The sequence below is a fragment of the Pygocentrus nattereri genome, chromosome 24, assembly GCF_015220715.1.
Source record: "Pygocentrus nattereri isolate fPygNat1 chromosome 24, fPygNat1.pri, whole genome shotgun sequence".
In the NCBI taxonomy this organism is placed as follows: Eukaryota; Metazoa; Chordata; class Actinopteri; order Characiformes; family Serrasalmidae; genus Pygocentrus; species Pygocentrus nattereri.
In genome coordinates, this window is record NC_051234.1 from 16,918,513 (window position 1) to 16,990,601 (window position 72,089).

General features: G+C 38.3%; 3 protein-coding genes across 9 annotated transcripts; 1 reads left to right on the top strand and 2 right to left on the bottom strand.

Moving 5' to 3' along the window:
* Nucleotides 1-8,903: 8,903 nt before the first annotated feature.
* gcm2 (glial cells missing transcription factor 2) lies at nt 8,904-16,729 on the bottom strand. The gene is made up of 5 exons (XM_017696182.1): nt 16,396-16,729; nt 13,906-14,158; nt 12,322-12,434; nt 11,611-11,736; nt 8,904-10,328 (listed from the first exon to the last, which is right to left on the bottom strand). Exons 1-5 carry the CDS (start codon nt 16,489-16,491, stop codon nt 9,435-9,437), a joined length of 1,482 nt encoding a protein of 493 aa, XP_017551671.1. The 5' UTR covers nt 16,492-16,729; the 3' UTR covers nt 8,904-9,434.
* Nucleotides 16,730-17,104: 375 nt separating this feature from the next.
* On the top strand, nt 17,105-39,033 carry sycp2l (synaptonemal complex protein 2-like). Of its 7 annotated transcripts, none has more exons than XM_017696186.2 (35): nt 17,108-17,400; nt 17,904-18,055; nt 18,532-18,811; nt 19,007-19,126; nt 20,369-20,485; nt 21,636-21,737; nt 21,871-21,895; nt 21,982-22,067; nt 22,185-22,273; nt 22,579-22,613; nt 23,016-23,158; nt 23,268-23,320; nt 23,423-23,468; nt 23,617-23,709; nt 24,092-24,152; nt 24,663-24,769; nt 26,419-26,446; nt 26,536-26,578; nt 26,696-26,729; nt 26,832-26,878; nt 26,969-27,026; nt 30,337-30,386; nt 30,804-30,864; nt 30,936-31,062; nt 31,176-31,222; nt 31,407-31,533; nt 32,099-32,160; nt 32,387-32,447; nt 33,504-33,617; nt 34,519-34,628; nt 34,746-34,840; nt 35,707-35,806; nt 36,944-37,002; nt 37,071-37,152; nt 38,535-39,033. In XM_017696186.2, exons 3-35 carry the CDS (start codon nt 18,806-18,808, stop codon nt 38,640-38,642), a joined length of 2,496 nt encoding a protein of 831 aa, XP_017551675.2. In that variant the 5' UTR covers nt 17,108-17,400; nt 17,904-18,055; nt 18,532-18,805; the 3' UTR covers nt 38,643-39,033. The 7 variants fall into 7 exon arrangements, with proteins under 7 accessions (XP_017551677.2, XP_017551675.2, XP_017551673.2 ...); XM_017696184.2 differs by having other exon boundaries at nt 17,109-17,400; nt 23,447-23,468; nt 24,600-24,769; XM_017696183.2 differs by having other exon boundaries at nt 17,113-17,400; nt 24,600-24,769.
* Nucleotides 39,034-39,988: 955 nt separating this feature from the next.
* elovl2 (ELOVL fatty acid elongase 2) lies at nt 39,989-54,574 on the bottom strand. The gene is made up of 8 exons (XM_017696189.2): nt 54,292-54,574; nt 51,282-51,345; nt 50,188-50,375; nt 49,181-49,258; nt 45,674-45,845; nt 43,993-44,117; nt 43,221-43,355; nt 39,989-42,394 (listed from the first exon to the last, which is right to left on the bottom strand). Exons 1-8 carry the CDS (start codon nt 54,307-54,309, stop codon nt 42,287-42,289), a joined length of 888 nt encoding a protein of 295 aa, XP_017551678.1. The 5' UTR covers nt 54,310-54,574; the 3' UTR covers nt 39,989-42,286.
* Nucleotides 54,575-72,089: the final 17,515 nt, after the last annotated feature.

Here is a 72,089-nt window from a genome sequence, read left to right on the forward strand (position 1 = left end):
CAAAATTGCCTTTATAAGACAAAATTCTTGATTTCCCATAATTTTCCATCAAAATGAATACTGTCTTCAGATTTTCACTGTGCAACAGCGAGCAGGAAAAATAAAATTAGCCAATAATATCATGTTTCACTCCCTACTCCATCCACCCCCATCATTAGGTAAAAACACTCAGCTAGCTCACAGACCACAGATCATGCTGCATTTCACTCCAAAATACATCAAAATATGGAAGGTAATTGTGATATGATTTTGGACTTTAAAATACATTAAGGTTCCTTTACATTTTAAAAAAGCGCTTCTTAGTTGTACATCTCATTTAGAAAAATGGTTCTTCAAAGATCCAGTGATTGAAAGAGTCTTTAGGGAGCCAGAAGTGATTCTTCTATACGTTGTTTCATCATACATCACAAAGTACTCCTTTAGCATCTTTATTTACAGTCTCATCTAACATCTATTTTTGTGAGGTGTGAGGTTCAAGATTTCACCTGTCAAATCAACTGTTACAGCATTCATTATACTGTCTTAAGGTAGATTTCCCTTAAGATTTTTTTCTCATTTGTGATGTTCCCCTGAGATCCATTAAGCTATCAGGATGGAGTCTAGATGGAGTTTAAGCCTCTTGTTCTTTTGTATGGCAAGAGAAAACATTTCTGAGCCGTGACCCCCTCGTGCAGGTCTTTCAGGCAAGCCCCTCCTGCACAGGGAGGCCCATCTTATAGGTGTTCGCCTTTCAGATGAGTTGAGCTGTAACACGGTTGGATCTCAGTGTGCAGGTGCTAATCCTCTCCATGAACAGGAAGTGAGGAAGAGGGGGTTGGTGTGTATATCTTTGGCAATATGATAGTTATATCGTCATACATCATGCTAGAGCATACGTGTGTGCGTTGTGACAGGTTTCATGGGGAGGAGTATAAATATGTGTGTTTTGACAGTGCCGGCCCTGATGTCTGTAGCAGAGCGTGGAAAAGGCTTTTTCCTAAATCAAACACCCCAAAGCCGCCTTCCACTTCTTCCTTGCAGTTCAGCCAGATACTTAATGGTTCTTTTGTAGCTGGCGAGGAAATGTCGTGTGTGTGTGTGTCTATGTACTTTTATAACTGATGATTAAGGATGACTTAATGCTACTAAATTAGGCATATCTGTTCCTTCTAAATGAAATGGTCTGTTTTAATCCCTTGGAAATGAATGTTTGACAGACACTGTGAAACTCGTCATATGCTATAAAGCCTTGGTTTACAGGTGTTAGACTTCAACAAATCAAACTGGATCTCCTTAAGCCCTTTTTTTTTACCATGGTCTTCTGTAAGTCATAAGTATAGGCAAGGATACTAGCTGAGAAAGGTCAGCATTAGGCACAGATCTGGACAGCCCAACAAGAGGTTATTAAGAAACAGATTAATCATGTCTGATATTAGGTTTGGATACCATGTATAACAAAAAGCCCACCAGGTTATGGGAGATGCGGGTGTACATGTCTGTGATTAGACTAAGCAATTCAGTGAAATCCCCCCCGCCCCCTCCCCAAATTCAATAGGAAGAATAAAAACATAAATCCCATTCAATGGATTTCATAGATTAAGCTTTAGAAGCAACTCGTAAACCTGCATCTACCCCTAACTTTACCTGTTGGTGGGCTTTTCATATAAACTGTGATAAATTCCAATAAGACCACAATGAAAAAGTAGGGGAGCATATAATAAAATGGTATGTGATGGTGAACACGCTCTACTTGTGCTACAGACTTTCCTATAAGGGCTTTGCAAGGTGTAAATGCTTTAGCAGCATAGTTGAATAACTTGGCTTCAGAAACCAAAGGCCAAAATGTGATGAAGCTACCATGTAAATAATTTTACTTAAACATTTTGGGGAATATGTTAAAGTATGTGTTCATGCAACGAATTCACACAACATGTGATGTTTTTTTTCACTTGCAGTTGTTACGGGACGCCGTGTCAGTTCTGGACCAAATTTTCAGACCGAAATCACTTTATAATACTCTGTGAACAGGAAAACACTTTTTTCAGGAAAAAAACATTTGACTGTTGAGCTGCTTAAAACATGATTTATTTTCTAATCTGTTGACAGCGCTGTCAGCGGAGCTCGTTAATAATGGCGGCACAATGCGGAGGATGAGATGCTTTATCAGGTGTTCAGTTCAGCGCCTGTCTGGATCAGTTTCACTTCATTCTTGGTGACGATCCCCGGATAACCGCGCTTCGAGCACATTCCTCCGCTTCTCAGGCGCTACAGATCGGCGAGAGGGCTAAAACCTGTCACTAGCCAGGCTACCATCAACAGCCTTCTCCGTGCTGCATTGTTAGGATGCCGGCTGCGGTTCACTGCAGAGGCCAAAACAACAGCATCTATCAGAAGAGACAGTTTTCTGTGATACTTTACTGTAGTCTCAGGACTCGGTATACAGATATGGATGTCACGTCGTCGTCTCTCACGGTGAGGAAAAACGATCCTTCGGCAGATCTAAAGACTTTCCGCAAGGGTCCGTGCACCTGTTTGATTAGTTGAAGGTTAGTCCAAAGAATGGCTTTTAAGGAACAAGCCTGTAAGATAATCACAACAGAAAGCTAAACTTTTGCCCTCAGTTGTCCTTCTCTTTTTTTAGAAGTAGTCAGAAAGATTTATGTCCCTTAGAAATGTAGAACAGCAGAAAGACCTACTTTTAACTTTTATGTAGGCCTATAAATATATATATATATATATATATATATATATAGCTCATTTAAATATAGTAGCAGCTAATCAGTTGAAAATCATTATATGGAGGAGGTTAAATTGACCTGCCCATGACCCACAAATGCATTCTTGTTGTAAGTACTGATGTGAAGTTGAACTAGCTTCACAGAATGTTGCCAAAAATCCATAACCTTGTAGAGACAGATTAATTAAAATATATATATATATATATATATATATATATATATATATATATATATATATATAATTATATTTACTTTGCGTGAGTGTGAAAGGTCATAGGAGGCAGGTTTCGATCTGACGGACTGTATGTAAAAAATAGAATCCTTTAATATATTTGATAAAATATATTTTTGCAGTGACAGACTCACTGAACATTTTTAACAGTACAAATCAGGGCTCCTTCATGATTTTCTGGGCCGTACGAGACTCCTCATTCTGTTTATAGCAAAAAACGACTCTGGATGTAGATAACAGAACCAGCGATTATCGATATAATGTTTTACAACAAAAACTTCTTTTCATTCTTTAAGTCATTTTTATTGTCTTGTGCTAATCCAGGGACACTAGAATGCTCAAACTCAAAGCTCTTTATCTCGGGTAAACAATATAGAATTTGCTTTTACTTAATTTACCCCTATCTGAGACTCTTTCCATCCCACCAGACATATTCTCCTTTAGGGTTTCCAGATATGGACAGCTGTGGCATTGCTGGGCTTCAGACTCACAACTGTGTAAGTGAATTCTTAGACAGTTGCAACACATGTTGCTACTTTTCAAGGTTAAACAAGTAATATTTTTACAATATCAAACATTCATGGGCACAGAAATCTGAGTAAGTTGAGGGTTTCCCAAGTGGTGCAACTGATTAACAATTCACACGATTGTGTGTTATGACCTAAGTGCTGCCATAGTCATACATAACTGAGAGCTCACAAGAAGAATACTGGTATGATGAAATGAGTCCCATTTAGTGGGGAATGCCAGCAAAAAAAACTAATTCTATATTGTTTACCTGAAATGCAGCACCAAAAATGATATATAAACTTTTGACTAAACTCAGAAGTTTGAGTTGGATTAACTCTAGTGCCCTTAAATTGAGTTAACTCAAGAAGCTGTGCAATCAGTTATCTAATCATTTTAAGCTGACTTTCCCTTGCACTGACCAAGAAAGACTGATTAGTGGACAGGTCGTCTAGTTAATTGTTACATGCAAGGTGTACTGAATTTGTCTTTGCCAAAAAAAAAAAACAGTTTGAAGTTCATACTTGAATAACAGAGAATGGTGCCTTCAATTTATGTGCCCTTGTCAAAGGATTTTCAAACTCTACAGGCTGGATCAAGATGGCTCAAAACGAAAGGGGGGGTCACTGAAAGGACTTTGTATTGTATAGCAGAGAGACAGGGAGAATGAAAAGGAGACTGAAAGGAAATGAAAAAGGGCACTTGCTCTCCACAGAGCCTGAGTACTAAACTCTTCTCCTGGTTCAGGCGGAGAGCCAGGCTGATGTAGCCAAGTTAATGGCAGTGATGAAGAGCCTCATCAGTCTGCCTGTTGGAGTACACGCCACCTGCGCTCCACTCTTCTAGTTTCTGCTAATGCTGTGCAGAGATGGAGAGCTAGAGGAAGAAGAAGCAGAATTGAAAGATAATATGAGCATGTATGTGTTTTGTTTCTGAAGAAAAAAATTATCTAAAATTTATTTTTTAAATTTTATGAAAAATTCTATATTCTAATATATTTTCTGCTACCTATTTGAACAATTAAATGACCTATCCACCTCGTTTTTATGCTCTATGATGGTTTGAGTCCTTTGTGGACAAAACGTCCTCCGAAGTGTAAACAGACTATATACCAACCAGCCACTTCATTAAGTACACCTTCTTGTTTCTACAGTCTCTGTCCGTTTAATCAGCTTGACTTACCATATAGGTGCACTTTGTAGTTCTACAATTACAGACTGTAGTCCGTCTGTTTGTCTGCTTACTTGGTTAGCCCCCTTCAGTGGACAGGACCCCCTCAGGACCACCACAGAGCAGGTATTATTTGGATGATAGATCATTCTCAACATTGACACTGATGTGGTGGTGGCATATTAGTGTGTATTGCACTGCTATGAGTGGATCAGACACAGCAGTGCTGCTGGAGTTTTTAAATAATGTGTCCACTCACTGACACTTCTATCTTGTCAGTCCACCTTTTAGTTGTAAATCAGAGACAGTAACTCATCTGTTGCTGCACAGTTTGTATTAGTGATCCTCTAGTCCTTCATCAATAAACACAGACCGCAAACTGCAAACTTTTTATTTTGTAATGATTATTTTATTGCAGATATTGCACAAGTACACACTTGACAAAACATGACGTTCAGACCATATATTTAAAGCTTGTGCTTTTTTAAATACAATATTGTGATAATATCATAAACCATGCTAAAAAGTTGGGTAATTATCATGATAAAATATATATTGGCACAGTCTTAAAAGATGGGTAGATGACGTCACTGTCTGTAATTATGTACGGCAAGTAAATTCTTTAGCTATATTTAAGCGACTGTTCTTTCCATAGATAAATGAATTATGATTTCAAAACCGTGTCATATTGGATCTGTCCTGCACGCTAATTGTTAGGAGTGGCTTTTTTTAAACATTTCCTGATGACATCTGAAAAACAGTTCAAAAACAGGTGGGAACAGATTTCCAGAGCAGTCCAGCCATGTGCCAAGGCCAGGCACGTCTGTGGGCAGTCAGGGATGAGGTGGCACCGGAGAGTGTGGCTTTGAAGTGCTCTAAGGTTGCCAAGATTAGCAGGCCTCTGTCTTTGAGCCGCAGCTATCTTTCACCTGCTGTTTGTAAACAAGGGCTCTTGAAGTAGGAGGCTCATCATGAGGGCGATAGGAGGGATATAGGGGTAACCAAGATTTGAACCAGCATTAATCACATACACACATCACAGGAGTGCTGCCACTAGTGCAAGACACATGGTACAGCATGATGGGTAGATAGGGAACAGTTGAAGGCCAAATGTGAAAGGTCATACCATGAGGTTAAAGCTGGAAATGCATTATGCAGATTTATAACGTGGCTTATGATAAATGAACTGTACAGTAATAGTTTCTGCAGCAGTCCTATTATAAGTCTTTATAGTTACACTCTTTACAGTTATATGCAAAAGTGTGAACACCCCTTGTCAAATGACATATAGTTGATTTTGTAGTGTATTTTCTGAATTTGTGAGTCATATTGGAAAAAAAATGTACTATAACTGTTGCATTTTTTTCCCAGTATGTTAAACTCAGCAATTAAACAGTAATTGTGTATTAAGCATGCCAGAATTGTGTGCTCTGTAGAGGATGTATACTTCTGTGACTTAAAAAAATCAACAAAATGTAATTTGACTGCGGCACCCAAACTTTTGCATAGAATTATAAGTATTAGCAGATACTATAAGATAGAACTACAGAAATATTATACAGAGGGGAAAATATTCTGTCATTATATATGTATATACAGTGCTGTAGAACTCATGGGCTGGTTACACCAGCTATATGTTCAACATTGTAACCCAGATAGCAGATGTGAGGAATGCAGGCAAGATGCTGTACAGCAGCATACAGTTTTTCCTTATGTTCTATATGTGTGAGCCAATTCTGGCATGAATATAGGGACCAACAGTGTTATTGAGTCTGATTTGGGCCACCTCTTTTAGTTCTACTCACTTCTAGGTCTGAAGACGCAGCCATACACTGGACCAAAACAAACCGAAGCATGTGACCCACAAGTGACAAGTGACAAATTTTACTAACCAAGAAGCTGTCTGTAAGTGTACCAAGTTGAGATTAACACATTTCTGAATAAAACTGGGCTGCACCGCCAAACTAGTTTGAGTTAGTAGCTACTAAACATTTATACCTGAACAGATGTTTTGGTGTGAGTAGCACAGCAAAAAATACATGACCTCATTACAACAGATTACTTTCAGCTCCAAACATAATTTTGTACAAAATAAAAAAATTACTCCATGGAATGCAAAATGACAGAGCAGGTCACTGTGTTTCCATGGCAGCAAGTTTAATGATTATTGGTTCTTAAAGAAATGGTTTAGTGAAAATTTTTATTCACAGAAATTGCCACTTACCCCAGATCAGCTAAGATATGTTTGATGTCCAAAATTTGCTTCTTTAGTTTAGAACTTGGAAGGCTAATATTACTAACAAACAGTAGAACTTAATAATAATAAAATACCCCAAATTGTTTCTGTAAAAACACAACCCCAGCACATCTTTAAGCCTGATCAAAGTACATCCAAGTCTTCATTAGGGATGTGCAGATTTGTCTATGTGGTTTAGGGCACAGTAAGACTTAGTGAAATGCAATTTGATAGGGTTGAAAAGTTTTCCGGATGTATTTTTTACAGACAATTTGGGATGAATTAAGTGTTAGCATTGTAGCTTCAGCTTTAAACTAAAGAAGCAAAATTTGGACTCCAAAATGATCTTGGCTGATCAATGACATCTGGAAAAAGTGGAAAATCGGGTACATTTTTTGGACCCTAACCATTACTTTAATTTGTCATTGTTGTGTTAAAGCATCAGATTTTAGCATTCATCGCTGTGTATGCATCAGTTAGTTATCAACAACTAAGACTTTACTTGGGGATCTCCCCTTTTCACCTCTCAATGGTTGCTAGCAGCTCAACACAGTTACGGTAAATCACACACTAGAGAGCCAACAATGCCCTAGTTAATCAGAGTTATGAGGGAAAAAAATTTGGTTACATTAAAGCTACACTATAATTTGGACATTTGGAGACCTCTCTGATGGAAATGTTGAACTGCATGCAATAAGCATAGCAAATCACACTCATTGCCGAGAGGTTGACTTTGATGATTGCATTAGTATAATATTGATTTAGTATTTGAGACCTAAACATCAAACCAGACCTTCTTTTTGAGTCTGCATGTGTAATGTTAATGCATAAAGACGTATGATGTAGCTTGATTAAATCGCTGCAAAATCAGACCCCACGCCTAAATAATTATTTCAGGCTTTACAGGATGTCTCGCCGCAGCACACACTTTTTTCCTCCTGCCCTAACCCTATTTGTTTCCATTTGAACAAAAATTCTGCCAAAATTTTACGTAGTCCTTCTGTTGGTGGACTTGGCAGTAAGAGACAACATTAAATGATAATCGACTTAGCAGCTAGTATACTCAAACAATTCTGCATGACCTGTGCAACCCAGTCCTTATCTCTTTCTTAATATTTGCCGCTTGTGTGAGAGGTGTTTATAGATCCAATATAGTCCAGTAGGCTGCATTTGAAATATCTGAATCTGACCATACTAGATAGTCAAAAATCAATACTAAGGTATTGTAGTGGACAGCAAGTATCATTCAAATGACAGACTCAATGGATTTGCTCATAATACATGCACCATTTCACAAGTTCTACAACATTTGTTTATCTGCACAATACATCTAGAGAAATCTCTCTACAGAGAGAACATGAAAGACAGGTACATGTGTGCATGTTTGTATGGCTCCATGATGCCATGGCACCTTGTCTTCAGTTTTCAGTAAGAAGGTTGTGTGAAGAGATACTGTCAGCAGCATATATTACTGGCATCATTCTCTATTTTTCTCTCTCTCTGCCTCCACACACATTTATTATCCTTTCATCCTTTCTGTGACCCCTCTATTCTTTTGCCTGCCTCCATATAGCTATTTCCTATTTGTGCACCCCCACACACATGCACACCCCAGAGCAGCGGAGGTCTATGCCTCCAGGCTCTTCTGAAGATGGAGATTAAAAGCAATCTGTTGACAAACCGCCAGACTAATTGTCTGTGATTATCCTTGATCTCCCACTGACAGAAGAACATCCCCTACTCGATTGTCCATGCCTATGAAATGTGTCACTCTCTTTCTCTGAAGCCTTAAAAGCGCTCAATCACAAAGCCCTTCATTATATGCTTGTAGGTGATCTGCTTTTCACTTCCCACTGGTGTATGCTGAATAAACACAGAGCTCTTCTAGTTTGGCAGCTAAAAGGCTTCGAGGCCTTAAGAGTTTGTTTAATGCTTTCTTCGCTTATGCAGTTTGAAAATCTCACAACAGTTGATATTTGCTATATATTAAATTACACTTAGGTCAAGGTCACACCATGTATATTCAGACAACCACTATTTGTTATATTTTTAAGGCTTTAATTACAGATCAAAAGAGAGAATACTGGGCATCCATTCTGAACGACTTGGTGTCACACTTCATTTGCTGTCCATTAAATTTAAAATAAAAAAACATAGGAAACATCAAAACAGGTTAATGATTCTGACATCCACTCTTAATTTACAAACATAAAATTCAATATCTGTTTTTCCCCCACAGACAACAGCTATAACCAATTTTGGCTTTAACACACAAATTAAAAATATCCTGAAATGTCTTGTTCTGCAGATTTCATCAGATACGGATCAGGCATTTACACAAATATCTTTTCACCTACAACATGTCAATAGTTATAAAGCTCAAATACTGCTTATAAATAAGTACACATATTTACAAGCTGAAGGAAAGCATAAAAATCATCGTTTTCACCCTGATGTTCTTTGGACCATTAAGACATGATCAGAAAAACAATCTTTGGCTCCTTTCAGTAAAACTTTCTCACCCTCTGGTTTCCTTTCCGTGGATGACTTGCTTGGTGTTAATAGCTTTGAATCAGTACTCTCCGCCCTCATACCTGTACGGATGTGTCACTCTCTCAGGATAGCTGTTGGAGTTGTAGCTGCTGTAGCGGTAGCCTTCAAAGTTCTCTGCCCTTTCGATTTTGGCAGGGAGTGCGTCCTGGTAGGACAAGGCCGATTTGATCACCCCAGAATCTTCAGGAATCTTCAGGTCAGAGTAGGAAGTGGGTGAAGACTCTTCAAGAAGAGTGTTACAGTTAGACAGGCCCTTCATGTCGTAGATGTTTTCCCCGTATTTCACCACAGAAGGCTTGGGGCAGGGTTGGTAAGACACTTTAGTGGTGGTGGTTATGATGGTCTGGAGGGCTGTAGGGGTGGTAGGGGCAGGTCCTGTGTACCTGCATGGGTAGTCACTGTTGTAGTAGTGGTTGGCATTGGCCGGAAGCTGAGGGTATTCCCCTCTTTCCCCGTATGGCCCTTTGCCTAAGATTTGCTTCCAGCTGTGATGCTTGGCAGTGGCATCTGGGAAAGACCTGTCTTGGTGTGGAAGCTGTGGCGTTGTGCTCAGGCCAGGGGTGCTTTTGCTGAGTTCAGCCTCACTCTGAGGGCTGGCAGGGTCCTTATACAGTGCTGTGGGGTAAGGGCTAGAGCCCAGGTAGCCCGGCACCGCAAAGTCGTATCCACAAGGTGGCCGGGCCATGTACAGCCGGTGGTTAGCAGGTTTCTGCAAAGGGCTTGGAGTGTCAGCCATTGTGGCAGCACCATGGGCATCATAGGGGAACTTGTAGGGGTTCTCAGGGTTCTGGAAGGGCGGATAGTGCTGTGTCTGGATAGGAAAGTTAGACTCAGCGAGGATGCTGAAGCGGTCCGGCGCATCCATGGTCAGCTGGTGGATGTTAGGGAAAGGCATGTCATGGAAGCGGCCAGGCTGAGAATAAGTAGAAGAAGGTTCATTAGGTCACAAAGGCTCTTCAGGCAGAGATACAGGTTCATTGTTCATAGATGTTTACCTCATACATGTCATACAGGGTACATCAGAAAAATCCTGTACAAAGGTATGTTAGTTGGTCAATATATGTTTTAAATGAATATTTCCATTAAATATCATCACTGTCCCAAAATACATGTTTCCATTTTTATTTTACATCATTTTAATATGGCAACTGCTTACATAGTGTGAAAGTTTCATCATGAATGGATCAATAGAAATTATTCAGTTTTACTTTAATTACAGTCGTTTTACGTTCACTTGCATTAAACGCTGAGAACATTTTGCCCTTCCCTGTAAAGTTACTATTCTGTGTTTTCTTTTTTACAGTGACTATATGGAAACTGTATATGTAGCATTATATGGTCTAAGCTATAAAAGAAAACTATCTACAAACACTATTTAATGTACAGTGGAACACTGTTAAAAAACACTGGTCCAAAATTTGAGCAATAGTTCATTGATGAATCAAATTTACACAATTTGACCCCACAGCCAAACAGCTGATCATTCTAAATGATTTTTGTCCAAAGTTTCCTTCTTTAATTTTGCACCAAAATTATAAAGGCTAATATAGTTAAAAAGTAAAGTCTATGTCACTTAAAATCTGGTATTGTTCAAATTGTGTGAATTCATTTTCTTCATGCAAGCGTTCCTTTAACATTAGGTTCTTAACTTAAGAACCTAAATAACAGTAAACATGTATGAATTCTAATCTTTTTATTCTTTGTTTATGGTTAAAGGCTGGCGCTGACCTTCTTTGCATTTGAGCATTTTTATTCCCTCAGTGTAAGTAAAGCAACTGGTCACAGCACAGTCAGCATTTAAAACATGTTTACGGTAAATATTTGTGTGATGAATGTGTTGATGGTGGCTGCTTGTTATGGAAGAGCAGAAATAGACAGGAAGTTCCAGTTTCGTTCTGATCTGCTCTGAGTCAAGGACTCTACAATTATGTACTAATATTGTGTACTAAGAATATGATACTACATAGAGCTAAATACTTTAGATTATAATTTGTTGGGGAAAGTGCTGTAATCACAGATTTAACAAAAACAGGACATTGTATGCTGTTGAGCATCTATGTTACCATACAACTTTACTAGGTTTGCTGCACCTTCTGAGCAAAAGGTTGTTCGGTATTCTTATGCTCACACAACCATGTTCACAGTATTTTAGAAATACAATAAAGTATACAAGAAATACAATAAAAGTATTTTACCTCTGGCTCTATGAGTCTTCTTTTCTGAGTGAAGTGAGGGGAGGACATCCTCCTCTTCACTGCACTCCTCCTCGCCTCTGTCTCTGACTTGCTCTCAGGTCTAGGGTGGTCGTGCACACCTTTTGCCTGAAACACACATCAAACCATGAAACATACACTGTTTGCCTTTTTATCCATTCACTGTATCATGCAGTGACACACATATACAGCACATATACACACACATATACCGCCTGAAAGTAAGCTGTTAGGCCAATCTGAAACTGAATACTGTAATTTATGATGCCATTTGTAGTTTCAGAATATCTAATTAGGCACGTTCACATGATCACATGCCCAAAATACTACTATACTACACATACTGAACTAATGAATAGGCTTCTGTTTTCTGTTAGAGTTTCTGACATACTACTTAGTTTGGGAGTGTGTGGTTTTGGATTCAGCCATACTCTACCATACGAATGTCATTTATTTTTAATGTATTTATTTTTAAAAGGCTGTAATGTTTTATTTTTTCCTTCCTTAGTGAGACATTCAATTGTCGTTTTAATTCGTTTTTTTTTTCTTTTTAAAGAAAGGGGACTGTTAGAATATTCTGACAGCAACACGCACACACGCACGTAGATTTCATCTGGGAAATTTCGACCATCAGAATGCGCAACAAAATCTTTATATTTTTCAGATCTGCAGCGGGCTAAACAGGACACCCACCTGGAAAAAGATGGCCTTGCCGTCCACTCTCCAGAAGTTGGTGACGGGATAGCCGCTGTGGCCTCGACACGGCACGAGCTCAAGGGCTGAGCTGCAGTTTGGACACAGTTTTTCTAACAATAAGAAAAGATTCAACACATTCGTTATAAAGAACTTACAGTCAGAGTAAATTAGTCATTAGTGAGCTTATTACCGTCAGCCACTCAGCCGTGTAATACCACAACTAGCATTATTGTACATGTAACAGCTTAAACAAACCAAACTCATAGCCAGACGTTTTTGCACGAAAGCCTTCGAGTTCATTGAGACTTTAGTTGATAGAAACACGACACACATAAAGATGTTGGCTGTGTCCGAAAAATAAAACTGAAGGCAGCTGCCTCAAGGCAGCGGCGTGATGAAGGTACCTGCAGCCGCGTTTGATACGTCACGTTGTTATCAAGACACCGACGGCGGTTAGCTTTAGTCGTTGTAGCTTCTGTTACCCGGAAAAGGTATTTCAAGAAGCCTAGCATGCTGAACCGCTTACATCCAGACATGATTATTTTGGACGCTAGTCAGTCTTTCTCCTCCACTGTGGCAGAGTCGCTATGTTCTGTTTTGCTTCCCTAACCGCGTCGGTCCTGACACGGAGGATTACGGGATTTTTAGGACAGCAAATGATGAAACCCGGCTGAGCTGAGGAACCTCAGTAAGGAGCGTTTTATCCAAACGTTAGATTCAGACATGGCCCTCCGGTCTGAACAGGCAGCGTTTATTACATTTCAGACACAGCTCTGAGCAGCTCTTGCCAGTCAATGGAGGAGATGTCACATTCAATTATACAAAGAATGTTTTAATTAATATTAGTTACTTTGATTTCGTTTATCGTTATATTAAAGGTCGATGCGAAACTACACAGAGCTGCAGACCACAATCAGATGAGTTTGATGAGCTTCAGTCCAACCTGACGAGCGTTTTATAACTGCCCGTCTTTCTCAGCAAAAGCGACTACAGGGAAAATGAGATTTATTTATTTTAACAGATTTTTGTGACATATTGAGTTAAATAGTCCGATATGTTCGCACAAAATGTGTCGTCTTAACTGAATTAAGCACTTAGATTTACGATTTACTCAGTTTAATGTAGTGAATTACTTTTACAAATGTTCAGTTTATTAAGTATATCTGTGAGTAAAATAGTGTACTTTTTATTCAGTTCCAGCGCAGTTGTGTAGGGAACTCTTATGACTTTTTTCAATCATTTTGTGTAGTAAATTTTACTATAACATTATTTGACTGAATATATATATATATATATATATATATATATATATATATTATATATATATATTATATATATATATATATATATATATATATATTATATATATATATATATATATATATATATATATATATATAAGTGGAATCTGAGACCACCAAATTGACAACAAAGTTTTAAAATCTTGAAAAATGTAAAACAAACCGACACAGCGGTTTGGCGTTTGTCGTTGACATTTTGCGCCTCAAATAGGACGGACGAAGTCGATTTGGTTTCCCAACAGACCCACTGGTGCTAAATAAATGGATGTCTGTCACTCACTCTGCTGCTTCTGGCGGGCTTTATCACAGATGGCGGGCCGCAGCTGCAGTTTGGTGCCGTCGACCAGCGTGCAGCTCCGCGCGCACACCACCACGCCCAGACAGGACTTCTTGAGGATCTGGCAGTTGTGGTTGTTGGTGTTGCGCATGGCCCAACCGCTCAGGTGCCGTTGCGCGTTTTTATCCTCCGCGCTGTAGATGTAGCGCACGTAGCCATCCGTCCACTCCTGGAAGGCGTCAAACTGCTTGGTGTCCTGAGGAGTAAAGAAGAGAAGCACGGACACTTTTACACACGTCCCAAAGAGTGTGCGTACCCTGCTGCTGGACTAAACGCCTCGCTGAAGGAACACATTACCTGCAGTGTTAAGCTGTATATTTCAGGTGCGGATGCTGTCACTGAGGTGGTCGTTATATACAGAGTTATATGTTTCAGTTGCTCTGACTCATACTGTTTTATACTTTGGCTTTTCTTTTATTTTTCTACATAAAGTTATGAAAAGGTACAAACATGCCCCCTTTCCCCAGTGAAGGTCAATGCAGTGTATTTTTAAAGCTTTTAATACGTGTAAGGACCATCTTGTACCTTTTGAGGAAATTTGTTTGGTTTTCGTGGACTAAAATGTATCTGGGCAGTGTAGTGTACAGTGGAGAATTAAGGTGTACATTTGTGCACATTTGGGCTTGTTTGAACACTCGACAGTGCTCATTCAACACTGAACTTTCTGAATAATTCTTTGATTGGGCATATGGTTCCAGGAGAAAACTGTAAATGGTGTGGAACCTTTATGTGGAGGCTCTTTAAACTTGAAAAAGGCTCTTAACCCTTGCATAAATGTTGAACAGTCAACCGAAAGGTTCTTTATGGGAAGCAAAGGTGGTTTTCCCATAGCATAGCACCAAAGAACAGTTCTACACCTTTATTCTTCAATTTTTTCAATTTAACACTGTCTGTTCATTCATTGCTGTGCATTTGAAAAATTGTTGTCAGTTCAAGTCTGTAGCTTTTTAGCTAGACTTTTTTTTTTTATATAAATGACAAATATATTTACTGTTACCACTGTTTTAACACATATGTGTTAAGCCACATAGCAAAGAAATCACGTCTCTGACATAGAGTGTGTACTTAGATTATCTTCACTGTCTGTGGCGGACAAAGTATTGTGTTATATGTAACACCAAAATATATGTCCTGGGCTCACAGATGTGTTCAGAAATAAAGACCTATGTGTTTTTTCTAACCCGTGTTTTGAGAAAGAACCTTCAATGTATCAATTCTACACTATGGGTTGGTTTAACAGACAGGGATTAACCCTGGCCTTGTATTACACTTTGCTTTTAACGGAAAATCTCAGTTCAGACTGCTTTGCAGTGCAGGACTAGGCTTAATGCCTGTCCAGGAAACTTTATTTAGTTTTTCCCACATGAAAGATACATATCTGCACCTTTCCTCTGAAAAAAAGAGGTATTTAAAGTACACAGTTGAACCTTAAAACCATTATTGTACCTTTGAGCACACATTTGCATTGTTTACCTTGATGAAAAGTGTACTTGCACTGTAACTTTTTTCTGACAGTGCAGAAATATGTCTTATATTAACAAGACTTAAACACTGCTGATTAGCACTGATGAAGAAATTCATCCAGAACATCATAAAAAGTTTATTTACACTTTTTAGGATAGATTCAGTATGCTGAGATATCACTGAGTAATACATGATACAGTAGTACTGCTGTTAGTTTACTGAATTTCACTCAACATTTACTTTTGTAATTGAATCACCTTATTTTACAACAGCACATTTTTACATGTAGAAGGAATACAGTAGATGTTACTCATCATTAGAATAAACAGTTTGCCATATGTCATATGCTACACTCTCAAAATAAAAGGTACAAAACAGTCATTGGGGCAGTACCCCTCTTGTACTGGGGTGGTACAATCAAAAGGTACGTTCCAGTACATTTATTCAGCGAAAATAATTGTGCCATAATCCACTCATGAAATGACATTTTCTAAGTTTTATTGACTCCACACCCTGAACATCCTTCAGGCTTTAGGGTATGAAAAAGTACAAATATGCACTTTCTGCCTGGGAAAAACTTATTTAAGGTACACAATTGGATCTGAAAACCATTTTTGTACCTCTGAGGGTACATTTACACTGTTTGTATTCTAATGAACAAAAAAATGTGCCTGCACAGTACCTTCATTTCTAACAGTATACATGACGAATTGTCATAAAAAAGTCCAACAGCAAGGCAGATGGACTTGAAAAAGAGGAACATCAACAAGTCATTTGAATACAAAACACAGTGGATATTTCCCGTAAATAAAATAGCCTATTGTTAGCCCTGCATTTCCTTTAGATGAAAACTGTAGATGTATGGCGTCACGCTTACAGAGAGACTTAATCACTGCATGTATTTACTGAAGCTGTTGCGGTGTGACAGAAGGCTGGCAGAAGTGAGTCAATAGGGCTTAAAATATTTACCTGGGGAAGTTTGGGGTCGTTGATGTCCCACGTGAGCTTCATTCCGAACGAGCACACACAGTCCGAGCTGTCAAACTGATCTGCCTGTTTGGACATTTTGCACAAAAACTGAAGTTCAGAGCTCGTGTCAAGCGCCTGTCTGAATTCAGCTCCGAAACATAGCAATCATCAACCGACACAGGCTTGAATTAGAAACGGACTGAGAGAAAACTGTCCACATAATATTGTCCAGTAGCGTCCAGGCAGTGCTCCTAGCCTTCAGAGCGCATGGCGCAAAAAAAAAACCGTGAGCTGTGCCGCAGGTGCTCTGTGAGAGCTGGGCGGTGCCGAATGAGCGCAGGTAGGAGCTGAGGTGGGTGTAGACTAGAGAGAGAGAGCGAGAGAGTGAGAGTGTGTGTGTGTGTGTGTGTGTGTGTGTGTGTGTGTGTGTGAGAGAGAGAGAGAGAGAGAGAGAGAGAGAGAGAGAGAGAGAGAGAGAGAGAGAGAGAGAGAGAGAGAGAGAGGGGGGGGGGGGGGGGGGGGGGGGGAGTGAATTCAGCTTCACTTTCCTGCTTAAGAACACAAAACATACGGCGCACTTCACCTTTAGCGCGATTATGCTAATTGCATTTTTGCGCCACTGCTCGGTGACTCCTCAACTATTCCAAATTTCAGTTACTAAGTTGAAGGATAACAAACCGAGCCTGCCTGCTGAGGAGTCAGTGTTTATCCTCATGCCTGCAGTTTAAAAATATCAGTGTCAAAAATCAGAGCTGACCGTTGAGAATCCCACGCATGCCCTCAGGTGTCAGCAGAAATGTCTGAGAGAGTCTCAGCAAAAAGAAGACTGACCGGGCCGGTGCGGTCCAAGGTGGAGGTGGAGGGTCTGCTGGAGGTCACCGGCTGTGATGTGGAAACCTTACGCCTTTCAGAGATGCTGACACTAAACAAAACGCAGCTCGCACCGTAAACAGCACACACTTCAGTTTCAGCCCACATGCTCTCCTCTCCGCCATGACATTGATGGTATGGATCCCTTTAAGTTTCACCAGTCGCTTGTGTCACCCCTATTTATTTATTTGTTTAGTTATCAGTTTGTTTTTGTTTGTTTGTTTGTTTGTTTGTTTAATAATTACCTGATCCTTCGGCTCGTATAGATCGTGTCGTTGTACATTAATACTTAGTTTCTTCTTCTGTACTGTTGAACAAGTATAAAAAGTGTAAACCTGCTTTTTTCTATACTGTTTTTGCCTAAAGTGAACAGATAAAGAAAAGTTAGTTTCATATTTACATATTTAGACTTTTTATGGCTGACCTCTTAAAGCAAAAAAACAGGTGTCTTTTGGCATGGTGGGTTTATTCCAGTCCTCTCTGCAGCTAACGAACATGTTCTCGTAGACATTATGTTCTAGATAAAGACGTAAAGAAACCCTGTCTGCTCAGCTGCTTCTGCTCCGTTGGTCTTTAATTAGCCTGGTGGGTTCTCATGTGCAGTGATTCAAAACACGTCTCTGTCCTCGTTCCCTCAGCCGTCTGTAAACCACCTGCTCATAAAGACGGATCCTTCATATGCACTGACATGCGGGCCATTACAAACAGAAAACTATGGGTCAGTCTCCCGGTCAGAGATTAAACCTGGCCTGCATCACATCTTACAGCGGAGAAACGCCGTTCAGAAACGGTTAGTCCATTAGTTTGTTGTTAAAAATAAATAAATATATAAAAGCAGTAGTTGTAATCATAATCCTTAATAATGACTATGATAACAAGGTGCTGTTATGATGATGATGATGATGATGATGATAATGATTATCATTATTATAATCTTTGCTTTACTTTATAACAGTCATTAAAATGACTGATAACAACAACATTGTATTATCATCATTATTGGTAGTGGTGATGGTTTGCTTTTATGTATTATTTGGCCATAAGCTGTAGCCTGGGTTAGATCTGTTTTTTTTTTAATATGATTAGTAGTAGTAGAAGTATTGGAAATAGCAATAATAATGTATAATGATAATAAATCAATAATGCTTATAAGGACAACAAATGATGATGATGATGATTAATATTGCGTTGTTTTATGTATTATTTGCCCATCTGTATCCTGGTTTAAATGTGTAAAATGAACCGAATGCTCTGATTTTTTTTCAGTGTGGTCATCTGCTCGCAGCTCTTCAGCGCAGGTTTCATGCAGGTGTTTGGAATTACCAATCAGCGTCCGGCAGACTGGCTCTCTGCACATTAAAGTGAAGGAACTTGCGCTCTGCAGGTTTCAGAATGAAATTAGGCCAAAAATGACCCTGTAAAAACCAGCTTAAAACACAGTGAAACTGTGTGAGAGAGAGATAGATATTCAGCTCGAGAGGCTCTCTGCTAATGGTGCACAGCTGCGTCAGTCCGCCTGCTCAGAACTCGCGCGTCGGAAATGAATGTAAGTTTATTGTGACAACAAATTCGATCGCGTAAATCTGTTTTTGTCTGTATGACCAAACCTACCGGTGACTTCTGGCTGTAGATTATTAGCGAAACCAATGAGCAGACACTGTTGAGCTCTTCGTTTCAAGAGCATAATGTAATCTCATGAAGATTTATTTGAATGAGTTTAACTTTTTGTTTGTTTACGCAGCTTGCAAACAGACTAGAGGATGCATTCTTCAGTAACAATGTCCTCTCGGCCGTTAGGGTTATTCTTGAGGAGAAATCTTCCACATCTCTGATTGACCGGCTGGACGAAGTTGCAAGCAGGGTATCTGATTTAAAGACGCCGCTGTTTATCTGTAGACATATTTTTATCAACTAATACGTCTAGGCTGCATGTTTGATTGCATATTTTAAGTAAATACGTTCTGCTCCTGTTGCATGGACACTGTAATCACTTTTAAGTGTATTTATTGGTTTGTTTTTTTAACCCATGTAAAACAAGCTCTTCCTTGGTTTTTGTTCACACTGCTCATGTTCCCTAATTGGCCTATTACAGAAACAACAGAGCGCTCACAGGTCTCCAGTCACTGTTATTACTAATCCCACCTGTATTCCGAGTCCCGCCCTTTCGCAACGACTGGCAAGTAGCTTTCGATCGCAAGCGTGACGTAACTGTGTCTGGCCAATCCTGGCGCAGGAGGCGGAGCTTTTCGGAATACGGGTGGAGACAAAACGGTGCGGTGTTTTTACAGGGGGTGAAATGTTGGGTAATTGGTTAAGGCTAAAGTCGCGAGTATAAACAGCGCGAGAATATTAAACTTTTTTTTTCTCTTTTTTACAAGCTAAACAAAAAAAAGTTCTTCCTATTTGGTCGGCAGGCATGTCTTGAACAAGTGGGTTCGTTCTAGAGAGTTTAATAAACGACGACAGACGTCTAGTTCTAGTTTCGCCTTGTTTTGTTCTGGTAAAACACTGTCTGTGTTGGTACGTGTAGCGTAGACAAAATAAGGTTTTATTATCCTCGACAGAAGGAATTAAATATTTCAGCTGTGGCCAATATGCGGCGCTGTGTGTCCATCTACCATGAAGCAGGCGATGCGGAGCTTGAAGGCTTAACGCGTTATCCTGCTGTAAAGTGAGCCGCTCGTTTTGCCTGCTTGGTCAAATTCACACAGACTCGCCGCGTTCGATAGTGATCACTGAACTGTCGAGGCGATTTACTTACAAACACGAAGTGGGCCTAAAAGCTTTGGAGGCCCAGTGAATCTCATGGGTAAATAAATTGCTGGCTGAAAAATGCATTGTGATCCATTAGCCGAGACATACTATGTAGCAAAATTTAGCCTTTTCACTTTAGCAGTGAAGCTACGAGGCTATATAGCTAAAAAAGTAAATAATGTCACGTCACCCAGTAACGCCGAACATGTTTTGGCCAGTCCACTACAAGTGGGTTTAGGAAAACACTGATTTTTTTTTTTTTTTAACCGACCCATTCATTTATACTGTTAGTCACATGATGTTTGTTTCTGTAAGGTGTTTTTGGGACAAATCTCATGTTTCTTCACAGGAACTACAGAAAAATGAATTCAAAAATGTTACACTCATACTGCGGGCCATTGAACAAATCATCTCCAAAGACAAAGACTGCATCAACAGACTTGTCCATCAAGGTGTCGTCATAAAGATAAGTGTTCTCTATTTATTTGCCTCGTAGCTTTTATACAGGTCTTCCATCTGGCCCTCCAACTACTTCAGCGTAGTCCAGATCCAGACGTAGATACGTAGATGTTTAAAGAGGAGCTCCACTTTTTTCTTTCTTTTTTTTTAAAAGAATGCATAATTATTTACAGTGGTGGTGATGGAAGCCAGACATCTATAGAGTTTAATGCTTCTTAAGGCGCCCTCACAGACAGTATTACACAATTTTTATGAATGTTTTGTGATGAGATTTTGGCCTAAAACATTTTATAAATAACCGTGGTGGGAACAGGTACATGAAGAGAACTGGAGGGCAAAATGTGAAATGTTTTACTTTTCTTTTACCATTATTGTATGTAAAACTCAGAAGACACGTATGTTAACTGATGGTTTTGGATGGTAAATAAAATGGCTATATTTGTATTGTACACATCATGATCCCTCTATCACCACCGCTGAAAAGAAAGTGAAAATGTACATTTCTCAAAAATGGAGCATTGCACATCATACCACTCTGAATGACTTTGTTCACATCTCAACAACTAACATAGGCAGACAGTGGAATTCCCCTTTTATGGACTGTCCACCTCAAGTGGTTTAAAAATGTAATTGTTGCACATATCTTTGTATTTCATACCTGATGGCACTGGTCTGTCTCCGGCCTCTGTCCTTTTTTAATCACACCATTACTCCTCAGCATTGTGCAATTTCTAAACAACTACAAATACGCGTACGAAACACTAAAGATCTAGGGTTTTATCTGAAGAACAAGGCAGAATTAGTGCACAATGTAGAATTATGGTTAAAAGAATAAGCAGTTTAGAAGGCGTGTGATTTAAAAGAATAATGCATACATTTGGATAACAGTGTAGATGGTATATTATTTCTGGTATTGCATAAAACCATATACCTTTTAAAACTCCTTGAGGTTTTAAGTTAGTCAGTTCCCCTTTGCCTGGTTTTCATGTTCTTGGAATGGGCTTGGGCAGCCAGTTTAAATGACTTCTTAAGGGCAAATAATTGAAAAATAGAACAGTAGAAAATCTGAAATTTGCATACTTTGTGCAGGGGGTTATACATCCAACAAGACTAATCTGTTGTCTTTAGCCATGCTTTACTTTCTTTTTGAATTACACATGCTGAATTGGTTTGAAAGGGTCTCTGAACATCTGAAGATGCAGCAGAAAGCCTCCAAGGGCCCAGTGCAACTCCTGGAAGTCTTCTATGAAGTGTCCATGGTAATATCTTGAAGTAGAACTGTTTGCAATTTTGTCATCATCCCGATTGTTCTCCACTACTTAGTTTTGTACATTCTGTTCAGGATGTCATTAGCACTGCTACTTTTACCCTTACATCATGTTTCTCTTTCAGAGTCTTTGCCAGAGTCATGTTGAAGGTGGGCCTTACTGAGGTTTCAGTTACAGCATTATTTTTAGTGGACGCACTGTACATGATGATTATTTACGGTTGTGTGTGTGGCAGAAAACAGTAAGATTCTGGAAGTACTTCTGCTGAGGTTTGGCGCTGTTGTGATTGACCAGGATGTGAAATTTGGTCTGCGGCTGGAGGTATATGAGAGAAAAACTTTGGGAAACAAATCCAAATGTATTGCCTTAGTTGCCTCTGAATTGACCGATTAAGATTTTAAAGTTAATTTTTTGATTTCTGTTGACCTGCCCCAACAGGCAATTAAGACCATAAACTCAATGTTGGACAATTCTTCCAAAGATTTTCGGAGAAAAATCTGTCAGTCTGATGATCATAACTTCCTGCTGTAAGTCACTGTATTTGGCTGTTTTATTTATGTTAATTGTCTCTTAATTTTGTTGCTGAAGTAACTATCAGCCAAATCAGTATTAGTTACCTTGATTTAAACAGTCTACATTGTATTTGGAATATGATGGGTGTTTTCTCCTCTAAATAGTCCTTTAGTTTTAGCAAGTGTAAGCATACATGCTGCCTCCTAGTGGAATAAAGTTTTCACTACAGCTTTTATAGCCTTACTACTTTTATGTAGTACCTTTTTTTTTTTTTTTTTTTCATTTTAATGAGACTTCTTGCCCTGGTTGTTTCTTTCAGAGAGGAGTTTGCTAAGGTGATAGTGGATGTTGGTGGTAAGTCAACAGTTCTGTGTATTTTGGCTAAGTAAGGCTCAGTTTCATTGCCACTTAACTTATGGGCATGATGTGCTTTTGGTATCCTAATCCATTGTTTTCCCCATCAAATAGTTATTTAATGACATTTTCTGGGTTGCAAAATGATTATAAAAATGTGTGTACTATTATAAAAGCTAAGAAATGAATGAGTACTTTCAATAGATTCTTGTAGATACAAAATGAATCATACTTTAATAAGAATATTTTACATGATCATTTTGAAAACCTTGTTTGTCATTGACCCAGATCATTTCATCAACACTTACAATTTATGCAACCTGTGTGTCATTTAAATGATACTGGTCATTATGTGTATATACAGTAAATATAACTGTACAATATGCTATTGTTGCTGTTAAGATTATGAAATGCAGGTGGCTGTATCTGAGGCACTCTGTCGAATGACTCCAAAGAAACTGAGGGAAGAATTGGTTGGCAAGTGGTTTAACTATAGAAGCTTTACATCCACTTTTACAGCCATAAGGGTCAAAGAGTTTGAAACGGTATGTTCATACAGCCGTAAACCCTTATTTCAAGAAAGAATGTTGGTGAAATTCAAAATGTAATATGAATGACTTTTTGTACTTCATCTTTTATTGCCTTTGTTTAAAGGACTGTAGAATATTTCTAAATGAACTCAACAGCTATTTTGGAGACTCCAGAAGGTACCTCCATATTACTAGTACAGTATAATATATTCAATATACAGTGAATTCATATTCTGTAATCTTTTTTTGTGAATGACTTTGCATCTCTCTAACATGCAGAGTGTTCTCATTTCCATGCACTAGAGCATTTCTGGACTTCACTGAGGTAAGCATGAAGGTGGGAAATTAGATGGAGTGATGTTCAGAAGAGTGTGTACACCAAAAACATTTTACATCTTGTATAAAAATAAATAAATAAATTGTACAACATGTGGCTCCAGTGTCCTTCAAGACTTTCATTTTATATTGCATAGTTGTTTAAACCTGAGGATGAGCTCCTGAAGGAGTTCTGGGTGGACTTCAACATTGGGACATCTTGCATCAGCTTATTTGTGCACGACCCAGAGGTTTGTTCAGATCCAAACAAGTTGTCTACATGTTAGATCTAAAATGTTGGCAAAGTACTTCACCCAGCCAAATCAAAGCCACTGGGAATAAAATATTTTACTTAACAAATTTACAGAGTTATAACTTTCACTATATATATATATATATATATATATATATATATATATATATATATATATATATATATATATATATATATATATATATATATATATATATATATATATATATATAATTTTTTTTTTTTTTTTGGGGGGGGGGGGGGACTAACTATGGTTTTTTACTTATTTGTGAACACTTGAAGGGAGTAATATATGGGAATACACTGATCTTTATGTTCATTATGGAACAGTATTTGTATTGTTTTGTTTTTCATATTAGGGAACTCTGTGGGAACTTATTCATCTTCCTAAAGAAGCTCTCTGCACATATAGCCTTCGAGGTGAGTTTCAATTCATCCCCAAGAGGTCCACTCACTTATGATGATTATATACCAAAATCAGTCATATTTCTGTTATTGTGCCTTGAAGACTCGCATGTACATGAGTACTGTTGTGATTGGCTGTCATGTATTGTGTACCGTTCTAAAAGCAATCCATCCTGAAACACTCCTTATAACTTCAGCAATAGTGAGTGAAATGCTTCAGTTTTGTGACATTACAAATACGAAAGAAGCTGCTTTTGCCGTTTAATTTCAATATATGGGCATTTTGCAGTGTTACCAGTGTTTACATACTTTGTTGAAGTCTTTTATTTATAAATGTGAATATAATTTAGTGTTTTATGACCTGGGGCCCTTTTAAAGGCATAATGTTTACTGTCCAGCAGATCTTTCATAACTTTTGTTGAAATTCTTGAGTGGAATAACATTTGTCTCTCCTCTCATTAGAATGTGATGATCGGAAGCTTTTGAGTGTTCACATGAATGTTGATATCTCTCATGGGAACACAGTTGGTAAAATGGTCCAGATTGCCTTTGACTCAAAGTATGACATCCAGACTGCAGTGGAGAAAGTCTTTGGTAGAGGGGAGGGTTCGGAATTACCAGAAGACCCACAGGTGTGTTAGCCTACATCTCTTTACAAACGTGGACCATGTGTCAGCAACATGTGATTGCATTACTGAGCTACATTACTATAGCAAAGTCATGTTCTTTGACTCTTCATCATACAGTAGTAAAGCACTTCCCCTGTTGGCAGTGGGCTTTGCATATGGAGTCAAACTACCAATATGCCATATCATAGTAAGGAAAAGAACAGCAGATGAATGTTTTGTTGTAGATTGATAATACCTAATTTTCTGAGTTTTGGAAAAGTTCAGATTATTTTTTGTTTTCCCCAATCAGTCCAGTTGAGGGTGGGGTGTTGCCATCTGCTCTCTGGTTTCAAAGCTTTTTTTTAAGTGATATAAATATGATCTGTGTTTGGAAAAAGAAATGGACGTATAAAGTTACTTACTATCCACAACCTACTACACTTAAATAATGAATATGAATTTTTGCTTACATTTGAAGACTTCTAGCCTTAAACTGTGTATTTACATCCAAATCAGGTGAATGATGTTAGAATTGCAACCATTTTCATGCATAGCCCCCCCCATATTTTAGGGGCTCAAAAGTAATTGGACAGTTGGATGCTCAGCTGTTCGGTGACCAGGGGTGTGTTGTTCCCTCACTTGTATTAAAATAATAAGCAAACAAGAGGTCTAGAGTTGGGAGTACACAGAGCTTCCGCAGCCAGTGAAGCAAGCCATCATTATAAGCTGAAAAATCCGAACAAACGCATTGGAAAAATAGTGAAGATGTTGGGTGTGGCCAAATCAGCTGTTTGGTTCATCTAGCTAATGTCAAGGCTACAAGTGCACTAGCTGATCCAATACCACAGCCACGAAGGTACCTTGACCAATTGGCATAAAGCTGCTTAAGAAAACGTGTAATGATTGGTGCACTGACCCCTCAGCAGCTCTGATTGGCTGGAGTTTTGATCCAAACATTCAGACCTTTTACAGGTTTTTACAGATGTGAAACTTGAGCGTGCACTGTGGAGCTGAGAGCAGAAGTGATTTGCGCGCATGCATGAGTTTTGAAAGGTGAAGAAAACCATCAAAAAAAAAAAAAATGCTCTACAATTCTGAGATTGAATAAACGCATGAGAGGAATTCTTGTGCCAGAATAAAGAGAGAGTATGGAAAAGGGAAAGAACTGCTCATGATCCTAAGCATACCACCCAATCTGTCAAGCATGGTGGTAGTGTTATTTTGTGGATATGTGTTCCTTCTCAGGGAGTGGTTCTCTTGTATTTACTGACTGTATCATAACTGTTGACAGAAGCAAGCATCTGTTGATGTCTGTGGTTTGCAAATTAAGGCTGTGACTGAGAGCAAAGGACTTGCCATTAAATATTTTAAAAATTTTTAAAAGTTTGTCAAATTCTAAATATAAGCTCTAAAAAGGAAGGGGACTATGTATAAAAATGGCTGTAACTTCAAGTCTGCAGTTTAAGCTATTTAATTTACTCATATGTTTTTAAGTATAAAGCTGAAATAACTTGTTGACATCCAGGTATTTATGGACCGGACAGTATGTACTTTTGCGTAATGTTTTAACCAGGACAAAAATAATAAAAATTAAAAAGCATGATGAGCCCTACTGGTATTTATCATGTGAGGTACTATATATCTGTTAAATAAGCATTTCTTTTTGTTTGCAGCATGTTGCACCAGTTGGGGAAGATTCAGGTACGTTAAACGTGATGAACTCAGCAAAAATTCATATTTCCCATCTAACATTTAAATCATTGATTAATGTAACTTTTCGGGTCCAATAGGAATACCGGTTATTCCAACTGATGGTACACCAAAACTTGCCAGGTATTTTGCTCTTCATATTAATTGTAATGAACATTAAGTGCCTTGTAAATCAGTTTGTGTTGTCAAAATTTTCAATTTATGTATCATGAATCATTTATTTCTCTACTCCCCACCCAGTCATCCTGTCACAGAGACTGCTGAAACACGTCACGTAACTACCTTTTCTAGTGAAACAATATAGGACTGATAAATTAAGAGTTCTTTTTTAGTCTTGTGGTGGCTTTTGCATTTCTTTGCTTTTCGTTTTTTCCAGGTTTCCTTTGTACTTCAGACTGGACCAAGCCTCCTGCCATCAACTAAGTGAGCTTCTATCTGTATAGAAATTTTTCTTACACAATCTTTTTACAATATGGTGTCACCAGAGCATTTGTGTGTTTTTGGTACATACAGAGGCAGAAAAATCCAAGCAGATGACAGTTTTTCTCTAAGAATTGATTCAGACACGGAGGTAAGTTAACTATAGTTGATATACATGCGCTCATAACATGCACAATTTTGAATTTGATGCCTGCAACATGTTCCAAAGAATTTGGGACAGGGGCATGTTTACCACTGTTTTACATCACACTTCCTTTTAACAACACTCAATAAGCATTTGGGAACTGAGGACGGTAATTGTTGAAGCTTTGTAGGTGGAATTCTTTCCCATTCTTGCTTGATGTACAACTTCATTTGCTCAACAGTCCAGGGTCTCCGTTGTTGTATTTTGCGCTTCATAATGTGCCACACATTTTCAATGGGAGACAGGTCTGGACTGCAGGCAGGCCAGTCTAGTACCCGCACTCTTGTAACTCTTGTACCCCACTGTTGTAACACGTGCAGAATGTGGCTTGGCATTGTCTTGCTGAAAGGGATGCCATGTTCTGCAGGGACGTCCCTGAAAAAGATGTTGCTTGGATGGCAGCATATGTTGCTCCAAAGCCTGTATGTACCCTTCAGCATTAATGATGCCTTCACGGATGTGCAAGTTACCCATGCCATGGGCACTAACACACCCCCACACCATCAGAGATGCTGGCTTTTGAACTTTGCGCTGATAACAATCTGGACCGTCCTTTTCCTCTTTGGCCCGGAGGACAAGACGTACATGATTTCCAAAAACAATCTGAAATGTGGACTCGTCAGACCACAGGACACTTTTGCACTTTGTGTCAGTCCATCTCGGATGAGGTCGGGCCCAGAGAAGCCGGCGGCGTTTCTGGGTGTTGATGATATATGGCTTTTGCTTTGCATGGCAGAGTTTTAACTTGCACTTGTAGATGGAGTGACGAACTGTGTTCACTGACAGTGGTTTTCTGAAGTGTTCCTGAGCCCATGTGGTAATATCCATTACAGAATGATGTCGGTTTTTAATGCAGTGCTGCCTGAGGGATCGAAGGTCATGGGCATTCAATGTTGGTTTTCTGCCTTGCCGCATACTTGCAGAGATTTCTCCAGATTCTCTGAATCTTTTGATGGTATTATGGACTGTAGATGATGAAATCCCTTGCAATTGCATGTTGAGAAACATTTTTCTTAAAGCTATTTGCTCACGCAGTTGTTCACAAAGTGGTGAACCTTGCCCCATCCTTGCTTGTGAACGACTGAGCCTTTCAGGGATGCTCCCTGTCCCACTTTCTTTGGAATGTGTTGCAGGCATCAAATTTAAAATGAGTGAATATTTGCAAAAAACGATAACATTTATCCGTTTGAACATTAAATATCTTGCCTTTGTAGTGTATTCAATTGAATATAGGTTGAAAAGGATTTGTAAATCATATTCGGGTTTTTATTTCTTTTGCATGTTTAATGCATGCATGATTCCTTTTTATTTGCTAAATTAAATTCATTTAAAATGTTGGGTGGACATTATGGTGCATATGGCACATTTTGTTTTATTTTTTCCCAATGTGTTAAACTCAGCAAATAATAAATTATGTATTTAAATTAGCAGATAATGCTATATTTAACTTTATTTTCTGTACAGGACTTCTTATTTCCACTTAAATCAATAAAACATATTTTGACCAGGGAGTTTTCCAACATTTGAGCAAATTCTAAGGAAAATACGGTAAAATTAATCTAAGTAAATGATAGTGATGTGTATCATTTCTGCTTTCTTTTAATTTATTTTGGAAACCACATACAGTATAACTATTGGAAAAATAACTACACAAATGAATGAATAAACAGTCCATACTCACCGGGGCCTCATGTGGTGTGGGGGCTTTAAGCAACTGCTTATTTTGCTTATAGCAAAAAACAGCCCTGTTAACAAATATGTATTTCAATCAAGCAAAATGGGTAGCAAAAACTGGCTTTACTGTTAGGCTACTCACGATTACCTGCACACAGCATTGACAAAGTTAATTTAAACAGTCAAAATTCAAGTTCATTGAAAGTTTGACGTGCCTATGTAAAAAGCTCTACTTCTACAGAGTGAGTGGATGTATATATGATTGCCTCAGGTGACTGTGTCAGAAACCCTGAACCACTCATTTCTCACTGCTGTGTCAGGGAAGTCTCATGACAGGGAGCCAGAGACTGTTACATTCATGGCTGCTTTGTGGCGGCACCAGGTCAGTGGGGTTGAGATATAAGTGTGGCAGAAGTCCTTAAAAGCAGTTCTCAGTACAGACTTTTAACTGCTGGAGGGTTGCCTTGTGTTTAAGTATATAAGTATTTATTTGTTTTCCGTTCCTTAATATTCTCTGTGTGTGTGTGTGTGTGTGGTGTGGTGTGGTTTTTTGTTTTTGTTTTTTTCCCCCCTTCCTTCCTGCTCCAACATGTATCCAATTAAGCCCACAAAATACATTTACATCTGCTTCTTTATTAGACTCTCTAATCCAAGTGACCAGTAAACAGTGGAAGCTAAATTTAATTAAGTACTGACAAAAAGGACAAACTCTAGCATAGCTTTATCTGGTTAAACAAATAAAGGTGAATCTTGGGGTAAGTTCTTAGATTCTTGAGTTGACTAGAATTGGATTAACAGCCAGGTAATGTATATGTTGGGGGTGTAATTGGGCACCTGATGTAATTGTGCATTGTAGAGAAACATACCGACTTGGTGTTAATGATAATATCCAGGAGCTGTGATGTTTGCAACACAAATAAAGCCATTTCAAAGCCATCCAAACTGACCAGTGAACCTATCATTTATTTGCATGTAATGTTTATAATAATAGTGATACATATGAGAACTACATTTTCTTTGTGGAAAACAATGTCTTGGGCATCAGGCAGCTTATTCATTACAATTTCATGTAAACTTTCTTTCGAGGAGCTTTACAGGGCATTAAACGCTTTAGGTGTCTGGTTCTTCTCACCAGCACTTTGAATAATTCTGACTCTTTGAAATGAAGAATTTCATGTCATATCACTGACTTTCTACACTTGGTACTCTTTTAATTATTCAGAAATTCTGTAGTTGTTCTTTTTAATGTGCCCCTGAGGTGAGTAAAGATATGTTTAGCTGTAGTCTGCTTTGATTTAAAATGAGCCTTTATTATAATATACACTCCAGTTTGCCATAGCAGTTTTGTTTTGAAGGAGGAAAACCTGTGTATCTCTCTTGGGAAGCATTCTCAAGTCATCTAATTGTTTAATCTAAACTTAGAAACCATTCCTTTACCCTATGTTTCTGCAGAGAGATTCTCCTATTAGGTCTTCTCAAATTTAAATATTTTGGGACTTTTGACTCTAATGCCTTTTTGGTGTATGATGGACCATCAAGTTTAATGGAAGGTTAAATTTGCTAACTGAGATCTGTTATCTAGGTGGCACGGGCAAAAGTTACTATCTTCGGTCAGCCTCTTTCTTCTAATGGGTAAGGAGCTTCAAACTCTAACTCTGCAGTTTTTTTTGTATCACACAGAGGCAAAACTCTAGATACCATATTTACTATGCGTGTATTTTAAAAATACATTTTGGACTAAAATCCTATCTCAAAACAATCATGAAACAATGTCTCAAGTGTCAGGTAGTGCAATCAAACCTGGTCATGTACTAACTGTCTGTGAAGTAAAGGTATTAAGTATCTCATCTGGTTCCTATCACTGCTACCATGACGATTCTCACTTAAGTTTTTCTGGGTTTCACATGAAACCACTGTGCGTGTCTTTTTTTTTTTTGTTAACCATTTAATTAAGCAGAATTGTTTTTTTTTGTTTTGTTTTTTTTTTTTTTTAAAGATCAGTGAAATTTAATTTTAATTATTTGCACTGGTAATGTGTATTTTTCTCAGGTCTGTTAGCTCTGTTAGGTCTCTTCCTTCCACCATGAGTGAAATGAAATCTGCACAGAAGGTGAGTGAAATTGAAATTACAACTACCTTAAATGTCCACAGCATATAATGGACTTTTTTTTTATTGTGTAGAGGAAACTGAGGCCATTTCACTCTGAGGGTGACAGCCGTGCTCCCGCCAGCGAGAGGCGTTCTTCCAAAGAGATGCCTCGCCACAACTACACCAGGAAAAGGCCACGACTGAGGAGTAAACTCAAAGGTACATGTGCATGTCACTTTCAGTCCTGTAATGCCCCAAGATCTACACGTGTTTTTGTCTTGTTTTTATCGTGTGTTCAACTAATTATCATGTCCCCCCTTTTCTCCCTATAGTTCTCCCACTTTCTTCACCCAGTAGCAATGAAGATGAGTACTTCAAGGTAGTCCACTTCATTTAAGCCTTCATTTCATGTTCTTCAGCTGAAATACTCTTTTACGCATTTCTGTGGTATTTTGGTGCAGTGTTTTTTTTTTTGTTGTTGTTGTTTTTTTTTGGCTTAAGACTACACATTACTGATCAATATGGATGCATGTGTTTTAATGTTATTGGTTCAAATTCCCAAGGAATCGACCCCCAAACGTAAACTTTTGGAAAGGGAGAGAGCTGAAGATGCCTCATGGTCTCAAAGCAAAGCTAAAGTGCACAGTCTGGACAGCTTCCACCCATCCAAAGAGACAACTGTGGATTCAGGCAAGTCATAAACATAGCAAGGATAGTAGATGCATGCAAGATTTCAATTAATTTGATCACTCTAAAGACCTTTCAGAGACGTGACCTGACAAAGAAAACCACTTGATTAGATAGCAGAGGGTGAGAAAATTAATCTGGTTAAATCCTGTAACAAATCTAGCCTGAAATTGTACTCACTAACATCATGCCATGTTCTCAGCTGTGTTTTCTTCCAATGAGTAGTGGAGTCTTGATTGTCTACTTTTAGATGTTTTGTCTTGAGTAAATTTCATCAATAAAATTACATTTTTAAAGTTTAGTATTGGCCAGTACTTAGTTTAAATATCAATATCTGTAGCAGAAACCAAAAAGTGGTACTATCAAATGTTATTTCAGAAACAATGTGTTTTAGATTTTTTTAGAATCTGTTGGAAAATCATTCATTTATATATGTAATGCGTTTTATAATTTGTGTTGAGTGATCAGTTTTAAGAATTCGATTTTCACTATGGTTGCTGAATACCAGTTATGAACATAACTGATTCAAGTTGGGATTTATTTTTTGCCCTGTCTCTCCACTGTGCAGGCTTTCAAGAAAAAGTCAGTTTTGAAGACACTGTTTTTGCAGAAGATGAACCTGTTATAGAGGTACTTTGCATTCAGCTCTATGGTGGTATGTTAAAAATCTGTCAGAGTGGCAAAGTCTCTCTGCAAATCTGTTAATAGATCCTATTTCATTACTATCCTGACTCCACGATCAGTCTGACTTTAAATTATCTTGCTATAGTTGCACAGAAATCTGTATGCTTGGTCTAAGCATCATTAAAACATTTGTTTGTTCACGTTAGAATTTTTTGGGTGGTTTGTTTTTCAGGAGCATGAAGTAAATGAAGAACCACCATCTCTTCCAGGCAAAAAGCCATCAGCATCTACAGGTATGTGGTTGTGCATCCTGGTAAAATGGGTACCGGCTATAAAAGTACAATTTATTCCTTTTTAGTAGCAGGAAAAACCAGAAAAACTATCGTCACCAACAGTGTTTTTTTTTTTTTTTTTTTTTTTTTCTGACCATGTCCACGCATGTTTGTAGTCAATTGAAATTTAAAAACCTCTAGATTTAGTTAATGCAACTGTGCGGTACTGAAACTGAAACTTTGAGTTCATCTTTGCCTCACTGAACGTTGGGGCAGTATATTCATGCATCCTTTTCTTGGCAAATTTTTTACTGTTCCCTGCTTTTCAAACTTTTTACCCTGTGTTTATAGTTCAACTACTTTATTTTATTTCATAACCATTTCCTAATCTGTGCAGGTCTACAGCCTTTCTCATTTGAGTTAACTGCTTTGTTTTTAAAATCAATGGTGCTTTCACGGACACTGGGGCAAGTTATCCACTAATACCCCTCTATACCATGCCAAAGAAAAGGACCATCCAGATTGATACCACCATAGACAAAAGTACCTTTTATTTCTATAAACAACTTGAAAGGTTGACTCGTTAGACCGCAATATATGTCCGCTGTGCATTAGTCCATTTCAGATGAGCTCATGTCTAGAGAAATCAGAGGTGTTTCTGAAGGACTGTACTAATTGATTTAACTTGCATTTATGGATACAGCACCAGATGATGTTTAATAATGGTTTGCCAAACCATTCCCAAGCCCATGTGGTGGTAACAATCCCAGAAAAATGCCGGTTTGTAACCCCTGAGGGGTTGAAGGTCATAGGCATTCAGCCTTGCCTATAATGAGATTTCTCTAGATTCCTTGAAATACTATCAAAAATTACACACTGTAGAGAATGAAATACCTAAAATCCTTGCGGTTCGCTCGCTGAGGAATGTAATTTTTAAGCTGTGGGATTTAAAATGTTTTTAAAAAATGGCCTGAATAATGAATAACTTGATCTAAATGGCTGGAAATTAAATAATATTCTCAGGACTGCGTTTTACGGCAAACATCTTTTGATGTGATGTGATTTTGTGATAAGCAGAGTTGCCTGTCGGTCCAGAAGTGACTGAGATGCAGTTGCAGAAAGAAGAGTCTCCATTCCTAACACTGAAACCCAGAAGACTTTTCCCTTCTGTCTCATTGGAGAGTGCTACAGGTAGGGGCAAAACGGCTGCACAAGTTAACAGTGACATCCTGCCTTTTTGAAGAATTAAACACACAGCCACTAGGGGGAGACTTGAACCATAGCTTTCTGCTGAACATTCCCCATAAACAGACTTTAGAGTGATGTGTATTGCTACTGCAAAATTCCATTAAATATTCCTGCAAAGTGTTAGGTGATAGATGGGATGGTACCTTTTTAAAGAACATTGCACACAGAAGTGTTTTAGATTACTGGATTGTGCCTCAAACAGTCCAGACTGAAACACTCATTTTATAACTTGAGCATTATAACTTCAGGCTAAACTTTTGAGGCTGAATATGTGTGTTCATGCAAAAGTTGCTTGTTCTGACATTACAATAACAGTCCTTTCAAAGTGGTGTTTTTTTTTTTTTTTTTTTTTTGTTGTTTTGGAAATGTTTTGAAACTTCAGTGTTTACATACTACAGCAAACTCTTATTTCAAAAAAGAGAAGGAAATACATTTTTCCAAGACCTAGATCTTTTAAGGAATCTACATTATTGAAAGTTACAGTATTGATTGCCATTACAATATCTAAAAAGCACTGAACTGATATTCATGTACAACGCTAAGTATTTGACACATACACTGTTAATCACACATCATTGTTGCTTTGTATTGAATGTGTTTTAGCTGCTTTGCATGGCAGAAGAAATTATTATTACTTATTCAACATTTGCTGTTGTATTTTATGTGCTTTTGATGCCTAATAACACCCCTGAATGTGGCCTCTTTTGGCAAATTGCTTTACATTAAGCCTGACTGTTAGAAACTTCAGACTAGAATTGGTTGTAGTCCAGGCAGATTATCTCTGGCGCATTCCCTTTCCCTCAACCCAAAACCCCTCAACGAGACAATTTGCGTGTGTGTGTAGAAACAATGACCCAAGCCCTGATGGAGGGTGAAGAATCCGAAACAGAGTTGGGATCTGGAGTCATCGCTGCCTTTAATACATTTAAGGCTCAGCTGAGGGAACACTTCTCTGTAAGTAAATATTCTAGAAATGCACTCACAAATGCAGCACTGACATGAATTTGTAATGGCACAAAAAGGCATTGACCTGTTTGCCATTAAAGAGCAAATTGGTCCACTACTGTTCAGTCCAGGTATAAGAAGATTGAAGCGAAGTCACTGAGGTCTTTAACTGACTGCCAGAAAAATGTGACCTCTCTGCTGCAAACGGCACACAATCAAAGGTAAAATCACATTTGCAATGTACACAATTTGAACACGAGCTTTTTCAGAAAGGATTGGGCCTTACATGGACATGGTTAAATAAATGCTACACAGTAGGGCCTGACCAATATGTTTTCATGTTTTAAGGTCTCAAACTTTAACTGTGAAACTACTGGCTGATTATACCCTACTATATTTCAATTTCTTTAACTCAGAAATCAGAAACTGACATCCTTAAACTCTAGTTGACCTGGAGTAGTGGGACATTAGCTGTGTTAGATTTACATGTGCTGTAATTTGAGCAATAAAATGAGTAATAAAAAAGCAAGATGCATGGTTTTGAACCTGTATGAAATCTGCATTGTCTTCATGGAATCTACCTAGTTTTTAGTCAAGGTTATGACTGTGAAGTAAATTACCTTCTAGTTTGTCAAACCCCACAATAACATAATGCATTTAGGAAGTTGAATTTGGTATCACTTTTGTAAGCCGAATGAGCCCACTATCAATCATATATTAACTGTGTTTTTGGGACCCATGTAATTTTAATCTTAACTAAAAATTCAAAATTTATAGTGTGTGAATCAGCCAGTCAAATCTGTTAGAAATCGCATTACTCCTCTGGTAAAACTACCATGTGGCACAACTGTTGTCTTGGTTGCTAAACAGAAGTCAGAAACAAAAATAATTTGTCTATTTTTGCCAACATTTTCGTCTACTGATATTGGCCAAATGATGCATATTTGTCAGGCTCTACCACAAATATCACATGCAATCCAGTTTTATGTTTCTAAGTGCTTCTAATACGCCATGGGTCACCGTGGCTTTGCTGAGGGTGAGTTATTACTTACTGAGCATGTGAATCTCATTGTTTTTCTGTGTGAAGACTTGTCCATTTGGAACACTTCCAGGACACCGTTGTGCAGCAGCTGGGGCAGCTGGAGCAGAACTGTCTTTCCCTCAAAAACATCGAAAAGGAAACTGTGGTCTGTTTCGCTTCTCCGATTGTCTCAATACAGTTACCTGTTTTCAGTGGACAGACTTAAAGATGATTCTTCAAGGGCTCCACTAAAGATAATGGCTCTACATAGAACTATGAACACTCAAAGAACCCTTTGTATGATTAAAGTTCCTTTGCATATTGAAGTTCTTAGAGAATTTTCTATAGATGGTGGTAATTAGAACCTTTTTGAAAATGGTTCTGTGATGTTAGGTTATCCTAACACATCACCAATACTGCAGTTCACCCTTCCTCAATGATATGATAGGTACTTAATACCATTCATTTAAACTTCTACTTACCTGAGGTCCAGGGGGACTCCAGGCAAGGTAGAAACCAGGTCGTTGGTACCTGTAAAAGGAGAAAACGTGATGTTAAATACAGCTAGCACAACAATTAAACATGCATGTGTGTGTATATAGGAAAGAAATGGCCATTGTATCTCTGTAAGCAATTTAATGTGTGGGTTGGTTGTTCCATTTTCACCCCAGACTAGCTAATGGTATGACCCAAAATTAAGGTGGGAGGGGCTGCCATGTTAAAAGGGAAGGGGGGCAATGGAGAAGGAGAGAAGGATGTTTTAAGAAAGGTTTGTGTGGCTTTGCAGCCTCAGACCTTATGTAATAGAATTTTAGTTCTGTGGGTGACAAATGGCTGCCAGATGCTGATTATGGAGTCAGTGGGGTCATTTGTTTATAGCTTCTTTTTTTTTTTCATTTTTTTCTCCTCACGAGCGTAAATACTTTGGTGTGTAGAACTAAACTAAAATAAAACTTCAGAGCACTGTTAAATTGAGTCCTGATGTCCAATATCGTTGAATGGTGAGCCTCCAGACCACTCATTGACCACAGCACCATCAAAATGGTGACCAAACTTCCCACAGGTTCTATATATCATGAAAAAGGGTTCTGCTACACAAGTTTGTAACATACTAGCAGAATCCTTTTTAGTGCTATATACAACCCTTTTCAAATATGTTGTGTGTATATAGAAACATCTATAGCACATTCTCAATTAATCTGAATCTACAGAATATTCTCAATCATCTGTTCTTTGTTCATGGTTCTATATAAAACTTTTTTTTTGGCCTTTATTTCTATCTCTCACCCTGTCCTTATTCCAGAGGTTTTGGCAGTCTGAGTCTGATACAGTGAAATCTTTCTGTGATGAGCAGCAGAAGAGGTAACCTACAGCCATCTCTAGTCTAACATGTGATGACAACCAGTTTTATTAACCTCTGTTTCTTATAGGCTGGATTCTCTAGATATACTGAAAGAGGGTGTCCAGGTGCCCCAGAGCCAAGCAAAGAGCACTGAAGCAAGGGCCAGTGTGGTATGCTAGACTGCAAATATACCTCAAAACACAATCCTTTTGTTTTTGTTATTTAAATTTCAGTATAATTCAATCAATGAGATGTAAACAGAGTGGTTTGATGTGAAATGGTTCATTGTAAAGAAACAGACTCGTAACAGTGATGGTGATATTAACCAGGGGTTTCAATGTCTTCAGTGCAAATGTAGCCATTTTATTCACTGTCCTTTTCCTTCTGACTCACCTAATGAGAAGATTGATTTGGCAGCTACTAAGTGCTGGATGTCCAACTGATGAGAGGAAAGCTGAAAAAGGACTTCTGGCTCAGCTTGACAGGTTTAGATGCACATTCATTGTGTTTAGTCTTCTAAGTGGTGATGTAAATTGTTGGGTTTCAAAGCTTCATTTGAAAAGACCCCTGAGCAAACAGCTCAGAGAGGAGTTACTTGTTTTTTCAGTTCCCATTCATCGGGAGACCTTGGGGGCCATTCAACTGGCCCACGACGACTGAAGCTGGCACGTTCACTGAGTTTTTCCAGCAAGATGGTGCACCACCACATTATGGGTGTCAGGTCCGAGCATTCCTAGACGAACAGTTTCCTGGAAAGTGGATTGGTTGTCGTGGGCCAGCTGAATGGCCCCCAAGGTCTCCCGATCTGACCCCCTTAGACTTTTATCTTTGGGGTCATCTGAAGGCAATTGTCTATGCTGTGAAGATACAAGATGTGCAGCACCTGAAACTACAGATACTGGAAGCCTGTGCTAGCATTTCTTCTGCGGTGTTGCTATCAGTGTGTGAAGAGTGGGAGAAGAAGGCTGCATTGATAATCCAACACTATGGGCAGCACTTTGAACACATTTTATAAGTGGTCAGGAACTTGTAAATAACTCATGAAAGAATAAAGTTACGTTAAAACCAAGCACACCCTTGTTTTTCACATGTCACATGACCCTCTTCCCATTGAAAAAACTAAAGTTGGATCCAAAATGGCCGACTTCAAAATGGCCACCATGGTCACCACCCATCTTGAAAAGTTTCCCCCCCTCCCATATATTAATGTGCCACAGACAGGAAGCTAACATCACCAACCATTCCCATTTATTTGGGTGTATCCATATAAATGGCCCACCCTGTATTTCACATAACTTTGATGTAGCTTTTATACAAAATTTAAATTCTTCAGCTATCTAGTTCCTGTCACCAGCACTGTGAACAAGTCTGCCTTGGTACATTTCTCTAGAATGGAGCATTCTATATCAAACCACTGTGAATTACTTTGTTTACATCTTAACCATTCAATTACGCAGAAATCTGACATTGCTTTCATACATGGTTTGAAAACATGGTAAAATAAATTGCAGACATGATTTTGAAGTTAAATTCAGTACGGCTTCTTTTTCAGTCCTCGGATGCCTCCCCGCCCCTCTTGGCTGCAGTGCCAGTTAGTGTGGAGACTGAAAAAAGCCAAAAGGGTCCAAACACTGTTCCAGCACCAACATCTTCCGCTTAGAAATGTACACTCTTAATACTGTCAACTTGCTTCTTTTTTTTTTTTTTTTTTAAAAAAACCTTCATGCAACCAGAAATTGGGGAGTCTACACTGACATATTAAAAACAGCTTGAACATTGTATAGTAGAAATGTTTATTGTACTTTGTTTATTGGGAATATTATATGCTTATTTAGTTACAATGATTTTGAATCTTTTCATCTAATATGAAAAACACATTATAAATGAGTCCTGTACCAGGTTTCCTGTCACCAGCTTGAAAATCATGGTGAAAACTTTCCCAAGTTGAATTGTAATGGGGAATTAGGACTTCAGCATTCTACAGGGATTGTTCTAGCTACTGTCCAACATTTATTAAATGTGCAGTGCTGATATTGCTGACTGATAACAAATTTGCATCCACAGCTGTTCTCTTTCTTAAAAGAAATTGTTCTATATTAAGGTATGAACAGTTTCTCTCTGTGTGTGTGTGTGTGTGTGTGTGTGTGTGTGTGTGTGTGTAGGGGGAAATGAAGTACCAAAAATGATGGTGTACTTTTAAGACAAAGTATGACGGATCACACCTGTATTTAAATGTAGTGGTTGTACAAATATGGTGTTTTTGTTTTTTACCTAGATCAGTATTTCTCAATACTGGTCCAGAGATACCCCCTGGCCTCTACATTTTTCTCATATTTTTTCATAGTTCTCATATGATACATTAGGAGGTAGTTACTAAAGAAGTGCTAAAGTGAAATTCCACAGATTTTTCCATTGGGCTGATGTGAAGTGCACTGTTCTAAAGAAACTTACCTATTCGAAAGTGTTCACAGTGATGGTCGTAGGAACCAGATGTCTAAAATGTTTAATGCCTCTAATAGCTCCCTCATAGGAAGTTATTACTTGACATGGTTATGAATTTGCTGCCAAAAAAGTTTTACCATGATCAACATTACATATAAAACTGGTTTACTGGTGGTTTTAGATAGTAAATAAAATAGCTGTATTGGTGTAGTAGACATTGTGAACCCTGCTTCCCATCACCACCACTTTAAAGAAATCCATGTTGGCAAGTTTCTTTACAATTAACCATTTCACATCCAACGCTGACTTTGTTTACATTTTAATGATTTGAAATTTAGAAAAATCAGTGGAAGATCCCTTTAATATGCTATGAGTTTTGTAATCTTGAAGACAGTATCGTTACAGTATGTATCCAGATTGTATGGAGTTACTGATCATGTGAATTTGGGACAGGGCAGTAAATCCCTCACTTCACTGCTAATTCTAGGAACAAATCCACTCTGTGAAAACTGTTCCAGGTCTCAGGGTAGGTGGGTTAGACTTTACACATTAACACTTGAATGCTTTGTTATTTTGCAAAGAACTGTTTATTGTCCAAAGGAACATAAAAATGAACATATACATGAGAACAAATATGCCACAGAACATTGCCAAACACAAGTATAGGCACATGTTGTTTAGTAAATTACCTTGATTTGTTTTAGATTTGAGTATTTCTAATTGTATTTACAAAGTAAAAACTGCTATAGAATGGAAAAATAATCCAACATTTTCTAATGTACAGCAAAATAAATTCCTAGAGCTGGTTTTCATACATTGGTAATGTAATGGTAAAGTATGAAAGGTAATTGCTAATGTATGAAAAATTTACAGCAGAGGGTCACTTTTTATAGAGCACAATTTGCCCCAATTGAAACAGTAGGCCTGAAAAGTGAGGCCTTCACTGACATTTATGGTGGAGAATCAACTAGCCCGAGTGGTGGAGATTGTGCAGTACATTTTTGTTTACATTCTAGCTGTCTGAAAGCACTGATTTGCAGATAGCCCTGGCTTGGATTTAGGCCTATGAATGGTGGAGAGATCTAGCACTCATGCATGGTCTTTCAAAGAGCAGTACAGAACATGAACATAGCACTTAGAAATTATAGCAGGTATAGAGAATGAAAGAGATGCTGAAAACATATTTCAGAGAAAATACTGCATCAGCCATGCAAAGAGCTGATTGAAAGGAACATTCAGCAAAAAATTCAGTGGAACATCATGACAGAGCACAGCGACAGCTGGAACAAACAGTACTGTTAAAACTCTGACCTCCAGGCTACAAATCATCAGTTCTGGTCACAAATGTTACAGTCGAAAGTGAAAGACACAGTGTAGGTATATGTACAGCATGAAAACCGTTCAGCAGGAACAGAAGAGCAGAGCTCTGAGAGCTACATTTCTTAAAATTTAAACAGTGTCACTGAAGTCTATGAATCACCCTGTTTTCATCCACCTGTTGCACAGCTTTAGTACTGCAGTCTCTGGGCAATGTCCAGGCAATTTAAAGGAGGTGGAAGAAACCAGCCATGAGGTATAATCAAACATCGGGGCCTCATTTATAAAATAGCAACATTTAATTTATGTCTATAAAATACTCCAGCATTTTTCCAGTCTAATCTCTATCTGCTGCATCTGCATCACGTCATTAATTACCATGGACAACATTTCTGATGCATCTACTTTAAAGAGAAAACCTGCCAACTCAAACATGCTTATAGTAGAACTTAACATGAACATACTGATACTAGTGCACAAGGGTTCAAGTTGTTTTTAAAGGGCAGATAGTTAAAATATTTTTGTTGCTTGGATGCCCTTATAGCCCACAGTGCAAGTCTGCCATTTTTGTTTGGCAACCCAGACTGAAAAGCATTTTCTAATGCAAAAACTACACTCAAAAACCACATGTGGACAACCATATGGAGGCTCGGTTCAAGCACATGTTTATGCAAGAATGTTCTAAGAATTATTCATATTAAGCTTGGGAACTTGTACCTGGTATATGAAGGTTGATAAATTGGTGCAAATATTATAAATAAGGTCCGAGGTAGTAAAGTTTCTGGATCTGAAAACAGTTACTGGAACAAAAATACCACTCACCTGGAATGAATCGATGTCTAGGGTTTACAAATGTGGGATATGACATATTTTGGTTCATTTAAACAAAGACATAGAAGTGAATTTCAGGTTTAGATGGATTTCTGTTTCACTACGATGGTTCACACAAATACATGAAGAGGAGTTGTTTGTAACGAGGCAAAATAAAAAGTAATACCGGGTTTTTGAATACTTCCACAAGGCACCGCTTTTATAAATGCACAATGATGTGCTTATGAATGCCTACAGCTTTACCATACATTCAGTCCTTATATGCAGGACTTTTACTGCAGAAAGACCTGAGCTCTAATGAATCTTTCAATGAATGATGGTCTCAATACTGTTATGGTGGTCAGTCCAGGATTATTGTGATGGTAAATTCATGTTTCCTACATAGATTCTGAATATGATTCTCAAAGAGTGAGAAACGTTTAGACCAATGAATTTCTGAATGATGATGGATGGTAAGTTTTTTTCCCCAATGATAACAGCTGTGGTTATGCATATGTCTCTGTGAGACTTGTAATATTTTCAAACGTTCAGAACATCGAGTTACTGTCAAGTCTTTAGAGGAATGAACCAAAACGTGATATAAAAACAGGTTAAAAATAGTGGTCTATACAAAAACCATGATTACAGAATAATTACAGAGGATTATCCCTGCTATCAGATTAGTGTCTCCGCATAATTGGATTGAGAAGAGGAATCTTGAGTTATGTACTGTTGTTACAGTAGTTTATGTTTGGCTCCGTTGATGACAGACGAGACACCGTTTGTGTAATTTCTTGCAATCTCTCCAGCTTTGGGATCTCTTGCTGGCTTTTTTCTGTATGTCTACAAAATAAAGTGACAGATTAATGAATTAGGTAATGAATGTAACTAATGGAGCACATGCATGAAAAAAAATTCAGTATGTTCTTAAGTTCTTAAACACAACTGCATGTTTTGTTGATTTTCTTAGTGAAAACAAGATAACAACTACAGAGAACAAATTTAAATTGGTCACTTTTCTGCAAATTTTACCAGATCTGGAAAAAAATATTTGTGTGCCATAACTTGTGCACAGGCCACATTCTGCATTTTACTTTTCATCACATATTAAGTTGTGTATTAAAATGCGCAGAAGCAAGTTCTCTATAGAGAATGTGTACTTCACTAAATGTAAGTTGACCAGGGTGCCTGAACTTCTGCAAACTGTATGCAGAGAAAATGGTGTGATGTGGCTTTAAAATGGCTTTCATTTTGCTGTTAAGTAAAAGATGTCTGAATATAGTTCTTTAGGTCTATTCTATGGCATAGAATCCATATATACACTATTAAAAATAAATGCTTCTTCCTTGGCTTGCATATATGGTTCTTGAGGAACCTGTAACTGGTATTAACATTTACTTCATGTTGAGATTCTTTAAACTGTAAAAACAAAAGTTCTGCACAAATATTTTTTTTTCCAAATATGATTCTCTAAAGAACCATCCACTGAAAGATTCTTTACAGAACTACAAGTAGTTGTTCTATGCTATGACTCCAAACACCCTTTTTGGCACCTTTATTTATAAGCTTGTAGATACGGAGTGAAAAAAGCAATAAAATGTGAAAGTAATTACTGGATACCAGTGGAGTCACTGATTTACAATCACTATTTATGACTGGGGCTCTTCACCTGCAGATAGAAGTTGATGAACAAGATGACGAGTGTAACCATGTAACTGGACTGAAACAGCAGGCAGCCCAGTGGGAATCCGCAAGGGAAAACCACTGCACTGAGTGTGTGTGTTATAGTTAGTATAAACTGGATCTGAAAGCAAAAAAAAAAGAACAGACAAGAACAATACTTAGAAATAACTCTCTTCTCCATGTAATGCAATAATGACTGTATAAATTTGAATTTCAAACAGAAAGCAGTGATTTGGTATTCCATTTTGACCTGTGTTTAAACAAAACTGGAATAAAGAAAGTTGTGAAATCATATTGACAAATAATACTGTACAATCATGCTTGGGTATAAATGGAGACAGAGTCTTTTATGAGCAAGGATAAGTAGAGGTGTAAAGACATTGTAGAGAGCATTTGCAAGGATTTTAGGTATTTCACCCTCTATGATGCATAATATCAAAAGATTTAGGGAATCTGTACAAATCTCTGTGTGTAAAGGGCAAGGCCATAAAACACAACTGAACACCCATATCACCACATGGGCTTTGCCAAACCAACTTAATAAAACACCTTTTAAAAACACCAGCTGCCCTTTACAATTTGTTAACATTTCACAATGAATGGATGAATAGAAACAATCTAAAATTACACTGAATAAAACTGTAAAAATTACATTCACATATGTAAAAACTTTCAACAGTGAAGAAATATTTTTGTGTGATCAAGACAAAAATTGGGAAACAATTTAAGCAGAAGAAATAGAAACTAGCTGTACTGACCAGCTGGGCTTGCGTGAGGTAGCGTTTCCACCACAAGTATTTGTGCATGGAGGGGATGGTGGACAGACCATAGTAGGAGTACATCAGCACGTGGATGAAACTGTTCAATGTGGGCCCAAAGAAACCTGCACAAAGATCAATCAGCATGTCAGTGACCTCATCTCACCCTAGATGAGATCTGTGTGTGCTGTACTGTAAATCTGATGAGTTGGATAAGATGGATTGGCTACACTGTACAACACTGCAGTACACTTGCTTTTTTAAGCTCTCTCATTCACAATGAAGTAATAAGGAGTACTATTATGGCACATCTCCACCCACGCTACCTTTTGAACTAAGGATGCAGGCAATCAGAACAAAGATTGAAATATATCTGTCTTAACGTCACAGTCTCAAAAATAGCCTAGGGATAATAAAGAATAGGAATGGTAATGCAAAAATTAAAATAACTATTTTTACTTTAATTATCCCCAACCCAGGGGATAGCCTGTCTTCCGCCCAATGACAGCTGGGATAGGCTCCAGCTCTCCCCCACGTGACTCAGAAGCATAAGCGGATGTGTGTGTGTGTATTCCAATATGTTAAATTCAGCAAATAATTAAAACTTGCAAAAAAAATTGTCATATTTACAATATATAGGCAAAAGTATTGGGACACACCTCTTAATCTCTGAATTAATGTGTTTCATTCAGTCCCATTATGACAGGTGTATGAAATCAATCACCTAGCCATGCAGTCTGCCTTTACAATCATTTGTGAAAGAATGAGTCTTTCTAAAGAGCTCACTGAATTTGAGTGTGGTACTGCAGCCATTGCAACAAGTCAGTTCATGAAATTTCTTCCATCCTAGATATTTCAACTGTGAGTGGTATTACTGAAAAGTGCGAGTGTTTAGCAACCACAGCAATGCAACCACAAATTGGCAGACCATATGGCCAAGCAGCTGCATGCAAGCCTTACATCACCAAGCACAATACCAAATGCTGGATGGAGTGGTGTAAAGCTCACTGCCACTGGACTCTGGAGCAGTGGAAGCATATTCTGTGGAGTAACAAATCACGCTTGTCTATCTGGCAGTCTGATGGATGGGTCTGGCTTTGGCCAGTGCCAGGAGAACGTTATCTGGTATCTGGTAATTACCGGTTGCTGCTCGTATCAAATTTAAAACTCTTACGATTGCCTTCAAGGTGTTAACAGAGCAGGCTCCTTCCTACCTGCACTCGCTCCTAAAGGCTTACAGCACCGCCCAGCCGCTGCAATCCTCCAATGAACGTCGCTTAGCTTTGCCAAACATTCACACAAAGCAATCGAGACTGTTCTCATACTTGATTCCCCAATGGTGGAACAAGCTACCTTCCGCTGTCAGAGCAGGGGCGTCCCTCGCTATTTTTAAGAAACTCCTGAAGACAGAGCTCTTCAGGGAGCACTTGCTCTAATCGCCTCTTGCAAATCTAACCACTACCAACCTCATCTCCTTCTTGCCCTCCTTCCCTTCTCTACCCCGCTATTACCCTTTGGCCTCCTTTAAGGCCTGACTATGTTTGTTCTATGTACCACATTATTTGTAAGTCGCTTTGGATAAAAGCGTCTGCTAAATGTAAATGTAAATTTAATGTAATGTAATGTAATCTGTCTGACTGCATTGTGCAAACTGTAAAATTTTCCTTTTGTTTTTACTTACTTTGTCCACAAGGAATCCAATTCATGACGCACCACCAGATATTGAACATGGAGGCGTGGTGATACACATGCAAGAAGGTGATCTGATTGTTCTTTTTCCTCAAAACGAAAAAGATGGTGTCCAGAAACTCAATCAGCTTGGAGAAGTAGTACCACCACAGCACTTTTGCCACCTGCCCAGGTAAGAAAGAGAAAAAAGACCCAATCTGGTCACATATATGATCACAAGACCTTTGATAACAGAATAATAATATGTAACATCTGCCTTGATTGCCTATAGTCTGTATATATGGTAGTAGTGGTTTGGTATGGTGTTATAGATTTAATATGTAAACAAGACTTTGGCCTTTTACTGGTTGTCACTACATGGGAGGTTTTCCTGACTCAAAGCTATACATTACAGAGAGAGAATAGGCTTAGGTCACTGAGTACAGATTAATCACTAAATGCATGGGTGTTTCACCAGTTATTTGTATATATAGTCGTATGCAAAAGTTTGAACACCCCCTTTCAAATAACATATTTTGTTGATTGGTGCAGAAATTCTATTTATTTGCTGAATTTAACATATTGGATCAAAATTAAAGATAACATACAAAATGTGCCATAACTTTTTCACTGGGCATATTTTGTTTTTCATTTTCTCCCAATATGTTAGATTCAGCAAGGAAATAGTATTTTTTCATTAAACTGCGTAAAAGTGTGTGGCTCTGTAGAGGGTGTTTTAACTTATGTTCACTTAGAAAATTAACCAAACATATAATTTGACCAAGGGCGCCTAAAGCATATGACTGTACCGAGTGACCTGGCACCTATATCTAACACAAATGTACAACAAGCTGATCTATTTGTCACGATAGCGTGGACCTTTTGAATTTTTTTATTGACATTGACAAAAGAAAAAAAAATGTTTTTAATTACTTTTAAAATATGTGTATATTTGTATCCTAAGTGCTGGTTACTTTGTGGTAAAAGAATGCCTTACAAATGTGACATAACTTACTTTTTTTGCCTGTTTTTCACATTCTTCAGAAGGAAATGAAAGATTCTAGTTAATTATTTCTTATGTATTTTCAGTACTGCTAAACTAAAAATAAAGCACATACATTTTATGTCCAAAAGTTTGTAGACATCTGCTCATTCAACATTTATTCTGAAATCAAGGGGGATTAGGCCTATGTCCGCCCCCTTTGGTGCATCCTCTACTCTTCTGGAAATGCTTTACACTATATGTTGGAACACTGCTGTGAGGATTTGATTGCATTCAGCCACACAAGTGGGGTCAGGTACTGATGTTAGATGATTAGGTCTGATTCACAAATGCGACTTCAACTCATCCTAACTCAAAGGTGTTTGATGTTCTCTAGAGATTATACCTTGTGCCTTGTGCACAGCTGACTGTCTGTCAGCAGTCGGTGCACCCAAGAATCTGAATTCACTAATTAGAAAGGGTGTCTGGATACTTTTGGACATACATCTTGCAACATTGCAAATACAACCACATGGTCTTTGTTCTTTATATCTGATAAATCTTGAATAACTTGATGCATAATGAAACTGACTCCTATGTTGTGCATGCATATTCCAAGTTTGACCATACAGTACCACATGTTGTGATGAGTGGATCACATGCCTAAATGGATTGAAAGGAAGTATTAACAAGTTCAGTATGCAGAACACAACACTAAAAAGGGCATAAAAAAGAAAAGTATAAGTATAAAGAAAACAGAGTGTTAGTGGCCTGTAGCATGGCAAAATGCACTGAGTACTGAGTGCTGGAATTGAACCACAGAGCACAAACAGGTCATGGCTATGAGATGTCTCATGCTGATGTTCCCATGCTCACGTGCAGGGTTCTCAAACTCAAATTCAGGAGGATCACAGCACTGCACAATTTAGTGTTTCCCCACTTTAGCATGCGTGAAGATAGAGAAATGAAGATAGAGAAACACTAAAGGAAGGCTGGGGCCTTGATCCTGGTGTTTGAGCACCCTGGCAAAGAAGTCATTTTTATTTTCAGTCTATAAGAGGAAGTCCAAGCCTTGTTAAGCAGCCTTTTTGAACAGTCCCTCATCACATTCCCATTCAGTACATACCGCTCACTGTACCACATCGGATTCGGCCGCTAGAATTGATGATCTCAGAAATAGCAAGTGCTTGATCTGGATAATTCAAGATGGATGAAGTAAGTCAAAAGACAAGGCTGCGTAGGAGGAAAAAATGTTTGGTTTAAGGGGAAATTCCACTGACTTTTTAAAATGTAATTAATAGTTAGATTGTTAAGATATAAACAAGGTCATTCAGAGAGGTTTGTTGTGAAATGCTCCGTTCCAGGGAAACTTACAGAGCCAGAATTGTTTACAGTGGTGGTGATAGGAACCAGACGTTGATGCCTCTAAAAACTTTCACTTAGAAAGTTTTTGAACAAAATAGTTAAAAGTATTTCTGAGACACTGATTCACAGTGGTTTTGAGATAACCTTTGGGCCTGAAGCACACTTGTTAAATACTTTAATGGCAGACAGATACAGGCAGGGTGTTATAAGGCAAAATAGTCCCTAAAAGTGGCACCAGTTTACCATTATTATCATTGAATATAATCTTAAGAGACATATAGCCTCCCTAGTAGTTTTGATAGTAAATAAAATAGCTATAACTATGTTGTAAACATTGCAACCCCTGGTTCCTATCACCACTACTGTAATGAAATCGATAGTAAGTTGGTACATTTCTCTGCAAATTAACCATTTGCACATCAAACCACTCTGAATGACTTTGTTTGTCTTCTTTTTCTGTGAAAATTCTGTGAAATTCAGTGAAACACATAACTAAATGAATAACACCCTGTTTTAGGTGTCAGGTATCATTCCTGTATTAATCATGGCTTTCCATGAAAACATTCAAGTATATATATATATATATATATATATATATATATATATATATATATATATATATATATATATATATGCTTGTGTGCTAAATAATATTGTATAATTATACATTCAGTTCTCAGTACATAGACTTTAAAAACTTTGTCCTCCAAAAAAACAGTCTATTTAGAGAAAGGCCTAATATAAATTCAACATATTATTATTATTATTATTATTATCATAATTGTTATTATTATTATCATTATTATTAAGTGTAATATTATGTAATAGTGTTCAGGTTTAATAGTAGGCTTACTATTGTGCTGACGTGCAGGAGTGAATCTTGCTATTAGCATGGACATAACAACGTTCATATTTTGACTAAAAGACAAAACACGTCGCGTTTGGAACTTGTTTGTGAACCACCGGGCGTGAAAGTGGCGATTTTCGAAAATCCCATGAATTTTACTCACAGACTAAAAAATTTGGACAAGGAGTTGCTAATACGAGCTCCAACTACAGAATAATACACAACATCAGAGGTCTATGAGAGATCCTTTTCAGTTACAGCCCATTAGTATGTAATTGGTTGAATGGCAAAAAGGGATTATGGGAATTGTAGTTTTTCTTACTTACCCTGATGTCGCCCTCCCCTGCATCAAAAAGGGCTTGACATTTCAGACGGTAGCCTGCTGACCAGGTTGCTGAAATTAGCTACCCACACACACAGAAACACAGGCAAAAAGTGAGACAAGCATCCACCACAACAGTAGCAAAAGATGTAAGTGCAAATAATTTTTAAGTAAGAAAATTAAAAAGAGAGAGGAGGAACTCTTCTTACTACTCTTCTTCTCTACTCTGAGTCTCCCCCTTCTTTAACTTCCCTATCACTCCATTTCTCTAGGTTTTTTTTTTTTACCCCTCTCACATCTCACAGGACAGAAGCGTTCTTTGACTTCTGCTGTTATTCCATCGCTCTGACCACAGACACTGACCTTTCAGGCATCATTACATTCACATGCACTCATTACCTATTTATCTCTTTGCCTCTGCCTTTTCTTCTCTCTCCCTCACATTTTCTGTGTCTTCTTTCACATAAGGACTATCATGCTTTTCTGTTTTAAAAACTTTCTTTCTCAAAATCTTTTTTTACTGTTTTTCTTAAACCACGTAAATCCTACACAGCTGTATGTGGGCACATACCTTAGTTCTTAACACTCAAAGAATTCAGATTAGTTACTGAATGTGTCATGGTGTTGTTTGAATATTTACACTTACCCATGAACTTATATTAGTTCCTGAATAATTAATTGTAGCTACCATGTAAATCATAGTAGCTACAGAATAATTTGTAGTAACTTGAGTAATCTGTACTACTTACTGAAAAATGTATAGTAATTCCTGAATAATTCATACTAGTTACTAAATAATTTGTAGTAGCTACCAAATAATTCATAGGAGCCCCTCAAATCATTCATAGTAGCTTGAGCAATGAATAAAACCAGTCAATTGAACCCGCTTCACCTCTTCTACCCATGTACAGCAGTTACTGAATAAGTCTATGGCTCTATTAGAATCTACAGTATTGCGTGGAAACTGTCCCTCCAGGACCAGAACTAGATCCCTCTAGTCTTGATTCTTACCTCCACCAGCATGTAAAATGACAGCATGGTGACTGAGAAGTTGTACAGTAGCAGAACATTCTTCAGTGAGTAGGCTGGCCTGTTCTTCATGTATTTTGATCCCAGGTAGACTATCAGGAGGTAGATGAAGGTGAGGAGCAGAGTAGGTGTGCAGGAGTCCAGCAGCAGCCATCCTCGCACTCTTGGATCTACCAGTAAAAAACATATTACCAAAATAATAATATATATTACTAATAATATGAACATTATTCTAAAAAGAAGATCTAATATTACAAATGACAAGTTTGACAAGTCACATTCTTGTTAAGAGTGGGAAACATGATGATATGCCTTATCTAATAACTTGACTAAAATTGTAATGCATATCATGTATTGTTAAAATGTCTTTATATTATTGTACTGTGATAATATATTTTGCTAAACCGCAAACCCTTTATTTAATCTATTTCTTTATAGTTAACAAGAACTTGCACTGTTAACAGTTTGAAAGCTGATGTTTAACAGGAGACTCGAGGGATCTCTGGGGGACATTTGTATTCCTTAAGCTGTGCAGTCTCATTCTAGCCAGCACAAAGCCAGCGCTGGCATGACTTGAAGACTGGGGGGAGGCGGAGGGCAGTCAGCATAAATTAATGTCTTTGTCCAAAAATGTGATTCATCTATACATAGATTGATGTCAAACTATTAATTAGCTTTAGTACATATTACAAAAGCTAGGACCCAAAGCGCATACATGACATTCCACAAAGACTTGTACTAATAATACGGATTAGATACTGCAAGCAGATTGACTGCAGATGAACTTTAACACACTTAACTCTGCAAGTTACAGCCTCTAACATAGCAGCAATTCATGATTAACAAAGAATTTTTATACTGAATCCTAATTTACATTGAGTGAATCTACTTCTATCTCCTATCTATCAGGACTAATGGGGCTGATATGGACCTTGCTAGTGTCTCTAGAGAATGAATGTGCCAAATAACAGAAACAATGAAACACAAAAGTACTAGAATCAATCTTTTTGCACAGCATGTTAAACAGGGGAAGGACTGAAAATCTACATGTGGAAAAGAAGACAGAAGGCACAAACCTCTCTCTCCGAATAGCTTATCCACTGCATTGTTTATCCACTTGTCTATGGCATAGTAGTGGTTCTGGAATACACAAAAAAAAGAGAAAACAAAAAATCATTGGCTGGCCTGCTGGATTGATTGTCTTTGACCTTCTGTGTGCCCTACCATTGCATAAGACATATTCAAATTACAAATTATGCTTGTTAGACGAAAAATGATCCTGCTAGCAGAATTCATACTGGAAGGTTCATCGTTCGCAAGCATTGATCCATGACTCCATGTCAGTGTTGTACATGGTGGTTTGTAGATGCATTTAATTACAAGTGAAGTTTAAATAAGAAATATAAAACCACATGGATGGATTAGCCATGCAGTGTCAAATAACTTATATTGTATGGTCTATAATAGCATCAAATAAAGCCTTTAAAACTTTCTCCTATAGATTCTCTCCTTTTTATTGGGTATATTATTTCTAATACACCCACTATAATGGTTTGCATTTCCCATAATCAGCAAAAAATAAGATGATAACAAAGACAAACTCACTGTACTAAAAAGACCAATGTGTCCTTTCTCATTTTACAGGTCACTGACCCCCACTCTCTGTCTGTCTCTGGCTCTCTCTTTTCCCGTCTCTCTCTATCTGTGTGAGAGGTCACTCAGTTTTGCTGTGATTGCCCGTTTCTTTTTTTTCTTTTTTTTAAAAACAGAGCTCTGCTTTGTCCTCCTAAGAACTTTAATGTTTATTGATTGGACACTATGAGGGAATATGGTGACAAGGTAAAGGGCAACCTAGTTGGATGAGCGTATGTGAAATCCCTTTCAGTCTAAGGGATGATGATGCAGAGGAATTTACTTTTGTGTATCTCATCATTTGTTGGACGTTTATAACTCATTAACTCTTTATAATGTGTGCTCCAGTGTTCTGAGGTACATCTTACTTTGTGTACATATATGGGGGGGCATAAATATTTAGAATGAAGAAAAAGCAACTGTAAATTTAAAGATCAACAAAGCTGGTTTGCAAAAAGAAAAGAAAATTGCTCATTGGAGCATGATGGGGTAGATACAAAGTATGTCATTAGGCATTTATTAGCCAAATTGTTCTGAGGGCCTCCTTTATTTAAAAAAAATTTACCCTCACCTTCCATCATCTTTCAAATGAATGTCCACTTGCCACTTTGTTAACATCCTTAGACCTGGATTTATGTCAAAGTATCCTTCCTTAGTTTTGCACTGGGGCCGCGTGGCTAATGTAGCTAACAGCTAATGAAAGTCTAGAATATTCTGTCCTATAGATTTAGCCTCGTAGCTCCAGTGGGAAACTAAAGAAGCAAATATCAGACATCAAACATGCCTTAGCCAATAGACTACATTTGGGGAAAGGGGAAAAATTTAAGGATGCACCAGTATGGGAATTCTGGGCCAATGTTTTTCACTTACATATCTGCTGATATGTGATGGTGATAGATACACAGTGCTGTTCAGGCACCTGAGCATATTATTCAAAATCATGTATCTTGGCAATAAGTGTTTCTTTGACTGATTAACCAAACCAGTTGGATGGTTACAATTTCACTGCTGTTACAATAACATCACTGCTGGTTGCATTAATATAAGTTGTATTTATTCTAAAAGTAGTATTTTTGGTGCAAATAAAGGTGTCTTAAACTGTGACTGTATAAATGTAGAAAATGGGACTATATAGATTAGCATTACAGTAATTACAAATTAGCATTACAGGTTTACAAATGCAGTAAAATGGATTGTTTTCTGGAGTACCATAAATACATCCTCAAATATAAGTTTATAAATAGAAATAAAATTTCATCATCCAAGCACCAGTCCTTTTCTGACCAGACCGATATGATTCTGCTATATGATTATATGATTGTGACTTCTTGGAAATTGTATTCATTTATTTATTCATTCATTTGCCAAAGCCTTCCTCTGCTTTGCTATTTTCCTGGTGAAGCTCAAATTAAGAGGCCTTTGTGTGTATCCCAAACATGTGAGAGCCTTGCTGAGAATGCTTGGCTGAGTGTGCATCCCTGTGAGTGTGTATTCATGGAAATATGTCCACCAGTGTAAGTGGGAGATGACCTGGTTCCAAAGTGTTCCCTCAGTTCATGCATTTGAATTTTATCACCCCATACTCCTCTAATAAAAGATTAAGCATATAATAAAAAGATAAGTTGGCACATAATAAAGGTCCCTCAGTAAATATGGTTGTGCACAAACACACAGCTTTGCTGAAACCATGTTGCTAACTTCAACATCTGTAGGCAAAATCAAGCACAGAATTGGAGGAGAGACGAGACTTTCCATTCTGTACAAACTCAAACTTTTTTCATTCATCCACCTTTCTGACCAAACAAGGCCATCCACTGGCCTATGCCTGGGAATCTATTTCTGTGCTTCTTTCACTTCTCTGTGGTTCTAATGACTTGTTTCCATAAGAAAAGCAAGGTCACTGCTAACTTGTAGCTGAACAGAAGCTTGTAGAATCCTGCAAAGTGGACTGTAGTGGGTTCTGTTCCTCAGAACTGGGACCCTCCATGAAATGGTTGACATTTTTTGGCAATAAAAGATTTAGCCACATACATTTCAACGCACCTTATTCATTTCGCAGTGCATAAGTCTGTACATTTCACTTGTTTAACAGATGGTCTTCATATTGAGTTAAACGTCCAATTTAGTCAATTCTGATCCTCCAGACAGCTTGGAAGACCAAATAAGACCTCTGACCTTTGGAAGCCCTAACGTAAAATCCATGATTAAATACTTATACTGAATTACTGGGATGCAACCAAAAAGGCCGGTTAATAATACCCTGAAGAGATCAATTAGCTAGTGTGTAAGATGCATCCTATCAGAGGGCTTAGTTAGACTTTCTAGACAAAAGAAACCTCTTCCAATATCTGTCCGAATGTATAAAGGGAGCAGCAGCATCCTTCCTACTTAATAAAGCTGTAAAAACCTCACATCCCTCAGATATCACAAAGACAAATGCTCGTCTTCACTCACCATGCTAAAGAGCTCCATGGCAAAGCTGTGCGTTATGTAGCTCTAAATCGAGGCTGCTCTGTCAGCGCACAGATGCTCAGTCGTCCGGATGGCCGCTGTTTCCTCGCCGCGCCTCTTTCGGTGTGGCAGGCGCCCGCCTGCGGTCCTGCACGCCGCTGTTAGGCGCTTTCACGAGTCTTGCCGTATTTTTGTGTTTCTGGGCGGAGCTCCAACACCAGCCGCCCCGCCTACCGAACTGTTTAGCCTTTGTGATATCTGAGATAAGGCTTTATCCAGCGAGGATGTGGAGACAGTGCCACACTGAAAGGTGCATGTTTTCCGACAAGACCCACCTTCCTACGCGAGGATTGGCTAGAAATATCCCGCTCTGAGCTAGGATTAGCTAACAGGCCAGTAGGGCTGACTGCGAACTCACTGCGAGCCAATCCTAGCGCAGGAGGCGGAGCCTGTGGGGATACAGGTGGGACAGAATACCACGCGTAGCTATAACACATTATTCAAATAATTCTACATGTAGATGTTGGTGGTAGTCTTGCCATCTGTTGTGTTCAAGCTCATTTTTATTTTATTGTATTTTCAGTTCATTTCATATGCAGCCCAAACTCAGCCCAAAAAAAAATTTCTTATGTATTTCTCTCTGTCACTTCAATTTAGGCTTGCTTTATTTACACATGTTTGTGAAGTTCTTTAAGCTGCATTTTGTGTATGAAAGGTACTATACTAAAAGTTTTTAATACTATTCTTATTAATATTAGGAAACTATGGATGCAAAGATGCAAATTGTGGACTGCTCTGACATCCATTATTTTTCATGAGTATATCATGCTGATACATTGAACATTTATAAAAATGAAATGAATATGCTTGAACACCTGAACATTTTTCTCTTCCCAAGTACAATATAAGTACATCAAACATCGGTCAAATCTTAACATCTGTCTAGCGCTCATACATTGTTAAGCAATTATCTAGCGATACAATACAACTCTACATACATAATAATATGTAACAATACATATTATTATTATTATTATTATTATTATTATTATTATAACGGAGGCTTTGAGGAATTGTCAGGAAAGACGCGCTAACAGAAGTGTAATATTCCAAGACCAGTGTTTCATAGTCCTGCTCCTGGAATCATCTGATTTGTACATTTTACCTGCTCTATCAACTCCTGACGCAACTCATCAGCTTATTAACAATCCATTCCTAAAGTTAAAACGGGTGTGTTAGTGCAGGAAAGCACTGTGTGCAATGTGCAGATGTAGATCAGCACTAAGGAACTCTGATCTATCTGATGACAGCATCCTACCATAAGGGCTCAAACGTCAAAGTTAACCTTAGTGCATTGACCGAAATATGCTAACCTACGACTCACCTCATTGCACTCACCGCAAATGACTGACAGGGCGCACATGCAAATTGCGGACCGAGTCTAAACTCTGTTGTACGTACAGGCCACTGTTTGGGTACAGAAGTTATTATTTCATATCATGGACTTTAGGAGCCATTTCAGCTTCACTCATAACTCAGATAACTCTGACTTGTTTCTTGAAGCGATTTTAATAATAGAATATTTTTACAAACCCGCTACAAACCGCGCATGCCTACAAAAAGTGGGCGTCTCTAAGAAAAGGTAAACAGGATAACATTTAGCAAGTAGTCATGTCACCGTGCTACCAGTTAAGTCATCTTGACTGACAACTTTTTAACGATTTAGGCAGGCTACAGACTCGGCTTACCGCGAGCTACATTAGAGCACACAACTGTGAGTATTTGGAAAGGTGGCGAAGACTTTTGTCAGCTAATAAATTGGGCATGAAGAAAGGAGCGATTGCATGAAGTACTTGTGTTACTGTGAGCACTACGGCGTTCTGAAGCCCCGCCTCCTTCTCCTTCTGAGTGGACGGGTCTCCCTGGCGCGGGTGGAACTGGAGGCGGGACTAGCGTCGGTAGGCGGAGCTTGAGAACCCCAAAGCTGGAGCGGGCAGCGGGTCTGTGAGTGGCTGCGAGGCTGTGGGGTGATGCCCCGCGGTGGGGTGATGTGGGGCGATGCTGCCGCCGTCTTCTGGTTGGACAGACGCGAGCAGGAGGGTTCCGCTGCCAAGAAAAGTGATAAGAGACGGGTTAAAGGGTTTCTGGACTAGCGCTGCACCAGTTCTGTCCTTATCATCCGCGATACGCCACCGTTTCTTTGATGAGATTAGTACTGTCCTGTTGTCCTGTGACAGCGTGGGCTATTTAACAGGAGTTTTCTGAGGTGTTTTTTTTTTTTTTTTTTTTTTTTTTTTTTTAGTGAAGCTGTCAGCACGTGTCCTTTTATTCTGAAAGCTTCATTTGACTGTTCCCACTTGAAAAGACAGTGTTAACATTTTAGAAAACCAAGTAGCCTATGACTAGTGGGCTATGACTGACAGTTTATTACTGAAACAAGGACAAACAATGTCATGCAAAGTGCCGCTGTTATCCAAAGTTATGCTCTGCCAGACTCGACTTCTTGTTAAAGGTCTTGATAATGGGGTATGTTTGGAGCAGACAGTGTAATGTTACATTGGTACATAAATTATGTAGGATGCTTATGCACCAAATAAATCGTTATTGTGTAGCCAAATTAATAAAATAATTATTGTGTATCCAAACGTAGAGCAGTTGGAGTTCTTACACATTGATTTCCGCAATCCTACTCCTTTAAATCTAAATCGTATGTACATATATGAGGAATTTGTCCTGCTGAAAGTCATGCATGCATAAATGGACAATACATAACAGAAAATGTGGCCAAATAATACAAATACAAATAAATACAAAGAGGCAGCCAAACAGGGTATCATGAAATATGCATTATTCACAGAATGTAAACTTACTGTATACAGAATATTTATAACTACACTCTTAAAAAGAGTTTATCAGTGGTTATTTAGTAAAGACAATGACTCTGTTTAGAACCCTGAACACCATTTGCTTGCTTAAATGGATCTTTGCATGGTGAAATCGTTCTTCAAATTGATGGAGATTGGGTTGTGGTTCCATATATATGTATGTGGACCTTTTTGAAAAGGATTGCTTTTAGCACCAAAAAGAGTTGAAAAGCTGAAGAAACATTTTTGGTGCTACATGGAACCATTTTAATGTGAAAAATATATAAGTATGCAAGTATCTGAGTCTACAGTCCTGCAAAAAGTGCAAATGTAGAGGTACAATTGCAATGCAAAAGTGAAAACAGGCATCCATCCTCTACAGAGAACTTCTGCACTTTTTGATGCACAGTTTATTTGCTGAATTTAAACATATTGGGGAAAGAAGAAAACATAAAATTTTCCCTATGCATGCTTTATATTTCATTTTTTTCCAATATGAAATTATGCAATGAAATTAACAAAATATGCCATTATAACATTTTTGTTCCTGTAGAAGATGTGTTAGCTAATATTCACATAGAATTAAAATACAAAACATGTAATTCAAACTTTTGCATATGACTATATGAACGAGGCTCTGTGATGGACTGGTGACACGTCCACACTAAGGTATTAAACTGTGACTGGGGCAGTACGCCTCCTGTCACTGGGGTGGTTCCCTCAAGGGTATATCTCAGTACCTTTTAGACAGGGAACATAACTGCACCATAGTCCATTGAAATTACATTGTATTGACAATTGTCAATTGTATTGACTCCATACACCCTGTCTCATCTCTAGGCTTTTTATTTTATAGTTCTGTTTTAAAACATTTGATTATGAAAAGGTACAAATAGATACATTTCACATATTTAAGGTACATATTCGGACCTTAAAACCATTGCTGTACATTTAAGGGGTGCATTTACATTTGTATGTTTGTACCTTGATGAACAAAATGTACCTGCACAGACCCTTTATTTCTAACAGTGCAGGGTATTTCCTGCCTTCTGCCCAAGGAGTGCAATAGGCTCCAGCAATCCAACATGACCCAGGAGGATATGCGGCACAGATGATGAGTTACTGAGCATATGAAAGAGTGCTACTGCTACAGGGAAGCATTTTTGAAGTGATGTGTTGATTTGATTTCTACTGCCTATGGCGTTTTCAAGAGAATAATCTCTGAAACTGGTGATGACTAGGTTGTGATGTATTAGCAGTTATTTTCCTTTCATGCTTATCTATACCTGATGATCTTGGGAGTTTGGGAATTAGTGAGTTCTGCCTACAAATTACCTAAACAGTCCAGTTTTGCAAATATGTGAAGAGTTCACCGATTTCCCACATGAAAAACACATAACATCATGTCCATAGAAACGGGAACAGCCTGACACTCTTCAGAGAACTTACTCAATGTAGTTTTAGCCATAATTGCTTTAGTGAATGCAGTATTTGTATAGGCAAACCAGCAGTGCCTAATGTGGCCTCTCTTGTGCACATTTTGTGTACAGAGGCAAATGACCTCAGCCCTGACTATTCAGTATTAGCCCAAAAGGTCTTCTGTAGACTTTGCATAGGGTCAAACATGTCCAAAAACTAAACTTTCCAAACAGAAGAGCATGGGAATGTCTTCAAGTACATAAAGCATTTGATACAATTTGAATTGCCTATTCTAGTAGTGGCTTTAACAAAGCTAATGTGCATCACCACTGGACTTTCTCTTTAGCCTTTTTTAGTTAAATTTCATGTGTTATATGCTGTTGTTTTAAAGTTGAGATGTATGAATGTTTGGTTGTAATATATTGTGTCCTTTTCAGCTAATTAGTGTGCTGGAACTGTTTTACAATCATGTGTTACATTTGCCTTTTCATGACCTGCCCTCATTTCTCCTACATGAGTTTAGATCCCCTCTCAGACTGTTTCAGTAAAAAGCATTTTTCTGACAGATCGCATGGCAGACTGCACGCTTTTTTCTGCACAGATGCTGCACTGGTGTCAGAAATGCAATGCAGTCACCGAGCTTGAGGGACTTGAGCAGTGCATCAACAAAGCTCAACTTGAAAACAAATGGCAAAAAGCACTGTTGACTGAATCGAGTGCAGCAAAGTTAGGAAACAACTTGCTGCCCTTACTGATACCAGGTTATCATGCTGAGAGCGGCACACCTGACAACGGGGAAGCGATGACCGATGTCCAACTCAAGTCTGCCTGGCAACCGAGTTAACATGAGAGGGAGAAAACAGTTCTTGGTCGTTGTGGGGGACCTGATCCATGAGCACATGTTCTGGCTTGCACCTTGTAGTAAATTGTGTCCTTTTCGGCTAATTAGCGTCCTGGAAGTGTTTTACCGTCATCGTGTTACATGTGCCTTTTGATGACCTGCCCCTCTTTTCCCCCTGTGAGTTTAGTCCCCATTCTGTCTTATTGTTTTAAAAAAAAGAGCATTTTCGAGAAAATGGCACACTCATTGTCTTCTTCTGTGCCCAAGTCCTTGTAGGAAAGTGCATTTACTCTGCTGTCATTTTTGCAATGCCGCCAGCAAGTTATTTCAAGCCATATAAGACTAGGCTCGTACCTCTTTGACTAAGGAAAGACCAACATATGCAACAATAAAGGCCAAATGATCATTTAAAAACATTTGAAATCAACGGAAAAATCTGACAAAAACCTCACAAATAGTTTGTAGCGCTGTATTCAATCATGCACAAAATTTTTTTTTTTTTTGCTGTTGTTGTTGTTCTGGCTCCTTTTGCAGATGATAGGGTCTTTCCCCAGTAGCACCATAACAGAGCAAGTTTATGAGGAACCTGGCCAGCAGAGGGCGCCCGGTAGTGAGTCCTCAGTGAATGGGAGTGAATGGAGCTCATATAGTTTCAAATAGTTTCTAATCACTCGCCCAGAACGCTTCTTTAATTTTAAAAATTAGAAGGATGTATTTCACAAAAAAAAGAACAAAGAAAACAAAACAAAGAAAACTCATCTGTATGTTTCCCTTTTTCTACAGTAAACTGGTTTTGGGCAGCAGGAGGCGGGCTTTACTGCTAGAGCGTGATGATTGATGGGCGAGCGGAGCAGCTCATTGGCTGTTCGCGCTCATGATATGATGGACATACATGAGGTGATGTTTAAATTCCTATCGCTCGAGTTTAAAAGCTCTTAAAAATGTAACAGCGGTGTTAAAATGTTTTATGCTGTTCTGTGTTCAGGAAAGTATTATTATTTTACATTAAAATGTTAAAGCATTTATAAACTATCATTTTGCTCAAACGTTCCATATCAACCCATTCATTTTGGGCTCACTCGGGAGCGCCCTCTAGCGTTTGAGAAAAGACATTGCAGAGCCCCCTGTCCATAAATCTGTAGTGATGTCCCTGTTTGCAGTTATTGGGATTCACATTTGTATAATCATACTTTACCACCAGGTGGCGCCCGCAGTTGAGATAAATTAGTAAAAAAAACACAGCAAGACTACAATCTAGACCTCCATGACACTTATACAATTACAAAAAAAATGTTGAAAGCATTCACAAAAGCAAACAAAATATCAGAAACCCCAGTTTAGTAAATCATAGCTGCTTGAACAAAACCTTGAATCTATCTATTTTTATACATGATTTGAAAATGCCAGCTCCCATTCATATTATGAGAAAATTTCTTAATGACTGGGCAGATAGAAATAGTGCAGAAATCGTTTTGCAATGCTGACCACATGCCTTTGTCACCCTGGGGATAAACTAAAATAAGGATCTAATTTAATAACTACATGAGAGCAAAACCAATGAGCAAAAATAGAAATCAGAGCATATCCCATTCTTACCAAGTGACCAGAGAGGCCTAAACAAAACTTAAAACTTGCATATTACCTGATTCTTTGACTGAAAATGTCTGTCCTTAGATTATTTATATCCCATTACCTCAAACATACATCACAAACGTTCTAACCTTAGCTGCACTACTATATGCATGATGTATTCCCCTTTGAGTTTTGCTTCAGCTTAGCTTCCGCTCAGAGATTTTTTTTGTGTGTGTTTTCCACTGTTGTCATAAGCCAAAATGACAGTATTTTGACTCTGATGTTTACAGATAATGTATTATAAACAAGCCATAGCTTAGGATTGTTGAGCAGTTGTGCTTTGCCAAATACAGTCTTTTTATTTACTGTCCAGAATGATCAGTGATGGCACAATAGTGGTAAATCTGAAAAAAAAGAAACCTTATTTGGGGACTTTGCCTTACAACGCCCTGCATCTACCACTCTGCTATGAATGTATCTTTAAAAATATGTTTAAGGCCACAGTCTTACCTCAAAACTATTGTAAAACAGTGTCTCAGCAATCAGGCAGTGTATCCATAACCAGTTTAAATGGTAGCATGTGTTAGCTATTAGAGGCATTAAACACTTCAGAAATCCAGTTCCTATCACCATCATGTGAAAAAATTGAGTTATTTTAGAATGAAGCATTTCATGTCAAACCACTCTCAATGATTCCGTCTTAACAATTAATTAATTACACAGAAAATTTTAACTGTAACTATGACATCTTGCTTGAGGTCGCTGATAGTTCATCCCAGCATTTTCGGACAAAATAAGAACATTTTAAGTACATTTTAATGGGAACATCGCCCTCTAGTGCAGTATCATGGTTCCACTACTTCAGCTACTTTACAGAAGCTGACACTTGTTGCTTTATCTTAAAGTTATTTATGGGTAGCTGATAGTTACTTATTGGTGGAAACAAAAGGAGCTCATGGGTGACATAAGGCTTTCCTGGGTTGGACTGTAGATTCCACATGCCCAGACGGTCTTTGAAATTCTTCTCCATTTTTTTATTGATCTTTTATTAAGCCTGTAGCATAGAATTTAACATCCATCGAGGATTGTCATTCCAGCTGCCCTCTTAGTTGGGCCTCGGTCATAAACAGCAAAGTTGCATAATAGCTGGTAAAGCTCAGCAGACACAGCAGTCTTATCTGTATATGCTTTGAGTAAAGTTCAACCACGTTTCATCCATCAAATACCTATCAGTGAGTTTGCCCTGACCTATAGCCCCTGGGTGCACTGCTTTCCCATGTGTGGTATCAAAGATAATATAAAACATTTTATTGGTGAAATAATCCCTTGATAAAATGTGCAAAGCTGGCAATTCGTATCAAATCTACCTTTGACCGAATCAAAGTCGCTAAAAAGTACAGTTATATTTTAGGCAGCAAGTGTGAAAAAAATCCAAGAGAGGACAGTTTTAAAAGAACATAACCTGCATTCATTGGGCCAGGCAATGCTGACGACAAGACAAGGTAGAAGTGATGTAATGGTCATGTGATTTGGTAGCTTTGGAATGAAAGCATGAACGCCCACTCTCAATATCTAGTTCACAGTTGCCCAAAATGTGATCCCAAGGCCAAAGTTCACCCATGAGGACTTTTGATTTGGTCCACTGGAAAGTCACCCTAACCCAGCCCCATCGTTCAATGAGAACCTCATCTTACAAATAGAGATGTAAATTTTAGTATTCTTCTTTTCCTTCTAAAATTGTATTTAAGAAGTATTGTACTAACAAAATATATAGTCATGTTAAATAATATGTTTACCATTTATTTTTTTGACCTCCACAATTTTGGCCCACCAAAATTAAAATGTTTGGGAGCCCCAGGGCATTGATAAAGACACAAAAGCTATAGCCACCAAAGACAAAAAAATAACAAGAGATACACAAATATACTAATAATTCATTAATTCCCCATTACACAATTAAATCATAACAATTATTGTAATTGTTTACATTATGTCAGGATTTTGCATATTTAAGCAGACTGCTTACAAAGGAATGCCATGTTAGGAGCCTTACCCAAGCACTCTTACTAGTATAGCAGAGTGTGCAGGGCCATTTCTGAACATTTGGGAGCCTTAAGCGAAAACTTACTTTCCCACTCACTCCCATCATTCTTGCATACAAGAATGAAAATAATATTTAAGTTCAATAGTATTTAAGTTTTTTCAAAATGAAATCATCACTGATAATCTTCATACACTATATTTCTATTATTAAGATGATTAGTTGTAACAAGCATGTAATCCCAGCAGCCAACTGGTAATTTTCTTTTGTTCTGCGTTTTGCAGTAATGCAATGTCTATGGCAGAGGTCACTAATAGGCGGACTGTGGTCCGAGTCCGGACCCAGGTGCTGTCCTATGCAAACCTAGACCTATAACCAATAAACTATGGATAATACTATAATTTTGACAGGGTGGTCCTATTTTAATCGGCATAACATTTCTATTCATTACGAAACGGCTTTAGCAGCCCAGGAGACTCACAGACCAATCACATGCGTTGTAAATGTCACACGTGATGCTAATCAGCCAATCAGATCTGTGCATTACGATGAGCACTGAGACTCAAGTGAGTGATACACACACAGGGGAGGAACAAGATGAAATAGCAGTTTGAGAAGAAAGTGAATTATTTTACATGGTGTGCTCTAAAAAAGAAAACTGACAATAAATGTTATTGAAATATTACTGAATTGTGTTTTATTTGATGTGACATTCAGTTGTTGACTATATAAGATGTTCATATCAATACTATTACTTCAGTAAACAGTATGCAAGTTAGACATTATCATGCTCCGGACCTTTAATTTAGGAAATTTTCTTTAACTGGACCATATTGAATCATAGTTAAATAACCCTGGTCTATGGTAACAATACTACTATAGCTTGCATTGTAAATTACACTAAGATTTTTTGTTAAAATCATAAAAAGTAGCATTACTGAGTCACAAGAAGAAAAAAAACACTCTAAAATACAGGGTGTGTGCACTGCTTTGATGTGATTTGTCCTGCAAAGCCTGAAATCAGTCAGATGTGTTTGGTTGAATTTTGCTGGAATCTTTCAGACCGCATCATACGTCTTCGTGCATTAACATCACACACACTGAAAATAGGTCTGGCTCCATGTTTAGATCACAAATGCCAAATCAGCATAACACTGATAAGGATGTAATGACGGTAGTAGGTTGTTCACTTGCATCCTCGGATGCCGCATCCTTCACCTAGTTTTGATTGAGTTCTCTTTGAATGCTGTTTCAATAGATTCCTCAGGTTCATCCGCTCAGGGATGTGACCCAACACACAAACTATGTTACAAAGTGTTCTTCTACATGTTGTGTGCAGTTCCACATTTCCACTAGAGAAATCCCCAAAATTTAGGTAGTATAGCTTTAAGGATAATAGATACAAGATAATCCACTGGCATAAGGGTTCAAAAATCATTAAAAGATATAGAGAGAATGGGACCTCTAACAACTGTCCAAGACCTTAAAAGTACCTTAAAGCTTTTATCTTTAAAGGATTGGACAATAAAATAAAACTTGACTCTTGCCTAAAACCTGAATAATCCACCTGTGTTTTTTCAATTTGAGAAGATAGCTCAATGCTATGGGTCTGAAACGACAAAGGAAAAATGGAAATAGACAAGAAAAGAAGAGAAATTGTAAATTAAGCAAAGAAGCTGCTGAGTGAATGTGTTTGGGATTTACTTGCGTAAATGGCAAGGACAAATAAACATAATTGAGTGACTGTGACCTTTGATCCTTCAGATCACACTGCATTATAAACTGGCATGCTTCTGTAATGAATAAAACCTTTGGCTCGGGAATACTATAGTAAACTCTTGTCAGTAAAGACAGTTCGTCTTAACATTTACAAATGCACATTATGAATTTGCAAAAAGTGGACACCAACATCCAGAAACGCCGCCAACTTCTTTTGGGGAATGCTTGCCTACAATAGACCGACACAGAGTGGAAATTTAACAAGTCAACCTGTTAGATTGCCTTTGGAAATAATGAATGTTTCATTCTATGGGCTAAAAAGGAAAGGGCCATCACAGTAGATATCAACGCAAGGTTCAAAAGCTAGTTCTCATGGAATGGAGGCGTATTAGTGAGTAACATGCATATCTGGGAGGGCACCATTAAAGCAGAGGCGTGCGCATGCATTTTGGAGCAACATATGCTGCCATCCAGATGATATTTTTTTCAGGGATGTCCCTGCTTGTTTTAGGAAGACAATGCCAAGCTACATTCTGTGACACACTATTAAGTACAAAATATAAGACAACAGAGACCTCGGACTGGTAAAGTGTTATATCACGCAAGAACGGAACTACAACTAAAACAATTGGTAAACTTGCCCCAACACAACTTTTTTGAAGCATATATTAGGCATCAAAACTAAAGTAAATTGGTTAAAACAAGAAATTAGCTTTTCTTAGTACTGTTTCTATTGAACACAGTTCAAAAAGGATTTGTATTATTTATTTGTACACTGCTCAAAAAAATAAAGGGAACACTCAAATAACACATCCTAGATCTGAATGAATGAAATATTCTCATTGAATACTTTGTTCTGTACAAAGTTGAATGTGCTGACAACAAAATCACACAAAAACCATCAATGGAAATCAAATTTATTAACCAATGTAGGCCTGGATTTGGAGTCACACACAAAATTAAAGTGGAAAAACACACTACAAGCTGATCCAACTTTGATGTAATGTCCTTAATACAAGTCAAATTGAGGCTCAGTATTGTGTGCCTGTATACGTGCCTGTATGACCTCCCTACAATGCCTGTGCATGCTCCTGATGAGGTGATGGATGGTCTCCTGAGGGATCTCCTCCCAGACCTGGACTAAAGCAGATTCAGTTCTGGGGAACGGGCAGGCCAGTCCATAGCTTCAATGCCTTCATCTTGCAGGAACTGCTGACACACTCCAGCCACATGAGGTCTAGCATTGTCCTGCATTAGGAGGAACCCAGGGCCAACCGCACCAGCATATGGCCTCACAAGGGGTCTGAGGATCTCATTTCGGTACCTAATAGCAGTCAGGCTACCTCTGGCGAGCACATGGAGGGCTGTGTGGCCCTCCAAAGAAATGCCACCCCACACCATTACTGACCCACTGCCAAACCGGTCATGCTGAAGGATGTTTTCAGGCAGCAGATCGCTCTCCACGGCGTCTCCAGACTCTGTCACATCTGTCACACGTGCTCAGTGTGAACCTGCTTTCATCTGTGAACAGCACAGGGTGCCAGTGGCGAATTTGCCAATCCTGGTGTTCTCTGGCAACTGCCAAGCATCCTGCACAGTGTTGGGCTGTAAGCACAACCCCCATCTGTGGACGTCGGGCCTCATACCATCCTCATGGAGTCAGTTTCTAACAGTTTCTGCGAACACATGCACATTTGTGGCCTGCTGGAGGTCATTTTGCAGGGCTCTGGCAGTGCTCCTCCTGTTCCTCCTTGCACAAAGGCGGAGGTAGCGGTCCTGCTGCTGGGTGTTTGCCCTCCTACGGCCTCCTCCACGTCTCCTGGTGTACTGGCCTGTCTCCTGGTAGCGCCTCCAGCCTCTGGACACTACGCTGACAGACACAGAAAACCTTCTTGCCACAGCTCGCATTGATGTGCCATCCTGGATGAGCTGCACTACCTGAGCCACTTGTGTGGGTTGTAGAGTCCGTCTCATGCTACCACGAGTGTGAAAGCACCACCAACATTCAAAAGTGACCAAAACATTAGCCAGAAAGCAGAAAGGTACTGAGAAGTGGTCTGTGGTCCCCACCTGCAGAACCACTCCTTTATTGAGTGTGTCTTGTTAATTTGCCAATCATTTCCACCTGTTGTCTATTCCTTTTACACAACAGCATGTGAAATTGATTGTCAATCAGTGCTGCTTCCTAAGTGGACAGTTTGATTTCACAGAAGTTTGATTTACTTGGAGTTATATTGTGTTGTTTAAGTGTTCCCTTTATTTTTTTGAGCAGTGTATTTTGTCGATTGTCCCAGAAAAAAAAACATGTTTTGCTAAGTAAAACATAAATAATTTCATTACATAAAGTGTAATATCAATGCTCCATTCTAGTAAAACTTACTGAGTCAGAATTGTTCACAGTGGAGGTGATAAAAAACAGGTGTCTAAAGCATTTAATGTCTCTGAAAGCTATACCTTACACAAAGTTATTACCTGAAAACAATATGAATATTTTGCCTCAGACATTGCTTTATGATGTTTTGAAGTAAGATTTTTTGGGTTTGAAAGTGTGTTTTAAAATGCATTTGTGGAGAACAGGTTGTTGTAAGGCAAAACAGCCCCCAAAGAAAAATATGAAGATATATATTTTTATTAAAGCAAATGAAATGGCTATATTAGTGCTATAGATATCCTAGTTTCTTTCACCTTCACTGTAAAGAAAGTATGTATACAGTGTTATATACATTAAACTACTGTAAATGACTTTGCTTACATCTCAAGAATTTAATTATGCTGAAAGTATGGTAAACAGATGGAATTATATCTTCGATTTAGTTTGTTATGCCTTCAGGGAATGGCTTGTGGATTTCTTCAGTTAAACTTTAGTGAAGGCTTTCAGAATCTAGGGACTGAAGTTTGACCAGCAGCCTCAGTTATCTATTCCAAAGCATGATGGAGTCATGTTTACTGTAAAATAGAAGTTTTTTAATTTTTTTTTTTTTATTCACGGAAACATCTGGTGATAAGTACAAGGGTAAATGTGTGTGTGTTGGCGTTTATAGCTGCATGCCAGCAGCAGGAAAGGAAGGATACAGAACGCCCAGAATGCCTGTGTTCTGAATGTGAAAGAGTGCTTTGGAAAGAGAATTCAGAAGACTGACTATATGTGCATGTGTGTGCATGTGTGTGCATGTGTGTGTATGTATTCGGTCTTGACTTTTTAAAATGCTGTTTTACAAAACTATGTTTAATTTTTATGAAAGAGTAAACCTATTTCTTTTAGATTACTTAGATTTAGTTTAAGACTTTCTTATTACATCTAGATATAAAAACATACAGAGAGAGAGAGAGAGAGAGAGAGAGAGAGAGAATTAAATTTTTCTTTTTCGGGAACACTACCTTTATCTGCTTTATCCACCTTACAGCTCCCCCCAGTTCTGCACAAATTCAAGTTTAATTTGACACTGCTAATAAATGCCACCATGCTTTGGAGCTCCACCATGCTTCATATGCTTAAAGCCCGATAAAGTGAGTAAATTAGGTATTACCTCAGAACAGTTAGGCCTGACTCTGAGACTTTTTAGAGTAAAAAGTTTCACTACAGCCAGGAAACAGGATCATTGAACAAGGCAGTGTGTGTTCCTAAGCACATATTGGTTCAGATTTACATTTATCTCTGTTTTCCAGCTTTTAAATGCTGATAGAGCTGCTAAAAGTAATATGAAACCCAGTGAATGCATCGTTAGCTTGTCTCTAATGTAACAGCTATTAGCATTAATATAGCAGATAAAATAAAGGCCACTTATAAAGTTAAGCTATGTTTTCATTAAACACCACAGTGAAGATGGCTGGTGCATTCTCGTAATTAAATGACAAAAAGATAACTCCACACATTCCAGTTAATGGTTATGAGAGTGGGATAATCAGTTTTACATAGAATTTAACAGCAGCAGAACAACTTTAGTATCACACAGGTTTGCTAATATCAACAATGACAACATTAGGAGCATATAGTTTGTATGCATAACAAATATGTAAAGGTTCACAATATCTCAGTATTTTGATGTTTCAACACAAGATCATGTTAATACCTTAAATTAACTCTAAAAACAGCATCAGGGTTGGTATAAAATCCTTTTGCACCAGTGCAGCACTACAAGCATTATCCACCCAAAAGCAATGTTCTAAAAGAACATTCTTATGACATGTATATATAGAAGTTTAGAACATTCTTATTACACATAGATACTAAAGCTTACTACATTCATGTTACATATAGATGTAGAAGCTTAAAACAGTCTCATTATGTATAGATATAAAAAGCTTATATAGAAACCATTCTTATCATATAGAGATGAAAAGCTTAGAACATATGCATAGATACCTATATTACATGTTCCAAAGTATCCAGACACCAGTGGTGGACTGTAACAAAGTACATGTGCTTCATTACTGTATTTAAGTGCTTTTGTTTATCTGTATTTTTTATGCTTTTACTAAGTTCTTCCTTTTTTAAGAACTTCACTTTCCCTCCATTACATTTCAAATTACAATATCCTACTTTACACTTTTTTATGTGATATACAAACTTAATTCCAAAAAAAGCAACATGTGAAATGTTAATAAAAGCAGAAAACAATGATTAGTAAATTCTGTTTGACCTGTATTAAATTGAAATAGGTTAAAAAATGCAGGCTCTTCCCAGATTTGATCCCTGATACACATTCCAAATAATTTGTGACAAAAGCATGTTTACCACTGTTTTACATCACTTTTCCTTTTAACAACACAAGTAGAGTAGGAATCTGGACACGCAAAAAAATACAGTTTTGAAAGCAGAATTTTTTTTTACCATTCTGCAGTTACATATGCAACTGTACAATTCCTTCATCGTCACATTTTGAGCTTAATAATGCACCAAACATTTTAAAATGGATGACAGGCAGGCCCCCTAACACTTCCACTCTCTACTTATGCAGCCATGCTGTTATAACACAAAGAGTGACCTGTTGTTGTCTGTTACGTTCCCACAAATAGCTACGGTCCAGGGGAGGGTGTGGGGACAGTAACAAGCGTGGTGTGAGTAGGTGGAGATGGCCAAACAGAGTAGTAACCAGAGTATACAGAAGAACGGATTTAATTCAAGAACATCCACAGTATACTACAGAAGCAAAATGTTCACAAAACAACAAGACAACAAGCCAGGATGTTGAGGAACTGGACCAGCCTGGGGGAGAAAACAGACGGCACCAAAGAAAAGAAAATAACAAAAGAACTACACTAGCTGGTATTTGTGTCTTGTCTAGCTAACAAAACAAAATAGCTGACTGCTACACTAAACTAGACCAAAACTACAGGGGGTGGTACCCGCCTCTAAACTAGTGTGTCTAGACACTTAGACTACCTGCGTGTGGCAGTGTAAGTGCGCGCACGGTCTAAACTGCTCTACCTCCCAGCAGGAAACCAGCTCAAACACAGTAGGAAGAAAGGGGAGACAATAACGACAACCAATATCAAACGATTAACAATGACAACAGCACTACACAAAACAGCAAAGCTAAACTGGGGCACAAAACTTTACAATATCAAATTGAGCAGCACAACGTAAACCCAGCAAGCGAGCCGAAGGCTTCCGAGCAACTGCTGCCGCGCAGCTTTTGAGCACGAAGCCCCGCCCTCTTCTGGTCCGGACGCGCCCTCTGATTGGTCAGAAAGCGACGAGGATGACGAATGACATCCCGATCCACCTATAAGGTGAAAGATAGACCGACAGGCGCAGAAAAGGGGAGAGAAAAGAGCTAACGAGGGAGCACGAAAGAGAGAGAGGGAGCACACACAAGGCGCCCACACGTAACATAAAATAAGCATGGGTGTCCCTGAAAAAGACAGCATCTAGAGGGCAATATATGTTGTCCAAAATGTGCTCATGTGTTACGGGTGGTTTCACAGATGCAAGCTACCACTAATGCCCCCTCACACCATAACAGCTTGGCTTTGATCCTGGCTTTGGAACTTTACACTGGGAACAGTCGGGATGATTCCTTTCCTCTTTGGCCTGGAGAACATGGTGTTCATTATTTCCATAAACAATCTGAAAGGTTGACTCATCTGATGCACATTTCCACTGTTGCATCTGATGCACATTTCACAATGCACATTTCCACTGTGCATCAGTCTAATTCAGCTCAGAGAGGCTGGCAGCATAACTTGCATTTGTGGATGCTGCAAAGAACCGTGTTTATTTCTAAACCTGTGTAATGATTTCCATCGCAGAACCATGCTGGTTTTAATGCAGTACAGTCTGAGGGGTCGAAGGTCACGTGTATTCATTATGGTTTCAGATTTGCTCTTTACGCACCAAGATTCAATGGAACCCATGACTGTTTTGTTGATATTATGCACTGTAGAGAGTGAAATACCTAAAATCCTTATAATCCCTGGAATGTATTTTTAAACTGTTAGATTTTTTTGATAATGCATTATTGGCAAAGTGGTGGGCCTCGACCCATCCTTGCTCATAAAAGACTAGACTGGATGTACCTTTTATACCAAAGCATGATTACATGATTTCAGAATGTTTGTAGCATTAAATTGCCTGGCATCAATTTCAGACAAAAGCTAAAACATTACATGTGTAACATGGAGCGATAAGGAGGCAGACGCACATGCTGAGAAAAACAAGATTCATTGAGGGCAAATCCAGAATCAGGGTCAAGACAGTCCAGGGTCATAGAGCCAACACGTAGAGAACGGGGAACAGCCATACTGTAAGAAGCACAGGATCGAACCAATACACTTCGAACAGAACATACAATACATCCAACATGTCAAACAAAGACAGACGAAAACAAGGGGCAAAGACAAGGCTTAAATACAAGAGGGCTAACTAGGGATAACAGGACACAGGTTGAAACACAGCTGGCAGCAATCACGGGTGGAGTCAGAAAACAAGGGGGCTGGATTGGGAATCAAAACAAAGAAAGCACATGGACATGTAATCAGACGCACATGGACAGGACGGGGAGGAGCCAATCATAACAACATGTCTTAAAAGAAAATGTCTTGTCTTTGTACCACTTTTGTTTAAGGACCAAAGCACATTTAGAAATCACAGCTTTCTGGTTTTATTTACGATTTACCTTGTGTCCCAACTTTTTTGGAATTTGGTTCATGAAAACTAGATTTTCCATAATATCAAAATTAATCTGATGCACAAATAAATCAAACCAGTCATAGCTATACTTTCCCTGAATCCCTCCCCTAAACACCAAATGTCCAATCATACCTTACCAACTGCAGCTACATGCCTGTGCAACTCTGATAAGTAAGTCTTCTGAGTAACATTATGCATGTATGTTTAAATCAA

Bases quoted from the DNA above. Each gene is read 5' to 3' on its own strand.
- elovl2 (XM_017696189.2), bottom strand. The intron at 49,259-50,187 runs GTAAGAATCAAG...GTGTGTGGGTAG, and splicing joins CATTTTACATGCTGGTGGAG to CTAATTTCAGCAACCTGGTC. The intron at 43,356-43,992 runs GTCAGTACAGCT...TTTTGCTTTCAG, and splicing joins ACCTCACGCAAGCCCAGCTG to ATCCAGTTTATACTAACTAT.
- sycp2l (XM_017696183.2), top strand. The intron at 23,321-23,422 runs GTACCTCCATAT...TCTAACATGCAG, and splicing joins TATTTTGGAGACTCCAGAAG to AGTGTTCTCATTTCCATGCA. The intron at 31,223-31,406 runs GTAGTCCACTTC...CAAATTCCCAAG, and splicing joins ATGAAGATGAGTACTTCAAG to GAATCGACCCCCAAACGTAA.
- gcm2 (XM_017696182.1), bottom strand. From the start codon at position 16,491: ATGTCCAAACAGGCAGATCAGTTTGACAGCTCGGACTGTGTGTGCTCG. The intron at 12,435-13,905 runs GTGAGTGACAGA...TCTTATTGTTAG, and splicing joins AGCCCGCCAGAAGCAGCAGA to AAAAACTGTGTCCAAACTGC. The intron at 11,737-12,321 runs GTGGGTGTCCTG...TGTGTGTTTCAG, and splicing joins GCAAGGCCATCTTTTTCCAG to GCAAAAGGTGTGCACGACCA.